The sequence below is a fragment of the Cyprinodon tularosa genome, unplaced genomic scaffold (assembly GCF_016077235.1).
Source record: "Cyprinodon tularosa strain WSP-4 unplaced genomic scaffold, ASM1607723v1 ctg166, whole genome shotgun sequence".
Classification (NCBI taxonomy): Eukaryota; Metazoa; Chordata; class Actinopteri; order Cyprinodontiformes; family Cyprinodontidae; genus Cyprinodon; species Cyprinodon tularosa.
Genome location: NW_024038493.1, coordinates 366,012 through 438,100, shown reverse-complemented (window position 1 = coordinate 438,100; position 72,089 = coordinate 366,012). Strand labels below are relative to the sequence as shown.

General features: G+C 39.4%; 1 protein-coding gene and 1 pseudogene across 1 annotated transcript; one reads left to right on the top strand and one right to left on the bottom strand.

Moving 5' to 3' along the window:
* Positions 1–34,635: 34,635 nt before the first annotated feature.
* On the top strand, positions 34,636–63,771 carry LOC119780773 (collagen alpha-1(VIII) chain-like). The gene is made up of 3 exons (XM_038280917.1): positions 34,636–34,809; positions 60,616–60,904; positions 60,987–63,771. Exons 2-3 carry the CDS (start codon positions 60,622–60,624, stop codon positions 62,933–62,935), a joined length of 2,232 nt encoding a protein of 743 aa, XP_038136845.1. The 5' UTR covers positions 34,636–34,809; positions 60,616–60,621; the 3' UTR covers positions 62,936–63,771.
* Positions 63,772–67,548: 3,777 nt separating this feature from the next.
* LOC119780770 overlaps positions 67,549–72,089 on the bottom strand; it is a 21,047-nt pseudogene continuing 16,506 nt past the window's right edge.

Genomic DNA, 72,089 nt, shown 5'->3' with positions numbered 1-72,089 from the left:
AGATAATATTTTTCCAGATCAAACTTCTCTTGCCAAATCTAGTCAGCTATGGTCATTAAGGTTCAATACCCTCAAGTCTAAAACAAACCAAACCAATCACAGCACAGGAGGTGACAATGTCATTCTGTAACGATAACAGTCCAAATTGTGGCTGCAGTGGAGCAATGTTTGAATGATTCTATTGATTATGTCACAAAAGATGTGCTTACTGTAAGTTGTTACAATTTCAACAACTGGATGATATAAGAGCTTTTATTGAAATAAAACAGTTATTTGATTGGTTCTATATATTTTTTTCTGTGGACTTTGTTAGTACTGCCTTTAAAATCAGGCTCCATCCACTGATTTTCTGATTTAAATGATGTTTAAGACAATCTCTCGTCTATATTTTTGCTTCCATTAGGTATAATTTTCAGACAGCTTGGCAATAAAAAAAATGAACTCTGGAGCTGATGATACACAATTTGTCCATTCATCCTGATGAATTTAATCAAATAGATGGATAGCTGGAATGGAACACAGTGCCAGAAACCATCAGGGACTCTTTGTCATTCTCTTCATTCAAAAAGAATGCAAAAAAATGGCTTTTAGAGAGCCAAATTTGTGGGCACTAAGGTTTTCTGTGTGTATTAGAAAAATTTTACAATAAATTTTTTATTATTTTACATGAATTGTATTTCTTAACCATAATGTTTTTTATGTAATTGATATTGTAATTTTATCTTGTGATTTTATACTTGTTTATTTTTAAGGTTGCCTTTTTTATACCTGGCTGGGGGACTACCGATGAAAATTAGCACTCCTTAGCTAACTCGGGTATATTTACATTGTTTTAATGTTGATTAATGTACACTGTCCCCTTTCAAATAAACAATAAATTAAAATAAATGAAATAACACCTGTATTACATTTTTTCTTCTTTAAATTAGTACAAGACAGAAGTTTTGTACTTCAAACTACAGTCTTTAAAAAATAAACTTTTTACCAATTTACCAGCTGGTTGGACTCTTGAAATAGGTAAAATAGTTTAAGTTGAAAAAACCAAGTTCCTATGATTCTCTTTTTTCACCTATGGATTACATCCACCATTAAACATGTCCTGTCGTGGAATTATGTTAAAAATCTGGTCTATACTTTTGTTCATGCAGTTTTGTATTTAAACAGTAAAAATAAGTAGTTAAAAAAAAGTTAAAAAAAACATCCAATCAGCCCACTGGTTTCTTCTCTAAGCTCAGGGGCACTAGTGAAAACTGTTTCTGATAAAGTACCTGCTGGTGGGCTGCCAATAAGATGCGGCGGGTGCCGCACAGAGTGTCCCACATGCTGCAGCCCCGGAGAATGGAGAACAAAAAGGAGTCCGAAGACAGATCAGGCAAACAGATCAGGCAGGCTCAGAGGTCCAGGAGTCTGAAGCATAAATGAGGCAACTCCTTCCAGTTATTTAAATTTTCACATACCCAGAAGTTCTAGGCAAGGAGGAGGATAGGAAACAATCTTTCAGTCTGACTTACTGATCACTCCAAAGGCAGTTCATAATTACAAATCTTTAGAACATTTACCCTTAGTTTCCCTCATTCAAATTGCAAAGCCAGAAAATCTCTTCTTTTTGTAACTTTGTAATATCCACCAGTTCCTTACTCTGAATTTTTAGATTAGTTTTAAGAGTTCTTCTCTGATTTGGTATGAAATACTGACAGGGTCATCATAGTGGGAGATTTTAACATCCATGCTGACATTGAAGCTGATAGCTTAAGAGCAGCTTTTAATGCTATCTTAGATGCTATTGGCTTTTTTCAAAATGTGAATTGTCCCACACATTCTGCTGACATATGGCATACAATGTGAAGAAATAGCACTATTTCCTCATGAACCTATTCTTTTTGACCACTTTTTAATAACCTTCAGGATTACTTTAACAGAGTTCTCCTCCCCCAAAAGAAGGTTTAACTTTCTTTCAGTTATACATTTTAAGGAATCTGTTTATCTTTTTCTCTCCTAAATTTTTCTGAGCAGTGCTGCAGAGTGCAAAAGCTTATTTTATTCCACAGGTTGATGATTTTGTTGATGGGGTTGTTCGTTTTCTGTGTACTGCCTTAAGGCCAATTTATGCTTCTGATGCAGAGCCTCTGCAACCGTCAAATCTGTCTGTTTGCGTAACCATGCCCCCCATGGAGAGGTTCTTCAACCGCTGTCGCGTACCTCAAATAAATCCTGCCTATGCGCCGGAAGGTCACAAACCCGCGCTGACAAAAAGCAGCTGTGATTGGTGTGGTTGCCCTCCTCGATTTGGTGCCGGGTCAACTACGATGAAAGGTTAATCAGTCTTTTTGCCAACTCCATTATAGAACCTGCTCCTCTTCGATGTCTAGCAACTCTAGATCAATCTCTTTGACATCTTGTAGACACACCAAAAACTCCCGCCAGCGAGAGTTCTCGAATAGGCTCCCCCTTGCGCTTTGGCGGGAAACTGCTGTGCATCCCTAGAAATTCCAGACCAATGGTGCAGAAGCATACCAGAAAAACTAGTTCGCGACCAGACCCAAGCAACATTTGATGTGTGCGGTTGCAGAAGTATAATCAGCCCTTTAGACAATGTAGCCCCTTTGAAAAAGAAAAACGTTTGAATAGAAAGCTGGGCATGCAGCTGGCGTAGAGGTTAGCGCGCACGACCCATATACCAAGGCCTTAGTCCTTGACGCAGCCGACCGAGTTTGACACGGGTTTCAAACCGACCTGGGGTCCTTTGCCGCCTGTCTTTCCCCCTCTCTCATACACTCTTTCCGGTCAGCCTACAAGCCACTAGTGCCGTAAAATCTCAAAAAAACAAAAAGAAAAAATTGAAATCTGGCTCGTTGGTGTAATGCAGAGCTGCGCACAAAATGCTAGGAAACTGGAGAGAAAATAGCACTCCACAGGCCTATGGGCGTCAAACCAACGCGGGATGCCTCCCAACTCAAAACGAGAGCCTTCTCCCGGGAAAAAGCCAGCCAACCCAGCTGTGAACCTGGAAAACGCAAGTGAAACACATCCAGAAAAAACTTAGGGGCTTAAGGTGCGACGACAACACCTTGTAACTTTCAGGTGCCATCAGTGTTGGGAAAGTTCTCTTTCTACGTGAACTAGTTCAAAGTTCAGTTCACACATTTTAAAATGAACTAGTTCAGTTCATAGTTCATAATTCAAAATTTTGAACTAAGTTCACAGTTCCAAAAAATGAACTAGTTCATAGTTCTTTTTTTTTCATATATTGCTCAATTACACATAGCCTACTGTAGAACCACAGACAGCAATTATTTTATCAGTTGTAACACTGAAACTGTGCGTCAGATTTCATCTTCATTTCCAGTTTTGAATCGTTATCCAACCAGGGTTTACATTAGCTTTGAGGGGACAGCATTTCCCCATTGTTACTTTAACGCTTTGTTGCTGTCCATTCACTTCACACTAGTAGCAGCTGCAGCTTTCACCCCTACAGTATATTCTCAAAAACATCAGGAAAAATGTGCTGCTTGAATGGTGTTTTTTATGAGGAATTATTAAAAGAAAAGCAGGAAAGTAGTCTTTAAGGTGCAAATGTTTTTTTAATTTTAATATTTTTTTCAATTTGAGATTCCATTTCAGTACATACTAAAAAGGGATACTGGAATCCTGGAAAATTATAACAGGCAGGTTTACATGAATAGTAAAACCCTCAAGAACATTTTACTAACAGAAACTGAGGGACCAGGCTGAGGTAGGCTTTTAAGGTTACTGAAGTGCGGATTTTTTTTACTGAAAGCCGGCGGGCAAAGTTTGCAGAGAAATGTAAGATTGTTGCCATCATTCTCACCGACCACCTGGTCATAAAACTGTTTTAAGTGATCATACTGCTGCTTTGTCGCATCCACGGTCGCCTCCATGCTGCTGTGGCTTCCACGCTGCATTTTGTTTTGATGACGCACGCGGCTGTAGGCTACGACACTGGTAGCTGGTGTTGCCAGATTGGGTGTTTTTCCCGCTATTAAGGCCTGTTTACGGTGTGATTTAGCCGGGGTTTCGCCTGGAGGGCTCTATAGAAATTTGGCAACCTATTGAACGGAGTTGAACTGAGAGAGCGTGCCGTTCACAGACACCAGAATGAACGAGTTCACAATAACGTTCATCAGGCAGTAATACAGTACGTTCAGTTCACGTTCGCCCAAAATATGAACGAGTTCATGAACTTTCGTTCATTGAACGCGTTCAGGCACAACACTGACTGCCATGATGGACGAGAGATGAGGGGCAGCACCACGAGGAGCCCCCTAGGATTCTAGGGACTCTCCTCAGTGCTCTGAAGTAGGGCTGCCATTCAAAAGTTATCTGAATGGCAGCCCACTTCCCTACGACTCCCAGCAAAATCCCCTCTGAGTCTGACTCCACCCTTTCATTGAATTACAGGGTCTGACCAGGAGATGATGCTTCTCTTTAGATCTTCATGTCCACAAATCAGAAAGAATATTTTGTACAAAGATTGATGTTTAAAAAGGAATTGTAGGGGACCAGCTAAGGGCTTAACAAGGAAAGTGGAGACATTTTAAATGGTTACTTCTGTGCTTCACTTTTTGAAGTCATGTATGTTGTGTTATGTGTTGTTTTGTTGTCTTGCAGACCCCTCCTTGTTCAGCAGATAATCTGGAACACAATAAGTATTCCTTGTTTGTATATTCATAACAGAAATGTCTTAATATTAAATCCTTAAATAAGCCAATTAAAAGAGGCAAAGCTCTTGCAAAGATGAAACAAGAAAAGCCTGGTATAATTCTTTGGCAAGAAACACATCTTTCTATTGCTGAATATATAAAATTGTGGAAAATGGGGTTTAAAAATGTGTAATTGTCTTCATATACAAAATAAGCTCAAGGGGAACAGTGATTTTAATGTCTAATCGGCTGAATTTTCAGTTCTCTTCACAAAAAGACAAAGTTGGACATTATATACTTGTTAATGGATACATAGATCATGAAGAAGTCACCTTACTGCATGCGTATAGACCACCCAGAAATAATAAACAGCTTATTAGGAAAATGTTTGATATGATTGCAATAGAAGTATCTGGGATATTGATATGCGGGGGAGATTGGAACATTCACTTAAACCCTTTTCTGGACTCATACAGCAAAACTACAAAGGCTCAAGCATGAGCAACATACATAAAACAATTCTTAAAGAATTAGGGTTGGTGGATGTATGGAGGAACTTACACCTGCAAGATAAAAGATACCCCTTTTTTATTCTCATCAGATGTTTTAAAGATTTGACGTTCTTTATACAAAATGTCGCTAAACATAGAATAAACCATGACATATAAGGATGAGAGATGTATCTGATCATGCATATGATCAGTGTATATGACACTCCATCTGCATAATCAACGTAAAGTAACCCTGTGTAGGGTAATGATAGTTTATTAAATGATAGTAAATTTGAAAGCTTGGTAGAAAAATAATTTAAAGACTATATGGACAACAATAAAACAGAGGATATTTCTACCTGCATTTTATGGGACACAGCAAAAACTGTTCTGAGAGGGAAGTTAATTATGTGGGTCTCCCATCAGAAAAAAGAAAAAGAGAAATGTCTAAAAGATATTACTATCAAATTAAAATCTTTAGAAATACAGCACATGAAGCACATCCTACTTCAGATAGGAGAGACACAACAAGCTCTAAAGTGTTTATATGAAGATCAAATTGAGAAAAAAGCTAAATTTATTAAACAGAATTATTATGGAAATGCACTCAAATCAAAGAAATTTCTTGCCTTGAGAATAAGCAGACAACAAACTGATAGATTTATACAGAAAAGGGGACCCGTCCTCTCCAGCTGGGACTTACTTCGTGGGATACAGCATGGACTCCTGGAAAGCGTGGAGGATGGTGTGTTGCAACGCTTTCATTGGAGGATATTGGAGATGTTTGGAATTTGGGATTTATGTTTGGATTTGGGGGATACCAGATGTATCTTCAATTACAGAGGATTTTGGCAGCAATTTGAGCATTGATCAAGCTGCCGGCACCGGTTGACGCCCTCACAAAGGCTGTGTAGAGCAAGATCGGGGGCTGAGCCGTATGCTGGGTGCGATTGAACACAGTCTGGCGGCAGTGGTTGAACTCAAAGTTGAGATGGGATAACTTCTTGGATGTGCACACTCGCTCCAAGGCGGAAAAGCCCAACACATTTGGAATATTGGATTTCGCTATGAAAGAGCCAGCAAGACAAAACTCAAGGCTGAAGGAAATTCTTTTGCAGCATGCTTCCAAAACAATAAGTGTTATTCTGGATTCGACCTACCCCCTTCATCTAATCTCCCCTGGATGTTATGGCGAAAGGGCATAGAGGACTGCTCGCCCCTTTCCCTTCCTGCGAAACATCTGTGGATGCACTCAGTGACTGTTGATAAACTTCCATCTTATCAAGGACATTGCCTTTGGTCAGCGTTCATGGACAAATTGAATGCACGCATCATACACACACAACTAATCAATATGTCAGATTGACTCCATGTGACTAAACCTCCGATGTGACCCTCTGCTTAAATGTAATTTCCCTCTGGGATTATTAAAGTATGTCTGATTCTGATTCTGAGAAAATAAAAAATCCAATAGATAAAAAAAACATACCATTCTCTTAAAAAATCTTTTGAAGTATACTACATTCAATTACACACACAGCTTTTTCGCAGTGGACCCGTTCTCAGTGAGAACATTTCTTGCCTCCTTGGATTTGCCATTGATAGGAACAGATCAAAATAATACACTAACCCAACAAATAACTGAAGAAGAGATTAACAAAGTAATTTCAAAAAAGAAAGGGAATAAGATGGCGGGTGAGGAAGGCTACCTATTGGAGGTGGTATAGACATTTCTGAAAATTACTCATTCCACTGCTTAAGGATTGCTTTAATCATGTACTCTCTGGAGGGTACAGATGCAGAAAAGGCGTTTGTGTGTTGGAACCTCTTTATTTGGCTTTAGAAGGATTTGGCTTTAATAATCAAATTATAGGTTGTTTTCTGTATACATAACCCTCAGCCAGGATTAAAATTTATAGGGATCGGACAAGATAGAACTGGGAAGAGGCTGTCGGCACGGCTGCCCCCTCAGCCCCACATTGTTTGCACCTTTTATTGAACCTCTAGCACAGGCCATCAAAGAAGACAAGAACATTATGGGTTTAATTAAAACCACAATGCACAAGATATGACTCTACACTGATGATGTTCTCTTAAAGCTACAGTGTGTAATAATTACAGGGATATACAGTCAGAAATGTAATATATCATACATAACTATGTTATTTATCATCATCTACGAGCTCAGCCTCTTAACCTTAATATTTGCGTTGCCTTAGAATTCGTTATTTATAATTACATAGGAGGGGGTCTCGCAGCCATGGAGGCAGACATCTTTGCGCTACGGCAGCGCAGAGCCAACAAACTAGTGATTGCGAGATCGCCAAAATGTCACAACGATGTAGAAAAAAATAACGGGTATATTTATTATCTTAAGTCTACATGAAATCTATACCCTACACAAACTAATGAAATACTATCTGTAAAATTATCTATGTAAACAAACCTCATCACTTGAGAAGGTAGGTGATGCGGACGTCGTGGAAGACATTTTGTCCCGTAACGCTCGCCGTACTGTTGGGGGGGGAGAAGCGGTGGGGGGGAGATGTTCATGTTGCTGCGGTCTGCAGTCTGACCGCTACAGTAGATGTCGCTAAAAGTTACACACTGTAGCTTTAACACTAACCAACCCAGAATGCAGCCTACCTAATCTTCTTTCTTTACTGAAGACATTCGGTACTTAGTCAGGGTACAAATTAAATGTACAGAAAACACAAGTTATCTCATTTAACTATCAGCTGTCACAAAGAATTAAGGAAATTTCCAGGTTCAACTGGGAGAATAAATTTATAGAATAGGCCTATATGGGAGTTATATTTCCTGTAGTGTAATCAAATCTTTTTGATTGCAGTTACATTCCACTGACTATAGAGATTAAGATGGATCTACAGCATTGGTCTTTTTTACCCATGAACCTACATAATCAAATGGACCTGTTCACTTCCTGTTTGGATTAACTGAGTGTGCAGCTGTTCAGAGGATCTCCATCTGAAGTTAAGGTATTTTCTCTGTGATATCTCTGTATCTAAGTAACTCTAACTGACTACTTTAAAACATAGCACCTTCTGCTGCACTTTTCTACTGAGCACTTGTCAGTTTCACAGGGTTTTATTTCTGATAGCAAGAAGTAGCTAGCCTAGGCTAGCGCTAGCTTAGCATTGCTATGGCTTCTCTCTCTCCCTCCCTTGACTCTTTTCCAACTCTTCCTTCTTCCTCTCCTCTCTCCTGCTCTCTGTGTCAGATGTTCAGTTATTCCTCTGCCTCCTTTAGTGATAATGGGATGTGTAATAAGTGTAGTATTTTTGTAGCTTTGGAGGCGAGGGTGTCAGAGTTAGAATCCAGGCTTCAGGCTGTTGAACATCCAGGAGTTAAAGTAGGCCCCCCACGTAGCTGTCCTCCAAAAGTGCCTGAGCAGCCAGGCGATTGGGTAACTGTACGCAGAAAGCGTAGTCGTGGATCTCTGCCCACTGGTCACCACCAACCCGTTCACGTTTCTAACCGGTTTTCCCCACTCAGTGACACACCCACTGAGAAGCCCACTTTGGTTATTGGCAGCTCCATAGTCAGAAACGTGGCATTAGAGACACCAGGGACCATAGTCAAATGTTTGCCGGGGGCCAGAACGGGCGACATCAAATCCTACCTGAAACTACTGGCTAAGGATAAGGTTAAATACAGTAAGATTGTTATTCACGCTGGTGGTAATGACACCCGGTTACGCCGATCGGAGGTCACTAAAATTAGTGTTGCTTCGGTGTGTAAGTTTGCCAAAAAAATGTCGGACTACGTAATTTTCTCTGGTCCCCTCCCTGATCTGACCAGTGATGACATGTTTAGCCGCATGTCGTCATTCAACCGCTGGTTGTCTAGGTGGTGCCCTGAAAACAACGTGGGCTACATTAATAATTGGCAATCCTTTTGGGGAAAGCCTGGTCTGATTCGGAGAGACGGCATCCATCCCACTTTGGATGGTGCAGCTCTTCTTTCTAGGAATCTGGCCACATTTATTAGTCCTCCAAAACCCTGACCACCCAGGGTGCAGACCAGGAAGCAGAGTTGTAGTTTAACACACATCTCTGCAGCTTCTCTACTGTTACCCACTCTTTACTCCATCCAGACAGTGTCTTGCCCACGACCAAAATCTAATAAATTAGCAAAGATTCCCAAAGGAGTAAATCATGATAATCTGATTAAAATCAAAATAACTCCAATTGGGGAAAAAGTTAAAACAATTAAATGCGGTCTGTTTAACATAAGATCGCTTTCCTCTAAAAGTCTACTAGTTAATGACTTGATTTGTGATAATCACATTGACTTGTTTTGCCTTACAGAAACCTGGCTGCAGCAAGAGGATTATGTGAGCATAAATGAGGCAACTCCTTCAAGCTATTTAAATTTTCACATCCCCAGAAGTTCTGGGCGAGGAGGAGGAGTAGCAACAATCTTCCAGTCTGACTTACTGATTACTCCCAAAACAATTAATACCTACAACTCTTTTGAACATTTAACCCTTAATTTCCCTGATCCAAATTTCAAGGCAAGAAAACCTCTTCTTTTTGTAACTTTGTATCGTCCACCAGGTCCTTACTCTGAATTTTTAGATGAGTTTTCAGAGTTCCTTTCTGATTTGGTATTAAATACTGACAGGGTCATCATAGTGGGAGATTTTAACATCCATGCTGACATTGAAGGCGATAGCTTAAGAGCAGCCTTTAATGCTATCTTAGACGCTATTGGCTTTGTTCAAAATGTGAATAGTCCCACGCATTCTCATCTTCATACTTTGGATCTTGTGCTGACATACGGCATAGAATGTGAAGAAATAACAGTATTTCCTCACAACCCTGTCCTCTCTGACCACTTTCTAATAACCTTCAGGATTACTTTAACAGAGTTCTCCTCCCCCAAAAGAAGGTTCAATTTTAGTAGATCTTTATCAGATAGTGCAGTTATAAATTTTAAAGAATCTGCTTCACTTTCTCTCTCCTCTGTGTCACTGAGCAGTGCTGCAGAGTGCAAAAGCTTAGCTTATTCCCCTTCACAGGTTGATGATTTTGTTGATGGGGTTGCTAGTTCTCTGCGTATTGCCTTAGACAACGCAGCTCCTTTGAAAATGAAAACCGTTAAAAATAGAAAGCTTGCTCCTTGGTTTAATGCAGAGCTGCGTACTTTGAAGCAAAATGCTAGGAAACTGGAGAGAAAATATCGCTCCACAGGCCTGCGAGAGTCCTTCCTAGTCTGGAAAAATGGTTTACTGCTGTATAAGAGGACCCTTTGTAAAGCAAGAGCAGCATACTTCTCCTCATTAATAGAGGAGAATAAGAATAATCCTAGATTTCTTTTTAATACAGTTGCCAAACTCACCCAGAGCCATAGCTCTGTTGAACCGTCCATTCCACCTGCTCTTAGCAGCAATGATTTTATGGGATTCTTTATTTAAAAAAAGTTGATCTTATTAAAAAAAAAGATCCCAAAAACAAATCCTCTATCCGCGATTGACCTGAGTTTGTCATTGGGAAACTGGGAACCCGGGTTTAAAAACTGCTTTGATCCCGTTGAACTCTCTGAATTAGCAAAATTAAATTTTCTTCATCTAAGCCCTTTAACTTTTATGTTAATCCCGTTCCAACCAGGTTATTTAAGGGGGATTCCCTTTGTCTCCCCTCCATTTTTTGATGGATTAAACTTAAACTCTGTTACAAGGGATAGGTACCCGGGGTTTTAAGGTTGCTGTAATTTTAAAAACCTCTTCTTAAGAAACCCTCTCTTGACCCAGATGAATTGGGCAAAATTAAGGGGCCAAACCCAAACTTTTCCCTTTTTTAATCCCCAAAATTTTTGAGAAAGGTTTGTTGCCAAAACAAGTTTGCGATCCTTCCACCATAATGGAAAATTTTTTAAGAGTTTCAGTTTTGGCTTTAGAGCCATCATAGGGGGGACGGGGGGAAAAACTCTGGTGAAAGTCACTAATGATATTCTCATGGGGCCCCCCAAAAAAATGGACTTGATCTGTGCTCTCCTGTTTGGATCTTAGTGGCAATTTTAAAACCCTTTTACCATAAATTCTTTTAGAAAGACTTGAATAAATTTTTGGAATTTAAAAGGGAAAAGCAACTAACTTGGGTTTTAAAACTTATCAACTATCGAATTCAGTTTTTTCATGTTTTTAAAGATGATCTTCAACAAAAGGGTCAAAGGTTACCTGTGGTAAACCCCAGGGGCAGTGCAAGGGACCAATTTTCTTTACTTTAAAAACATGCTCCCAATTGGTGGAATTATTAGGGCAGCATGGGGTTTAATTTTTCCCCTGTTATCTGATGAACCCACTATATCTGGGCTATAAACCCCCGATGAAAACTAACCCATTACATAGAAAACAGGGAAGTCTTGAAGAAAAATAAAAAACCCGGATGACTCCCTTTAAATTTCTGCTTCTGAAAGCAGACAAAAAAAAAGTTATAGTCTTTTTACCAGAGTCCCCTGAAAAAGAAACTGATTACCATTTACTTTTATTTTGGGTGGGTTAAAATGATTTTTAGATAAAAAAGTAAAAAAATCTTGGTGTTTTTTTTTGATTTAGGACCTGTCATTTAAATCCCCTATCAGAGAGGTTTTTTAAATTTTTTCCTTTTTTCATCTGAGGAAAATTCAAAAATTAGAAATAAACCTGTCCAGGGGGGATGTTTAAACTATCCCCCTGCATTTTGGGTTTTTTCAAGGCTGGACTATTTTAATTCTTTTTTATCAGGAAGGCCACAAACTGTAATTAAAAGCCTTCAGCTGATCCAAAATGCGCACCAAGTTCTAATGAAAATTAAAAAAAAGAGATCATATCTCGCCTATCCTGGCTTTTTCTTTTATTGGGTTCCTGCTAAAACAAGAATAGAATTTAAAATCCCCTTCTCACATATAAAAACCTTAAAAAAAGGCCCCAAACCCTCTTATATCAGAGATCTGAAATTTTCCTTATTTTCCTAACAACACTTTGGGTCTTTAATCTCCCGGTTTACTATGGGTTTTTTAAATTTCTAAAAGTAGAATGGGGGGGCAGATCTTTTTTGTTTTTTCAGGGCCCCCCCTGTTGGGAAAAACTACCAGTTTTTTTGTCCGTGAGGCAGACACCCAGTTCCCACTTTTTAAAGGGTAAAGGGTTTAAAAATTTTTCCTTTTTTTATAAAGCTTTTTAAATTAGGGTGGCTCAGTTTTCCTGACTAACTCATAGTTTTTGCTGCTATAGGCCCCTTTGACTTTTGGAAAGGGCATAGGGGCCCCCATTTCACAAATTTTGCTTCATTCTCTCTCTGTTCTCCTAATTTTTTTCAGAATCTGTTAGTTCAATCTCTAACCCCTTCCCGCTTTTCTCTGCTTTTTCCCCAATTTTCTTTTCCTCGCTGTTTCCGGGTTTTGGGTGTGAAAGTCCCCCTGGGGGAAAAAACTCAGCTGTGCGCTTTTATCAACACCCTTGTTTATAGATGTTGGAGGGTCGGCCCCGTTTTCCCCGGGGTGTCCCGTTTCTCTGACCGTGACTGAGTGGATGTGGGCCCCCCTTCGTCCTCGGCATGGGAGCTGCCTTGGGGCTCGTCTGCCTGCTGGTTTTTTCCTGGACAGCTGCCCTTTTTTTATTTTTCTGCTTCTGTCCTTTCCTTGGGGAACCCCCCGTCAGCCTCGGGAGATGGCCGGGCCCCACGAGCCCGGTTCTGCTGGAGGTTTTTTTTTCTTCCTTTAAAAGGGAGTTTTTTTTCCCCTCCACTGTCGGGTACAAAAAATGCTTAAGGGGGGGGATTGGGAATTTTAGGGCAATGAGTCAAAGCAATTTAAAATGGGTTTTTTCCCTTTGATAGAAAACTTTTTTAAAATTTGACTGGGATACTGGTTGAACTGTAAAAAGTTTCCTTGAGATGACATGTGTTGTTTAATTTTTGGGGCCCAAAGGAAAAAAAACTGAATTGAATTGAATTGAATAATAAAGATGAACCTTTTACCAATGCTTCTTTATCTGTTTCAGGCTCTACCTATGAAGATACCTGAAAAACAATTCCACGATTGGGATATAATAATCTCAAATTTTATTTGGGCTAAAATTACAGACACTAAAACTGTTAAAAGAAAGGGGTGGATGGGCTTTACCACACCTGAAGGGCAATTACAGAGAGGCCCCAGATGAAAAGTGTTAGTTTGGGTTGTAGTTTAATTTTTTAGACCAGTCCCCTTTTAGGACTCGGGCAACAACATCTCTTTTTAAACCGGTTTGGCAAACCAAAATTTAATGAAGGTCCCCTTTTCCCGGAAAAAAGTATATGTACATAACCCTGCCCCCTGGGGGAAAGAAAATGCCCCCCGTAAAACAACAAAATCCCCCTTTTTCCCCGGAAAAAATATTTTAAAAAAATCTTTACAAAACCCAAAAACAAACCCAACTAAAAACATATAGTCTGGTTTTGACAAATGAAAAAATCTCCCGAAAAAAACTGAATACCAAAAAAAACATTTAAACCCGCCGCAATTGGTTTTTTCCCTTCCCGTACATAACCTTTTAGAAAAGCCCCACTGCATGAAAAGTGGGATTTTCGTCAAAATTCGCACTGTATATTTTCGTGGGAAATTCAGGGGTTTCCCGGGATTTTTTTGGGAATTTTTCAAAGGGTTCGCCGAAAACTTCCCCTTTAAAAAATTTTTTTTCCCCCGAAATTGATGTGGGAAAATTTTTTTTAAACCGTGTTCCCCATAAAATCCATAATAAAAAGGTAGATGTCTTTACGGCGGGGTCCTCAAACGTCATCACACCCCCCGTGCCCGGGCCCTCTTACCAAAAGGCAGGCTTTCTGTTTTGCTCCCGTGGGGACTTAAAAGTAAGGGGAGTGATCAGCACGAAACACAAATACTCTTTTCTCATTGAAATTTTTTTGAAAAGGATTTTCAAACAGTTTTTGGGTTTCTTTTCAAAAGTTATGAACGTGGGTATTTAAAACCCTTTATGCTTGAACATTTTCGAAAAATTTCAGATTTTTCTTGTCGAAAAATGAATTGATCGTTTCAGCATAAATTGTGCATCACGGTTACTTGCCAAGTTTTTTCAATAACGATTGTTTTGCAATTAATTTTTTGGTGTAAATTAAAAATTTGTGGAGGGGGGGTTTGTAGTTATTAGTCGGCTAATAAAAATAATCTGAGGTTTTTGTTTTTTTCGTTATTAGCCTAACGTTACTGGCTAAAAACAAGAAGCTCCCAAAGTGGACCAAAAGTTAGAAATTTAGCACCCAAAACGTTACAGTTTGGGCTGCTGCTAACGTTAACCAGCAACTTTACATCAGGGGAAAAGAGGAGAATTTTTTAATGATTAATGCAGGATTTCCAACCCGATTTGGTTTAAAAAAAAGATTTACTTTAAATTTTACAGGAATTTGCGGGGTCTTTTAAATTTGGGAAGATGCCAGACTTTTATGCAGCCTAGGTTTGCCCCAAATCGCCGTTTTTGTCAAAACGAGGGGCCAGGGGGATCCCCTTTTCACATGTAAGATATGAAATTTATGTTTGGGTTTTTTTGGGGATAATCGTTAGTTAATTGTGGATGTATGTCCCAATACAGGCTCGGGTACACAGGAAAAAGCTTTGGCAAATGACTTATTAGAAAATTACAAGATTGCTGTTAAATTTCAAAGCTTTTATAAGTTTGAAATTTGGCCTTTCTTTTGGGGAAACTTTTTAAAAGTATTTTTAGTTTGGTTTTTGTTATTCTAAGTGCATACATAATCCCAATTTTCCCCCAAAAAATTATTTCATTTGGGGTTTTAATTTTTTGCTAACCCTTAAGGGTTGCCCAGAAGGGAAAAAAGTTTTGGGAAAATTTGCTGAAAATAATTTTACTTTTTGGGAAAACCATTTCTCACTTTTTAAAGGGTTTTTCCCAAAAAAAAGGGGAAAAAATGAGGAGGTGGGGGGAACTTCCCCTAAAAGGGACATTTTTTTGCAAATGACAGGACTCTCCCCTTTCGGGTGAGCACTTCAGGAGTGGGGGATTTTGACCGAAAGGGCGACGTCCGAATTAAAGATGGTGTGTCCCCAAAATTTCAATTTTCCAGTCATTTTAAAAAGGGTATGTTACCATTGCAATTTAATCACTTTTTGGGTTTTAAAAAACCCCTTATAAAACCGTGAATTGTTGCTGGCCCACTTTTTTTTCTGAAGATATATAATGTGTTGTTTAATTTAGCCCTTTTAGACACTAAAAACCTTTTTTATTTAATTTTAGCTAGTAGCCACAAAAAAAAAACCCACCTCTAAGAAGGGAAGCCCAACCTGCCAAGGGGAGGGTTGTCCCGGGATGAAACCTAAACCCTGATGCTGTGGGGGTTTTTTTCATGTGGTTTGGGTTAAAACAAGTTTTTTTTATATTAAATCCTTTATCTTTTTAAAAAGTTTGACTTGTCGCTCATAAACTTCAATTTATAAACATTTTGTAAAACTTTGGAAACTAAACTAAAGGGGTAGGAAACCTTTTACAATAAAAAGAGAAATTTTTTTTTCAGACCACAAAACAAAATTTTTCCCTTTATAAGTGGACAAGCCTTTACAATTATTAATGTATGCGTTGTTTTTTCTGTGGGGTAATTGGAGTACCTTGTTTTTTGGGCTACGGAATTGAAAAGTTAACATTTAATTTTCAAAAAAAAAAAGAAAATTTTTTATCCCAAACCTATTATTTATATATTTTTTTTTATATTTCTCCCAAAAAAAAGGGAGCCATTTGGAGAGGGGGGGTTTTGAGCGCAAGCGGCAGGCCACGGGACCACTTGTATGAAATTGCCTGCTTGCCCTAAGGCAAATAAAAGCCAAACTTGAAAAGGCCTAAGAAAATGTGGGGAAACTGCAGGGGGGAAAAGGGGAAAATCCCTTTTTGAGGAGAGAAAAGGGGGGCCAAGAAAACAGCGGCTCTTCTGGGGGAAATTTTGAAGGGAAAAATCTAATAAAAGAAAGCAAAAGGGGAAAAACCTTAATGCTATTAGGGGGAAAAAAAAAAAATTACATTAAAATATTTTGTGTTTTTTATGTTCTTTGTTGAGTCCCTAGTTACTATTAAAAAAAATACTTACTGAATCACTTTCCCAAATTTCCCAATTACGGGATCTTCCATTTCTTTTCTTGTTGGGCTGGGCGAAAGATTTAAAACCAAAGGGACCGAAAGATTTTCCCCCTCAGGGCTCCATCTGATGGCCCAAAAAGGCATATCACACCTGAAGATCCCCCTTGGGAAATATTCCCCCTTGCCACCCCCCCCAGTTCATTGAAAAAGGTATTTTTTCAGGGGATTTCTAATTTTATATTAAATTACTTTAAAACACTACAGACAGTAAAAACCTGAAGGTTAAACTTACGATCAAACAGTTTCATGTCTCACAAAAGATATTAACCCAATTTTTTTTCTCTATCTAGTGTCTCCCATTTGGGATGTTTGTTTTTGAGGGTTTAAAAGTCTATTTTTTAAATTTTTTACAAAGGTGGCTGAGTTCTCTTGATCCCAAAACCCTGGTCTAAATAAAATGTTTGTTGGACATGCGGGAAAAGGGGAAACGACGTCAGGAAAGATAAAAGGTAAAGGTAGGATGTGTCACTCGATGCGGGATGCCAGGGTCCATAAAAAAATCAGGGTCCGATGACCCTCAGACACAAGCATTGTTCGGATATGTGGACATGGGGGATCGATTGAATGAGATGACATGGCTTCCAAATTTCTTGTGTTCAGGTGGTTGGGTTTCAAAGGTTTTTGGGAAAGCTTTGATTGCATATTACCAAACCCAAAGTCCCTCCACACCACAATCACAGAAAAGTCTTAGTAGGCTGAAATTGGAGGGGGTTGCATCGTCGTCAGATAAAGAGTGGGTGCAGGGGACAAGGGAATGGACTCATCCAATGCCCAGTATGTCACTCAATTTGGGGGTGCGATCAAAAAAGCAGACCCCTGTGAGCCCTTGAAGCCCCATTTTCCACACCCATTTAACCAAGGAAAATGTTTTTTTTTTATGATGGACGCTTCCCCACATGCTAAACTAAACATTGCAATATTTTGCGGGGTACATGCTCATTGTTTCAAATATTGTTTCCTGATTGAGTCTCCCCCCGTTTTTTAAATAAAATTTTGATTGTATTTACATATTGTTTGGCCAAATATAGTGTTTTACAAAAAAAAATCTGTTTTCTGCACGCTTTCAGCCCCTTTGGGAAGCAAAAAAGGGGCGGGGTATCAATTGGAAGTACTTAGTCCATCTGAAAAAAATTTTCCAAAAGAAAAGGGGACAACATGCTGCCAATAGGCCCACAGTAAGCTGTGAACTTTTTTTAATCAAAAGAAAAAAGGTATTTTTGGTATGATGTTTAAAAAAGTATAGAGGGCCGCGTAGTAAGGGAGGCTCTGGGGCTAAATCGGGTATATTTTTATTTTTTTTTTAAAATAAACTTTTAGTTGTTTTTTAGCGTTTAAAAGGGCATTTAAATTTCCCCTTTTTTAAACTGTATAAAGGGTCTCCCTGGCTGCTCAGACTTTGAAAAGCTTTTTGGGGCAGTGGCGCCCCTGCCTTTGGGCAGGAGTTGGGCTATGAAGATTTTTCAAAATTGTGAGGCTACTGCAAAATTCCCAAAAAAAGGTAAGGGCACAAGGGATTTGCATTTTTTGCCCAAAAATCATTTTCCCAACTTTTAAAGTAAATTTATTGTTTTAAACACATTTCACCCTTTTTAAAAGCTCACCTTCCATTTGGGGTTTGGTTTTGTGGCGATTTTTAAAATGTGAATTTTCACCAAATTAATTCCCTTATTCTTTTTTTTTTTTTATTTTTTTAAATTTTTGGGCATCAAGAACAATTAAAAATTACTGAACATCCTAAAAATAAAACAATATGCTAGAATTTGGGAAATAAAACTCTTTTTTCCCACCTCTTACTACATCAAAAAGCCCCCTTTTTTGGGCCACATCCCCAGATTTATAGCTTTAAAGCAGGGGCAGTAATTTAATAAAAAAAATTCCCATGGGGCCAAAAGGGGAAATTGAGACAAACCCTTAACTATCCCTTTTTCCCTTTGGTTTTTTACTATCTGATTCTTTTTGCACCATTTTACAGTGATTTTTTTTTTGTGCTTTAGTAAATTTAGATTTTTGTTTATAAAAACAGTCAGGCTGTTTGACATCTTAAACAGTCGAAATCCCAGAGGGCAAAGGCTTAAAAGCCCCCCTTGGTTCTAGGAATTGGACAAGCCCAGGGATTTCCCTTGTAAAAAGGGGGGGATCCCTTGCTCACTTTGAAGAGGGAAGATGGCAAACCCCTTTACCAAAACAAAGAGGTCTTTTAAAATATTAAATGTTGTTTGGTTTGCACTGACCCCCAATTTGTATTTGGGCCAATCCCCCAAATACAAACCCTTTTTATTATAATTAATGATCAAAAGGACTGCTTTTTAGAAAATATGGGTTTTTTTTTTTCTGTTAGATTTATCCCAATTTGTAAATTTTTCCCAAGTAAAAAATTTTACCCCAAGGGAAATTTAAAATACCCCATTTTCAGTGCATCCCTCAAGTCCATGTTTTAAAGTTCATGAAATGCTTTGTTTCTTAAATTTTATCTACCCTTCTGCACCCGATTTTCCAAATGCTCTGTTTTTTCCTGTTGAATCGATTCAAAAAGATGCTCGGGTTCTCTTTTTTAAATTACCCTTCTGCATCGAGTTCAGATCTCTGTCCTCCGTTTGCATGGTGTTCATGAGATGCTCTTTTTGGTCTTTGGGCAAGTTCATAAAGCGGTGTATTATTAATATATTTTTCTTGCTCCCCCCGTGATTTCAGTTTGCAAATTTGTTTCGTTTTGAATACTCTTGTATTCAAATTTTTTTTCTCCCCCCCCTGCCGGGGTCAAAGAGGGGGTGTATAGGATGGTCTTTTTTTTATGCTGTGAATTGATTCAAAGGGAAAGGTTTTTTGGGGCCCCCAAAATAAATTTTAAGGGATCACTTTTACTGTTAGTTTCATTTTTTGTTTTTCCTGTTTTTTGGGAGGATTTTTCTAGTAAAACAGTAAATTTTCTTTTTAAGGGTTTCCCCTCTGTCCCTTGGATTCATCGTTTAAAAAATTTACACTTTTATGTCGATTTTTTTCCTGTTGGGTGCTTGAAGGACAGCGATTTTGTCCCGACTTAAGGTTTTAGGGCCCGGAAACCCCTTTGGGGGCTTCTCCCTTTAACTCCATCAAGCATCCCTTTGGGGTTTATTTAGATTTTACCAGCCGGGAACATGGTCACACAAAGTTTCGGAAAAGTTGTAAAGCTGTTTTGTTTTTTCTTTTTTTAAAACATGTTTGGATATCTTTTTTACTAAAACCATACACCCTTTTGTTTTTCTTAAGGGGGCTTTTAATTTAAAAATCCTAATGCCCCCAGTTCAAGTTAATTTTTAGAGCTGATGGCCCGGGGGGTGGGGTTGTCAAATCCTGCAGAGGGAATGTGGGTGCACGGAAAGAAAACAGGGGTCCCCCCCCAAACTGTTTAAATTTTATACCCGACCTTGCCTGTCACTGTAGGGTTTTTACTGCAGAAAAAAGGGGAAGAAGATTTCCCCCTCCCCCTTTGCTTTAAATTTCCCGCGCGGTACAGACCCACCCGCTACCTTCCGTCCCCCTTTGTGGTCTTTTTGGACAACGCCCTTTGTGTAAAATTTCAGGTAAAGGTGACTAAAAGTTATTTTGCCTAAAACCAAAAGGTGCCCAAAAGTCAAAAACCTTAAAGGGGAAAACAAAAAATCCCAATGGCCCAAAAAAATAAATGTTCCCTTTAAATTTTCCCCCTTTGGGTTTTTATAAATTTTTTTTTAAAATCCAAATTTATTTCAGGTTTTTTTGTGCACGGGCCTTTTGAAAAAACTGTCCCGTGATTTCCCGCCGGGGCCAGGGTTAGGTAACAGATTTTGCATTCTGCCCCCCAAGGACCAGAGCTACCACCCCGCTGAAGTTTAAAAAAAAGGAAAGGGTTTGGGGATTCCCTCCCAAAAGGGACAGTGAAAGGTAAATCAGGGGAGCAGAGTGGGTTTTTTCGTCAGACCTCATGTACCAAACGATCACGCCCATCAAAGTGCTAGAGTCGTTTTTAAAATTGTTTCGGAAAAGGATAGGGTCAGAGGATGTGTTTGTGCTTTTGGGGAGCACACGGAGGAAAAAGCAGATTGGAAAAGGGCAGCCACCACCATTTAAGCTGTTAACCTTTGGTTTTTGTCCGGTTTTTTTAAATTTTAAAGGCCCGCACTACTTGCCAAAAAAAACCAACCAAGGCTTACGGCAACAACATGCGACAGAAACACAATTTAAAAACCCTCCTTTTCAAAAAGGGGATTAACCCGCCATGTTTTTTTTTGGTTTTTTTTTAAATCCCCTGTCTTCCATGGGTAAACCATCACCCGTTTGTGTAGGTGGGGTTTTCCCAAAATTTCTAATCTATATATACTTGTGAAGGGGGGCTATTGTACCAATTTTTAAAAGCAAATAAATTTTTTCCCTTTTTTTTTGGTTTAAAAAAAGGAACTTTTTTGTAATTACCCCCGATTTTTTAAACCGAATAGTCCCACATGAAACTTCACAGTGTAACCTTTAATTTGAAAACCCGGGGTTTTGTTTTTACACCCAAAAGGTTTCCCACAATAAGCCTTTTTTTGTCGGGGGTTTCAAATTTATTAAAACAGTAATATTTTTAATTTTTAAAAGTATTTATGTAAATATAAATTAAAATTTGGATGTGAAAAAAATTAATACACTCCAAAAATAAATGTTTTAAAATTATATATATATGTTTTATAATATATTTAAATATAATATTTTAAAAAACAATATATATAAAATTAAATTTTTATTATATATATAAATATATATATTTTATATATATTCTATATAAAAATTTTATTTATATATATACAATATTTTAAACATTATATATAAAATAAAATTTTATATATATATATATATAAATTTTATATATATTGTATATTTTACATTATAAAAAAATATATATCTTTAAAATTTTATTATAAAATATTTATATATTATATATTCCCCAAATTTTTATTTAATATATATATATTATATATAAAATATATAAATTAAAAAATATAAAAAATATAAATATATATTATATAAAATTTTATTTTATAAATTTTTTGGGGGCCCTTTTAAAAATATGGTTTTCCCCTTTTGTACAAATGAGTTTTTTTTAGGGATATTAAATTTATTTAACATAAATACCTTGTGCATGTTTTATATTTATTTCACCGGTTTTGTTCTATTCAGTGTTCTTTTTTTTATGGGAAAATTCCCCTGGGTTTTAATTATTCCAAAATGCGCATTAAACACAACTACATGGGCTGATTTTTTTTTAAAAACCCAAACCCGTTTTTGGGAAAATTTTGACAAATTTAGGAAAATTATGGTTATTTCAGTACTTTCGGGCCCTTGAAACACAATTTCCCAAAAAGGGGCCCCCAGCTGCCCCTTTTGGTTTAAAAAATGGCCGCCCACGTTTCGGACGTTTGACCCCCCATTGGCCAAACAGGCGGCCCGGGGCGAGGGGCTCAAACCTTTTTTTTTATGGTATCTTTTGGTTTCCCCCCAAAGCCTCCCCCCCTAAAAACCATTTTTTTTAAATGATTTGATCCAAACTATTGGGGATTTTAAACCAAAGAGGAAAAAGATTTCTCATCTCCCCTCAAAATAAAAATTTTATACAGGGGAAATTAAACTTTAAAAATCAATTCAAAAGAAACTTTTTTATTAAAAGGAATGAAAGAGATGCTGGGGTTTTGGGGGGTAAAATGAAGAAGTTCATTCAAAAAAAAACAGTTTTGAATTATCCCATCCCCCGTTACAAAAAATCTACAAAAAAATATATATATATTTGGGGAAAACTGAACATATGCGGGATGGTGGGATTTTTTTTAAAATGTCATTTAAATTAAGGGGCCCCACCAGGGTTCATACAGGAATGAGTGACTCAAATTTAATGCTATTTTAATCTATTTTAAATGATTTTAATGGCCCTCCAAAAAAGAAAACCCTGGAAAACAAGTTTTTTAGTGTACATGAAAAAATGAAAAAGCTTAAGCACAGTTCCGACTCCTGTATGTATTAAACACACCCCCACACACACTCTTTATAGTAAATTTTTATAACCCCTAGGGTTTTTCTCCGCCTGGAGGGGGATATTAAAAAATCTGACGGGAAAATTTTTTTTTATAAGCATTTTTTATTAAAGAAAAAAAATTAAATACTTCGATAAACATATTTAAAAAAATTTTAGTGCCCAAATTTAAAGGGTTGATTTTAAAAAAAAAAGAATGGGTTTTTTTTTATTTGTATTGGGTCCCCGGAAAACCCTGGTTCATTTTCGCGCATGGGTTGTTCGATCTCCAAGAAACTCAGAGCGGCGCGGTGTGCAGCCACAGTGGAGGATGGATGCTTTGCTTTGTGCAGGCGGTCTGGAGCGGAGTATGTGGGATTTCGGGGTAAAACTCCTCTTGGACGCGATGGCGACTCTGCATCGAACAAGACGAACTCAAAGAAGAGAAGCTAGCGGTAAATATATGTTCGATTACTGCCTGCTAAGCTAAAAGCAGCCTAGCCTAAGCTACGGCTAATAGCAGCCTAGCCTAAAGCTACGGCTAATAGCAGCCTAGCCTAAAGCTACGGCTAATAGCAGCCTAGCCTAAAGCTACGGCTAATAACAGCCTAGCCTAAAGCTACGGCTAATAGTAGCCTTGCAAGAACAAGCTTTATTAAAGTGTATTTTTTGTGATTCACAGGAAGCAGTACGCCGTCTTCACAACTCGGAGACTAATTGCAGGCGCTATGAACCGGAGCAAGGGTAAGATTTAAAGAATATGCTTTCATTCTGCGGTAAAAGGCAATGATTACGGATAGATACCGATCATAGCTGTACATTTTGTTTTCACAGACCTCCTATTTGCTCGGAGCCATATCAGCAAGTCCAGATTTGCACGATGTTGATAAAGACGACATTGTGTGTAAGTGACTTTTTTTAATGTTTTCTCCTTCCTTGTTACTGTGACTTGCGTTTGATTTTTTATTCATACCACTCTCATTTAATTGTTTTCCAGCTGCCTGTAAGACGTATTTTCAGACGGTACGCAGGAGCTTCAGATATACGCAGCCAACACGCTGCGTGCGGAGGCTGCCACGCAATCTGCTCGGAGTCGGGCCAGAAGAAAGAGGGCAAGACTTTATTTGGTGACTATTTTTCAGGTGCATTGATAGATGTGTTGTGTCCATACGCAGTGCGCTGATTCATTGTTTTTTTTCAGCTACTGAAAGCGAGGCAGAGTGTGCTAGCAGATGAGGAAGTGGAACTCTGGAAGTCCGCCACCGTCGACCTCATGTCCGACGAAGAAGATGGCGTCGTTGGCGGTGTCTCTGGATGGATTGTACGGTCGCCGCCATATCGTAGGCAGGATCTCACTGAACTCTGTGTTAAGCTGCAGTCCCGGTTAGAAGCGATGCCACGCACAGTAGGGCCACGCACAGTAGGCGTCTGCACATCGGACCTGCCTCGGAGGGAATGCTGCCAGTTACCTCTAACCCCGAGGAAGATAAACGGACCGTTCACGGAGTTGTAATTTTTAGATATGCATGTGTTTGGATACGCGTTGTATATAGTTGTGTGTGTTTTAATAAAGCTTTCTTTGCATAAACAGCTTCCTGGCAAATGTTCATTTCCTGTATAAATTCATTCATGTCCTTGATGGTAGCCTAATAATTGTGTAGTAGTGAAGGATAACATAAATACACAGCATATGAATGAATAAATATATGAATGAATAAATAAATATATGAATGAATAAATATATATTCATAAATATATATATGTAAGATTATATGTAAATATATATATATGCCAACCAATCACGAGCGACTTTACTTGTTTAAAAAGAAGTGGTTCCGTCCAATACTCAGTAAGGAAATTAAAGCCTGGCGTGGCCACGTGTGGTTTTGCTGCCAATCACGAGCGATTTCACTTGTTTGAGAATAGTGGTTTCAGCCAATACTGAGTAGGATATTCAAGCCCGACCTGGCCAGCCGCGCAGGTTTGCTGCATTCATATGCTAATTAGGGCCATTAGTACAGCTGATCGCTCATACCACGCAGCAACTCCTGTTGTTGTTTCACAGTTTCACTCTGTCTGACCTAGGTTATCTAAAACCCGGAGAGTGTGGCATCTCTTATGCCGACAGCAATCGGTCACGGGTCAGCTCTTCTCTGAGATCCCTGAATGTGCCATAATGTGCCTGTTTGTGAACTGTTCTTGTTAAACTTCGCCCATTCAAAAATTATATTTTGTTCTTCAATAAAATGTTCACTCTAACTTTTTTGTAGTTCAACTTTTACGCCCCCATTAGCTCTGACGCATTAAGGATATCCTCGGATTCATCTCCCATTGAATATATCAACGTATCCACTTGAAACGCCTCTTCCTTTTTGTCCAACCCCAATAAGACCTTGTACCTCTCGAATTGTTAGATCCATTTGGGCCAGATTTGGATATCTCTGGAGTCAAACTTTTCTGGAGGTCTTAAGCGAAACGTCTCTCCACCATTGCTAACTGCAGCAGGGTTGCTTGCTCCAGTGGAGCTGGCATGTTCCCTCTCAGTGGTGGGCATTGTGAATATGACTCAATGATAATCTCCTCTCTGCAGTTATCTTAATGTTATTTGCGAGTTGCCACTTCTGACACCATGTAGTAATTTGTAGACCAGTCATTGAGGACTCGGACAACAACATCTCTTTAGCCGGTTTGGCAGGCATATTTAATGAAGTGTCTTTTTACCCGGAAAACGTATATGTACATAACCTGCCTCTGCTACGGAACGCCCAGAGGACCATAACAGGAAAAATGTGACTTTCTTAGATACCTCCAGCTAAAACACCATTACAATAAGAGTATAACATTTTTGAAGGAGGACAAAACAGGTATATATTAAAAATCCTGTTAGATTCAAGCAACAGAAGCCCTTCCAAAAAACAATATCTAAATTATACTCATGTCTACAAGCGGGATGAAAATGTAATAGAATATAAGGTTAAAAAAAAAAGCCAAAATGACAATAATTGATGATGTTTGGTAAAATATATGCAATTTTGTGATTCCTACGTCACTTCTGGCCTGTAGAAGGAGTTTTCCTTGAAATGCATTCATTTGGTGAATTTTTTATTACACCTAACATTGAAAGTAAACATTGTAATGACACTGAAATGGCAAAATGCTGGAGCAATTAGGGGAATGTGTCTGCAGGACATTTTCATATTTTCTGGGAATGTATTAAGATCGCACCTTCTTTGTCAGAAGTGATTAAAAAAATACTAAAATAGACTTAAATTTACCCTGTGATTTTACTGTGGTTTTCCTTTGATAATTTATGTCAGGAAGTGAAGAAGGCTGACAGGTAGTCCTGTTATTATTATTATAAGCAGATGCAAAGATAGTCATGACCTGCAGGTGGCTTGAGGTGGAACCACCATCATGTTTGGACTGGTATGACATAATTGAATAACTTCACGCAATGGAGAGACTGGCTTTTTTATTAAGACTTGCCACTCGAAAATACAATAAATAATAGAAGAAATGAAACATTCACCAGAGCATGACACCAACTGTATGATAAATGTAATTGCCTTTTTCTTGTTGTTGAATATTACTCAACTGCTCTTGTCAAACTAGTTGCTCTGTATTTTTAGTTCCAGGTATTCAAAGTATGTATGTGTGTTTATAAAATTATTAAAATTACAAAAATAAAGTATTGAAAAACACAAAATTGATTCATGTAAATTAAGGTTGTTCCAACCTTAACAGAAATGTGGACTATAATGACGTCAGCAGTGGTTCTCCAAAATCCCAAGACATAGAGAGAAGAAACATTGCTTGATAAAAAAAATAAATAAATAAACTGTAATGATCTTGGTTCTGTTGTTTTTCTTTAAGTTTTCTGTTTCAAGTTTAGCCAGGTTTTTCATTGATTTCTAGCTTTTTTGGTGTGTCTGGATTCATTTAAGTTGCTTAGGTTTTTCTGTCTGTCCCCTGCTGCCTCCTTGTGTTCTTTTCCCTTGGCTTCCTCGTCAGCTCTAATCACACCTGTTCCCTATCAGCTCATTACCTCTACCTTTGTTCAGTCAGCCATAAATACACTCCCTCTGCAGTCCCTCTTTGCTGGTTCCTCGTCTTTACCTTTCCTCACCCTGGCTCCTTGTTGGTTTTTCCCTGATGTCTCCATGGTTCTGGTTAGTGTTTGATTTTTATGTTGGATTTTTGGATTCCTGTTTTTGTTAAACATTTTTTAAGTTGGATTTTTGGATTCCTGTTTTTGTTTACCATTTTTTAAGTTGGATTTTTGGATACCTGTTTTTGTTGCCTTATCTTGCAATAAACCCTCCAAGAATTCACCTCTGCCTCCCAGCTTCTGCGTTTGGGTCCAATCTAAACCTTTTAACCAAATCGTGACAGAAGGAACCAGCCAACAATGGACCCAGCAGAACACGGCCCGGACGCCCCCAGGAGAATTTCCATTATTCTCAGGAATGCTCTGGACTCCATTGCCGCTCTCAGTCCGCCTTGGAAGAGGGTGAGTGCGGCTGACCAGTTGAAGCCAGTATTCCTCTCTAACTCCTCACTTCTATCACCCCCAGTTTTATCTGAGCTATTCGAGGAGTTGGAGTGGAACCGCCAAGCCGCCTTCGCCCAACTCTGCAATAGACCTCCACCACCCAAACCATCACTCCATCACCTTCCCACTCTGCTGTCTCTCACCTCCGATCCTGTTCCCCCACCATTACCAGCTGTGGGTCCTCCCCTGCCATCTGCTTCCTCCAGGCGCAAGCAACGCCACCGGGGGAGGAAGACAACCACCTCTCCGGAGCGTCAGCCTGACTCCTCCTCTCCCTCTCCGGAGGGTCAGCCTGACTCCTTTTTCAGTCCCTCTCTTAACCTGGTTAGTTTCCCCTATGGCTTTAGTCGTCACCTCCATGACAAACAGCTAGCTTCTCGGGTTGGTAGGTTTAGACCTGCTTTCATAACTTCACCCCCCACAGTCAGAGCTCCCCATATACCAGAGTCAGATCTCTGGGGTTTCTTTTATGGGGAGAGGGAAGATCTTTTCCCTTTTCTGCCATCTCCATCAGCTCCTAGCAGTCCAGTTTCCCTAGCACCAGAGGCCGTTAGCAGGCTAGTTAGCCCAGCACCAGAGGCCGTTAGCAGGCTAGTTAGCCCAGCACCAGAGGCCGTTAGCAGGCTAGTTAGCCCAGCACCAGAGGCCGTTAGCAGGCTAGTTAGCCCAGCACCAGAGGCCGTTAGCAGGCTAGTTAGCCCAGCACCAGAGGCCGTTAGCAGGCTAGTTAGCCTAGCTCCAGAGACCCCTGAGCCCGCTCTGTGCCCTCTGGAGACCCCTGAGCCCGCTCTGTACCCTCTGGAGACCCCTGAGCCCGCTCTGTGCCCTCTGGAGACCCCTGAGCCCGCTCTGTGCCCTCTGGAGACCCCTGAGCCCGCTCTGTGCCCTCTGGAGACCCCTGAGCCCGCTCTGTGCCCTCTGGAGACCCCTGAGCACACTTTCAAAGAGGCTTCAGACTTTGGGGTTTGTGGGAGTACGCCTCCAAGAGCCCCTCAGCGGGAGCTCCAAGCCTCCAAGAGCCCTCTGCGGGCGCTCCAAGCCCTCTCTGAGGCTGTTCCTGAACCACAGTCGGCGGCCCCCTCAGAACCTGATCCGGAACTGCGGTCGGCGGTCACCTCTGGGTCTGCTCCTTTGCCGCAGTGGGCGGCCCCTTCGGAGGCTGTACCTGGGCTGCACTGGGCGGCCCCGCCTGAGTCTGTTCCTGATGCGGGGCCACAGTCGGCGGTCTCCTCTGGGTCTGCTCCTGAGCCGCAGTGGGCGGCCTCGTCTGATCCTGTTCCTGAGCCGCAGTGGGCGGCCTCGTCTGATCCTGTTCCTGAGCCGCAGTGGGCGGCCTCGTCTGATCCTGTTCCTGAGCCGCAGTGGGCGGCCCCGTCTGATCCTGTTCCTGAGCCGCAGTGGGCGGCCTCGTCTGATCCTGTTCCTGAGCCGCAGTGGGCGGCCTCGTCTGATCCTGTTCCTGAGCCGCAGTGGGCGGCCTCGTCTGAACCTGTTCCTGAGCCGCAGTGGGCGGCCCCGTCTGAACCTGTTCCTGAGCCGCAGTGGGCGGCCCAGTCTGATCCTGTTCCTGAGCCGCAGTGGGCGGCCCAGTCTGATCCTGTTCCTGAGCCGCAGTGGGCGGCCCAGTCTGATCCTGTTCCTGAGCCGCAGTGGGCGGCCCAGTCTGATCCTGTTCCTGAGCCGCAGTGGGCGGCCCAGTCTGATCCTGTTCCTGAGCCGCAGTGGGCGGCCCAGTCTGATCCTGTTCCTGAGCCGCAGTGGGCGGCCCAGTCTGATCCTGTTCCTGAGCCGCAGTGGGCGGCCCCTTCCGAGGCTGTTCCAGAGCCGCAGTGGGCGGCCCCTTCCGAGGCTGTTCCAGAGCCGCAGTCGACGGCCCCTTCCGAGGCTGTTCCAGAGCCGCAGTGGGCGGCCCCTTCCGAGGCTGTTCCAGAGCCGCAGTGGGCGGCCCCTTCCGAGGCTGTTCCAGAGCCGCAGTCGACGGCCCCTTCCGAGGCTGTTCCAGAGCCGCAGTGGGCGGCCCCTTCCGAGGCTGTTCCAGAGCCGCAGTGGGCGGCCCCTTCCGAGGCTGTTCCAGAGCCGCAGTGGGCGGCCCCTTCCGAGGCTGTTCCAGAGCCGCAGTGGGCGGCCCCTTCCGAGGCTGTTCCAGAGCCGCAGTCGACGGCCCCTTCCGAGGCTGTTCCAGAGCCGCAGTCGACGGCCCCTTCCGAGGCTGTTCCAGAGCCGCAGTCGACGGCTCCCTCTGAGCCTGTTGCAGAGCAACAGAAGCGGAGGCGGCGTCCTCCTCGGCGCATCCTGCGGAGGCGGCGTCCTCCTCCTAGGTTTCTGCTGCATTGGAGACGCCGGCCTCCAGAGCGTCTCTCTCAGCCCCGGCCCCGCGGCCGGCCTCCAGGGCGTCTCTCTCAGCCCCGGCCCCGCGGCCGGCCTCCAGGGCGTCTCTCTCAGCCCCGGCCCCGCGGCCGGCCTCCAGAGACTCTGCCTCGCCTCCGGCCCCGCGGCCGGCCTTTCAGAGACTTTCGATTGTCCTCGCCCACTCTGGATGGGTTGCGTTTTGTTTCTTGGACTGTTTTTGGCTTCTTGCCCCCCTTCCTGGTTCCCCCTCCGCCCACCCTGGGTTGTTTTTTTTTTTTTTTTGCTTTTTGGACATTAAAGGGGCGTCTGGAATCCGCCCTTGAGTGGGGGGCTCTGTAATGATCTTGGTTCTGTTGTTTTTCTTTAAGTTTTCTGTTTCAAGTTTAGCCAGGTTTTTCATTGATTTCTAGCTTTTTTGGTGTGTCTGGATTCATTTAAGTTGCTTAGGTTTTTCTGTCTGTCCCCTGCTGCCTCCTTGTGTTCTTTTCCCTTGGCTTCCTCGTCAGCTCTAATCACACCTGTTCCCTATCAGCTCATTACCTCTACCTTTGTTCAGTCAGCCATAAATACACTCCCTCTGCAGTCCCTCTTTGCTGGTTCCTCGTCTTTACCTTTCCTCACCCTGGCTCCTTGTTGGTTTTTCCCTGATGTCTCCATGGTTCTGGTTAGTGTTTGATTTTTATGTTGGATTTTTGGATTCCTGTTTTTGTTAAACATTTTTTAAGTTGGATTTTTGGATTCCTGTTTTTGTTTACCATTTTTTAAGTTGGATTTTTGGATACCTGTTTTTGTTGCCTTATCTTGCAATAAACCCTCCAAGAATTCACCTCTGCCTCCCAGCTTCTGTGTTTGGGTCCAATCTAAACCTTTTAACCAAATCGTGACATAAACTGCAGGGAAACAGGATACCAAGTCGGGTATTAAATTGATGAAAAAGTGGCAGTGAAGTTAGCATTTTATCAAACTTAGAAGTGAAGTCTTTTCCTGTCCCGTTGGTTCTTGAGAAGACCGCTGGCTAATGAGTTTGTTATAAATCAAATTAAATGCTGTAAACTTAGCTAGATTGTTTTCTTGTTGAGTGGATGAATTTAAGATTGCCTTGTAGGACTTAATTTCTGTTTTGAAAAAGTGACAATATCTTGTATGTGGAAGAAATATTTTTGACTTCAGTACTTGATATGTTTCTGTAAAGATACCTTATATAACTTAATTCTTTAGAAATAATTTCTCAGATTCAGTCACAGTAAATTCACTTCAGCTCGGATACATTTTTCTCATTACAGACACCTTTATTGAAAAAATAATGCAACGTTTTTGGCATTTACCTCATATTTAGTTACTTTAATACATTTTTAGGAGACATTAAACAATATGTGGAACATAAAACAATTGTGTTAAGGTAACTAAATATGATTAAGTAGATGCAAAAAAAGTTGCATTTTTTTTGTGGCAATCTAGTTGGTAAGCTGTAAATGGAGAGAACAGCTAAAAGGTAAGTGATTTGCAAAGCTTTAAATACTCGATGTTGAGGAGTAACTGTTCCCCTCATTGCTATTTCCATTATAGTACCTTGTCCTTTCAAGGCTTGGTACGATCCCTGAATATAAAGAGTGTCCTGAAAAATGCAGCCTATACATTACTTTTTTTTTTATATAATACATTTCTATCTTTTTCTGGTTGTTTTAAGGTGTTCTGCTAATAGTGAAAGTTCACAGCCTGGGAAATCCTAGAGCAATTTGTTTTTTGGTTTTGATTTTCTATTTTTTTATTGTCTATATACCAGTAACATATCTCTTATGTGATCTCAGTGATTAATTCACCTTCAGAACATTTTCAGATCACAAAAAACAGATCTTAATCAAAATCCTACTCACAATCGAAAAAAGCATATTGTAGACCAGGAAACATGTAAGTAGAAGAGTAACTGAGCTTTTCATGCTGCTCACCCAAAAATATAAATGGAAAGCTGTATGTTAACTTTTCTGAACAGGGATTCAGTATGTGGACAAGTATGAGGTCAGCATTTCCAAGCTGCTAACTGTTTGCTCTATGTTGGAAAAACAGATTTGTGCTCACAGGATCTAAAGTCAAAGTAAGAGCAACAAACATGACTAGTAACATATTTTGAGGCTTTAAAATCTGAGGTCTAAATGTCTCTTTCTGTCTCTTCCACCTAATATTGGCTAAAACGTAGGATTATTTGCTTTAGAAATTGCTTTAGCAAGTGCTGGTTTACATTGTGCAACTAACTGATTGCAATCCCTGAAATCAGCCAAGAGAGAAAAAAAACAAACTGTTTTCTCTAAAAGCAATTCGTGCATTAGAAGGCCTGCTTGAATCAAAAATAGCAGCCTAATCAAACGAAAAGGGATTTTTTTTTTTTTTCCTTTAATGGGAACCAGCTGTTTGTAGTATAGATGTTCTGTTTAACGCGTCTGGCTGTTATTTCAATGCAGAAAAGAAGTGAAAAATTGTAGAGAATGTTTTTCTAAAGATACAAATGTTTAGCTCTTCCTAACTTTCTTTCCTCCAAAGAAGGGTTATCTAAAGTCTGAAGAGCAGTAAAAACAATCATTTTTGCCTGCAAAGTCCTTCCAAGCACTATTAATAATATTTTTTCCTTCTGTCCTTATATATTAAAATCAAGAAGAAAAAACTAAATAAATCATATAATTACTTTCTGCATAGAAAGTTGAATTGGACAGACCGGACAGGGATACAGGACAGACACAACATCTGCTTCCTGAGCCACCATTGTTAGAGGGAAACATATTTTGTAATATGAGGGCAATGAGTTTTAAACAGAATTTTTTTTATCTTTTCTGTATTCTGCAGGAAAAGAGGTTAAAACACTGGTTTTAGATGATAAATAAGTTAAACTCTACCTCCTTATAGCTGCTTTTATGTTTGCTTTGCATGCAATAAAAGTCATTAAAACCACGTAAAACACTTTTAAAAATGATGGAAACTACAATGAGCTGTGAAAGTCTAATATTCCTCAGTGTTTTCCACTTTAACTCAGTTTATTCTATATAGCATGATTTCACAACACATGTCTTCTTATGGGTCTTTACAGGGACAATATATGTAGTCAGTCTCATTTTGTTATTGACTTTGCAGGATTCACTTGTTTCTTTGACTATGTAGCAATCCCTCATACAAAGCATGCATGCAGTGTGGCTAAGTGTGAGTCTCATCTGCCAAGGGTTGCTAAGGTTCAAAAAGATAAAAGCAAATATCCAAAAGGAACATAAAGCACTGATTTATAAATACTCTGTTAGTATAGATAAAGTAAAAATGCTCCATTAATGGCTCTGCCTAGGAAAGAAACATTTAAGCAGATGAGCACTGAGCCAGTTTTCATGACAAAAAGAACGTACCTTAGCACATAGATAGTTGACAGTAGAATCTAGGAGAGAAACACGACTAAAAAACACCCATCTTGTTGACGGTAGCAGCCCAGTTTCTGGGTTTCTACAAAGTGATGAAAAGGGTTCCCTATGTCCTCCAGCAGTGTAAGTCTATAGCTGAGACGTCGGTAATGTAGAGTGGGATCCACCCCAGTTATCCAGGTTGGCACCATAGGATTGGTGTGTATCGGGCAGAGTTACATTTCATATCGGGCAGAGTTAAATTACCTGTAGATAATGGGAAAGGTTTTGCAGTTCTATGGTAGTAGAACAAAAGGCAAGGTTCTGGGGAATTGTCAACTGCCCAAGGAGAAATTTTTGATCAAATGCTAACCCAACTGTTTTCAATATTCTTTTTTGTTTCTGCATTTTTTTTTCCTACTTGCTTTGATTCTGTTTTATCTTCCTGTATTTTAATCATGTAAAGCACTTTGCATTGTCATTGTACTAAATTGTGCTATACAAATAAATTTGCCTTGCCTTGCCTATAGCAGCATAACTATAGAGATAGCTTAGCAAAACCTGAGCATTATTTCGCCCCCCTCAGGGATGGGCCCCTTTGAGGTTTGGCCACTCAGGGGTTGTGCTCTGGGGCTTCTTGTCCTTTTCTGATGTCTGCTTTCCTTCTCTACCTAAATATTTTTTAATGAAGGTTCATATACAGTGCAAATATCAAACAGACCTTTATGGCAACAATCATGCTTGAGAAAGCAAAGCTGATTGGCTATCAGCTAGCTCTGGGCCACCTATTCCCAGAGCTATATTGGCAAAAAAGGACACAAAAAAGAAAGAAATAATAATCCAGATTAGCCTGACCAAGCTGAAAGGTTTGTTCAAGCCATTTTCACCTTGTGTAAAAGTAGGTCAATCATGCTCATATTTTTTTTCTCCTAAATCCTTTGAGGGAGGAGGCTTTAATTAAAAAAAAAAAAAAAAAAAACTTGCTGAAATAAGTTTTTTTCTCAAATGCTTTTGGTTTTACAGAGCTTTGTTTCTATCAAACATGGCAACATCTGGTGGAAAAATGCTTCAGGAAACATATAAGTTCTTCCTCCGCCCCTAATATCCTTGGAAAACAAAAAAGTCCTTTTCCAGCACCCTTTTGCATGTCATCCACAATTACAAAAGTAGTCGTCACCTCCATAACCTCTGTACCTTATGCATAGTTTGCTTTACTCATTGTTGATTATACTCAGTGTTGATGTTAATGATCCAAAACTCTTTAAAGGCTGACGGAAAACTATAGTAGTTATCAGCGCTTTTCTTTACCAAATTTTCTTTTATGAGGTGATAAATCTAGTTTTGCTGAATTTTGGCACATGACGTAAGACAGCCCCACCTGGCACAATGGTTCACTAGAACAACTGCAGATTGGTTATGCCTCATGCCCCTGTCACACCTTCACTATTTAGACCAGGCTATGTCTGACATATGGAAAATCTGGCAAAAACGCTTGCATGTATAAGCCCAAAACTGAAAAATACAGAAAAGCATATACCAGCGTTATAAGAGATTCTGGGACGTCAGGCATACAATCGACAAGGTATGACAGGGCCCTCAGCTGATTTTTGTCCTAATTAGCTGCGGTTTTAATAAAAACATTGAGAAATACAATCAAAGTCGTCCCCTAGTTGTTAAAAAAAGATTTTCACAATTCAAGGAGGAATTTTAACCACACTTGGTTTTTTCTTTGTATTGAGAAAAGTGGTCATTTGACCTATGTAACAGTTTGGTATAGGGCCCTCTGGTGAGATAATTTTATGAACTCTTGCGAATGTACTGTAACAACCACAAAACCCCCCTTCTCAGCTTGAATATGACCTTAGCAAATGCTGGCTAACCAAAGTCAGACCCTGCCTTTAAATCTTTCTGCATGTGAAGAATGCACACAGAGGTCCAAGTTAAACGAGTATCTTCCTCTTCATCGAGATATATAGTTGATGCAGCTGGTTGGGTTTCCTTTTTTTCCCCCCACTTTCCTTTTGCTCAGCCCCTAATGCTGCAAACACAACGTTCCACTGGTGGTTTTCTCTTGTTTTCCCCTTCTTCTGCTCTCACATGTATAGAGCCGGGGCTTCTCGTCTGGCTGCCTGTTGTGCTCCACCCACCTTGTGATAAAAGCCGAAAACTTTCACTGGAGCTGCTGGAAAAGCATACTCTTTCGAACTCTGTGATTCTCATAATCAGCAACCACTGCCACTTTTAAAGGTAGGTTATGTCATGACTTTTATAGATGAATTACTTTTGCTTGTGGAGAGTTTTTCAGGATGCATTAAGGGAGGGCATTCTTTGTTAGATGTATGATTTCAAGAAACAAAGTCCTTTTATAGATTATACGTAACTAGAAAGCAGCAGGTAAACCGAAGTGCATCTTATATCAGCAGCACTGACATCAGCCAGAATGAGAAGGATTCTCTTTGCTGATGTAAAGCCTTGCCTATCAAACCTGACCTATTGTCTCATGGAAAAAGAAAGTCCAGGAGACCCACCTGGCGAGAACAGCTCTGTGCTTGTTAAAATAAATGTACTGTGAGGCATCCTGACAGGACTTGGCTGTCGGCAGCACTGCTTGAAAAATATTGGCTGCTTTCTGAGTTTGAAGTAGAATAGGTATAACTTTCCAAGCAGACATAAGGTGACATATTAGAATAGTTTAGCCATCAATGTTCTATGAAGATATCCCGAAGCAGCTAGACTTTGACTCCTTTGCTCCTGTTTTTAATGTCTACAGAGTTTTGCAGACTTTCATATATTAGCAGTTTCTTGACAGTTTTGTAGTGAAACCTTAGATGAAACTGAAATGAAGAATTTTCAGAAATTGCTGTAACATGTAAGAAAATCAGCTTCAGGCTTCCTTGCTGAAGATGAAAATCTAAATCATCATAAGAGAAAAAACCTTTGATCTTTTTAAATGTATCTATCATTGTTGTCAATAGCTGCTAAAAAAACTATACCTGGGATATACATTAAAAAAATTATTAGAAGAAGTTGTTCTTTCATTATTGTTTTGTTTTATTTTATCTGAGGCTAAAAGGAATATATTAGTTTCATAACTCTGAGGCTAAAGAAAGAATCTAAATCCCTCTTAATCTTCAGAGAAAGTTTTAGATCTGGTCATTCATCCTGACATGAACCCACATTCTCTCTCAAGCAAAATAACCCCACAGCATGCTTCATTACCATATTTTTATGAGGTTGTTTTGTTGGGGTTGGTTTTAGATGTTTATTGTTGCTAACATTGGACGTGACCAAAATCCTTTCCCGTGATTAATCAAAAATTTTCTTTTTTTGAAAATAAAAGCAAAACCTGGTAAATTTCTTGGAAAATGTTTCAGTTTTCATATATAGTGAGTCCTTCAAATTCTATCTAAGTTTGTGTAAGTTTTGTAATGAATCCATATTTTATCCAGATAATAGCTGCATTTCCATTATAAATTCAGTTTCAATTCAATTCAATTCAGTTTATTTATATAGCGCCAAATTCACAACACATGTCATCTCAAGGCACTTTACAGTTCAACCAGATCATACAGTCAAATTGATACAAAGTTTTCTATCTAAGGAAAACCAGTTGATTGCATTGACTCATTGACTCAAATACAATCTCCCACACTAAGCATGCTTGTAGCGACAGTGGAGAGGAAAAACTCCCTTTTAACAGGAAGAAACCTCCAGCAGAACCAGGCTCAGTGTGAGCGGCCATCTGCCGAGGCCGACTGGGGTTCAAGGAGACAGAAGCAGAGATACAAAAAGCAGCTGTAAAAGGCGGCCCCGTCCAGGAAACACACAGCCAGGCAGACGAGCTCCAAGGCAGCTCCCATGCCAGAGGACGAAGAGAGCACATCCACTCAGTCACGGTCAGAGAAACAGGACCACACTGGAAAACAGGCCGATCTCCAACATCTATTAACAAGGGTGTTGATAGAAGCAGCACAGCTGATGTTTTTTTCCAGGATGACGTCACAGCCAAACAGGAACAGACGAGGCAAAGCTACTCTGAGGAAAAGCAGAGAGAGCAGAAGGTTAGAGATTGAACTAACAGATTCTGCAGAATAGGAGAACAGAGAGAGAATGAAGCAGAATGATGAAATGGGGGTCCCTATGTCCTCCAAAAGTCTAAGCCTATAGCAGCATAACTATAGAGATAGCTCAGGATAACCTGAGCCACCCTAACTATAAGCTTTATCAAAAATGAAAGTTTTAAGCCTAGCCTTAAAAGTAGACAGGGTGTCTGCCTCACGGACTAAAACTGGTAGTTGGTTCCACAGGAGAGGAGCCTGATAACTAAAAGATCTGCCTCCCATTCTACTTTTAGAAATTCTAGGAACCACTAGTAAACCTGCAGATTGAGAGCGAAGTGCTCTGTTAGGAACATAAGGAACAATCAGATCTCTGATATAAGATGGAGCTTGGCCATTTAAGGCTTTATATGTGAGAAGGAGGATTTTAAATTCTATTCTTGATTTAACAGGAAGCCAATGAAGAGAAGCCAGGATAGGCGAGATATGATCTCTCTTTTTAATTTTCATTAGAACTCTGGCTGTAGCATTTTGGATCAGCTGAAGGCTTTTAACTACAGTTTGTGGACTTCCTGATAGTAAAGAATTACAATAGTCCAGCCTTGAAGTAACAAATGCATGGACTAGTTTCTCAGCATCACCCCTGGACAGGATATTTCTAATTTTTGCAATGTTCCTCAGATGAAAGAAGGATATTCTAGAAACCTCTTTGATATGGGATTTAAATGACAGGTCCTGATCAAAAATAACACCAAGATTTTTTACTTTATTATCTGAAATCAGTTTAATCCCATCCAAATGAAGTGACTGGCTAATCAGTTTCTTTTTCAGAGACTCTGGTCCAAAGACTATAACTTCTGTTTTGTCTGCATTCAGAAGCAGAAAATTAAGAGTCATCCAGGTTTTTATGTCTTCAAGACATGCCTGTAATCTATGTAATGGGTTAGCTTCATCTGGATTTATAGACAGATATAGCTGGGTATCATCAGCATAACAGTGGAAATTAATCCCATGCTGTCTAATAATTCTACCAATTGGGAGCATGTATAAAGTAAAGAGAATTGGTCCTAGCACTGATCCCTGTGGTACTCCACAGGTAACCTTTGAGCGTGTTGAAGATCTATCATTAACATGAACAAACTGAATTCGATCAGATAGATAAGATTTAAACCAGTCTAGTGCTGTCCCTTTAATTCCAACAAAATATTCAAGTCTTTCTAAAAGAATATTATGGTCAACTGTATCAAATGCAGCACTAAGATCCAACAGGACGAGCACAGATACAAGTCCATTATCTGAGGCCATGAGAATATCATTAGTGACTTTCACCAGAGCTGTTTCAGTGCTATGATGAGCTCTAAAGCCAGACTGAAACTCTAAATAAGAACAGAACTTGGGTAAAGTTCTGCTAATGTTGAAGAAACACAATCATGCAGTTTATGTGTTTTTATTACATATTAAATACCTTAAAACAACAGGTAAATACATTTGTTCATGAGATAATTATGAAAAACATACTGCCCCATTATCCCCCTACAACCTCACGTCGTTCTCTTTGTCTTTTTACTAATAGTTATGTATGGTTATTGATCAAAAAAAGGTTTTTCATTCCAGTTTTATAAAATACAGCCAAAAAATCTTATCATTCTAGTTAATTGAAGAGAGAAAGCAAAACAACAAATAGAAAACAAAAAAAGCTAGATATCAGTGGGTGCACACAGCGACACAGACCTTAATTATTGTAGGCATGTCCGTTTAAGAGAGAAAGACTTAAGTATTGAACTTATGGTGAAAGGGACAGATGTAATCCTTAAAACTATGCTTTAACTGCACATTATATGGGCTGCAACATATGGTTGTGGGGGCTTATCACTGCAGAAAGAAGATATGCACCTCAGAAAGTAGGTGGGAATCCAAAAGGGACACCTACTGCACCAATTGGACATTTATGTACTCTTTGTTTGATTCATACCATTGAGGCCTTTAAAAAGATCCTTTCATCCCTTTTTTTGGATTAACCATATCTCACAATAAAAGATTGACCTTTAGCTTTTCATATATGTGATATAAGGAGCATATTCAGAAAGAAACAGTTTGTTTTGACACATGTCAACAAGTAACTGCCAAAAAGTGGGGGGAAAGCTGCCCACTCTCATGCAGAGGAAACAGTTTTCAGCACTCAAAAAAGGACGTTTGTTCTGCTGCTCTAAACTCAGTACTTACATCCGCCTGCAGAGTCATGTGGATCAGGGAAAGAATCAGTCCAAACATTGTGACTGGTTCAGTGCATGTCTGAAGGTGCATCAAATTTGGTCTGTTTCAGATTCAAATAAGACTTTTGCTTTTTCTTTTCCTACGTTGCTGCGGTGAAGAAGATAATATTGTAGATTTCCTTCTAAATAATCATCACAATACCAATCGGGTACATTTTTCAACTATTTTAAAGAGATCATGACAAATAATAGGTTTTGTAAGACCTATTAGTGGTATTAAGAAAACATATCTATTTTAGTATTTGAGGTACAAATTTTGTGATTTCTTTTTTTGCAGTTGTGGTATCAACATTAACATATTTAACTCCTGTTAAAAGGCCAGGTTTAATTTATTTTAAGAATATGCTACCTATATCCCCTTTGGAATGGATATCGTTTGGCTTCTTTTGTTAGCCTGCAATGCCCCATACCTGTCTAAGTCTATGAAAGAGTTAAAGGGATTTGTTGGCCTGGCTGAATAGGCGAGGTTTTCTGCTCTCCTGTACAGGGGTTGGGGTTGCGATGTGCAAAATGTGAACAGTCTGGTCCTCAAAAGAATGTCCTTTGTCCATAAGGTGTAGATGTACCGCAGAGCCTTGTCCCGAGGAGGTTGCTTTATGTCTTCCCTTCAGTTTGAAATCTCCCTAACATTAAGTGCATAATCTGCAGCTTCAGCCACTGTGATTCAAAGCAGTGTATTGCTAACATGCAGACCACTTTATCCTGTATAGATCTCCCAATACATAAACAATAACTGCAGATTTTTGGTAACCAAAAGCCAAGCTACCCTTTCTTTGTGGTTCACTTATTAATGTCTGACTAGTTACTCAAATAATTTCTGAGTTATGATGAAGTATACTTTTTTCCATAACCCTAAGTAGACACACATAAATCTTATGATTACCTTTCAGCATTCAACTCCAAAGCAATGTTGAAAGCAGGAAAAGGAGAATAAGTTTTTGGCTGTTTGTGACAGCTTTATGGTTGTCCAAGAAAGCTGTTGTAACCCTTACTGTCAGATGGTTTTTCAATTATTCATATTCACAGTTTTATGATCTCTATAACTAACCCAAAATCATGTTACTTTTTACTGAACTGTTCATTTAAATAAATGCAAGTAACTGAGTTGTAGCATCAAATCATCCTATCTGAAATATGTTACTGTCAAACAGCTGTAAGTTTCCTTACCCTTATATTCACATAACTTCATTTTTCTCTTTCTCTCTTACAATTCATTTTGGTTTTTATATGTTTTTAAAAAAAATGTTACCTCAATTCAAAATTTTGGAGACCTGCCATACATTCAGAGCAGAGCTACATATCCAGTCTCAAAAAAGGAGATTAGTAACTGCTGCACCATCATTTTGACTGAATGTTGGCGTCACTCAGCAATACCGCTGAGTGAAGCTATGAGCCTGGAGGGGCTAACGTTGCAGCGGTAAGACTCGTGGTGGCAGGCTTTGCATGTACATCAACAACAGCTAGGGTAAAAATGCTAGATCTGTCTCCAGCTTCAAGCTTCACACCTCCAGATTTTCTAACTGTTAACTGCAGACCATTCTATCTGCCCAGAGGCTTAAGTGTCGTTAGCATTACTGCTGTTTATGTGCCCCCCAGCGCTAATACAAAAGAGTCCATGAAGATTCTAAATCAGGCTATCTCTGAGTTTCATTCTGCATACACAGAGGGTCTTTTCATCACGGCTGGGGATTTTAACCAGGCTAACTAGAAGACTGTGCTCCCTCATTTCTACTGTACCAACATCTGGACTTTGCAACTCGGGACGATAACACTTTAGACCTGGTTTACTCTACCATCAAAGATGCATTCAGAGTAGCTCACTGCCCCGACTTTGAGTCATCAGATCACCTTTCCGTCATACTAAGTCCTGCATACAAGTCCAAGCTAATCATGGCTAAACCGACAGTTAAAGAGGTCAGAGGGTGTTCTGAGGGTGCCATGGAGAAACTCCATGACTGTTTTGAATGCTCTGACTGGAATATCTTCAATGCTGCAGCAACCTATGACAAGAAAATAAATATAGGTGAGTATGCCATGACTGTGTCATTCTACATCAACAAATGCACTGAGAATGTCAGCATCACAAAGAACATCACCATCCGAGCCAACCAACGACCCTGGATGAATGGGGATGTTTGGAGATCGCTAAAAGCATGGAACTCAGCTTTCAAGTCTGGTGATAAAGAGGCAGTGAGGACAGCGCGTGCCAAACTAACCCTGCCATCAGATCAGCGAAGCAAAACCACTGACAGAAAATCCACAATCTTTGCCACATTGCCAGCAACACCACGAGGATATAACAAGGCATATGGGCTAACACAGACTACAACACACCCTCCCCTCTGGTACATGCACCTAATGCTGACTTCCTAAATGAACTAAACAACTTCTTTGGAAGGTTTGAGGCACTAAACAGCACTCCAGCAGTGAAAGCCGTTACACACCCGGGGGAGGAGGCACTCAACCATGACATTGCTGAAGTGAGGAAAACTCTGAGGAAAGTCAACCCAAGAAAGGCCCAAGGCCCCGATAACATATCTGGGCAGCTATTCAAGGAGTGTGCAGATCAGCTGGCCGGTGTCCTTACAACCAATCCATAGTGCCAGCATGCTTCAAGTCTGATCCCATGACTTTTAATGATTTTAATAGCCCACGGAAACCCTGTGACATAGGAAAACATGAGACCTTTTGTTGATTTGATGAAATATAGTTGCTTACTAGCCTAGTAAACTAGCCCCATCTACCAGTGGTCTAGCCTCAATCAATGCCCCAGGCCCTAGAACTGCCGGGCCAGTCACTACGCAGAGATGTGTTTCAAATTTTTAGATGCAAAGTGGGCGGGGTTTTGAGGGCGTGACGACAAAGCTGCACAATGCTGGAGAAAGCACAGCAGTAGCATGCACTGCGGCAGTAGCAGCTTTCAATGGAGCGCTCCATTGAAAGTTAAAAGTTCACTCTTCTGTTGCTGTTGTTCAATAAAAGTATGTTTTAAGATAATTTGACGTGAGAATATTATACTTAAAGCGCTGCTATATTGTCCAGTTACTGATTTAATAGGTAATTAAAAAAACATTTTCCAAAGTTGAGAGGACTGTAGCAACCAGCGGACCCCCAAGCTAATGGCAGCCAGGGCTAATTGCAGCCAGTGTGCAGTAGAGACTGACACGGGAGTGGATTTTCACTCCTGTCCTGTCCCACTCCCACAGAAAAAAATGGTGTCCCGATCCCGGGCCAGAGTAGAAATCTAAATCCTGTCCCGTCCCACTCCTGGTGAAATTACTCCCACTCCCATCCCGCTCCCATTCAGAATGACTCCCGCTCCTGCACCACTCCTATTCTTGTTGATTTTGAGCACGGGTGAAAAACTCAGAGCGGAAGTTACTATTTGTTTGCTCCCGCTCCCGTCTGCTCCCGTTAATGTTTAATCCTGTACCGTCCCAATCCCGTGATCGTTACTAATACTGACTCCCATCCCACGGGAATCCCACGGGAATCCCGTGACCCGTGGGATTCCCGAAAAAATGTCAGTCTCTAGTGTGCAGTGGCCCTCTCTCGGCATAGTCGTGTGTGAAGGACCGCTGGCTCTGATGGCGATTTTTGACTCAGCTTTGGAATCAGTTTTGGAAGGATTAGACTTTGGGTTTTTGTTTAAACATGAGCAAGAAGAGGCTCTATGCTCATTAATTTTGAATTAGGACGTATTCACTGTTTTACCTAAAGACTGTTTACAATCCCCCACAAGCAAAAGAAAAATCTTGCGCTTTGTCACAGTCAGTTGCGCTCATTGAGCGTTGGCCAATAGGCACAGACATGGTTTGAAAGACAACGGGTTTTTCTCATCAACAATCTTCTGATGTCTCATTCATTGGGGCCAGACTATATAACATATTTAATCTCACATTTAGTCTGGTTTATCAGGCTAGTTATTTACTTTTAACAAAAAAGAAAAACATTTGCATTTAAAGCAAAGCCTTCTCTTTCTATCAGAGTTCCTTCTATTTCACATCATTGCCCTATCACATAATTTTTGAAGGCTAAACAAAGTCCAAAACCTATCACAGCCAAAAAGCTGATTTTCAAAACTTAGTCATTAACACAAACAGAGACTGTCTTGCATAGATTAGATGCTAAAACAGCCACTTTGTGTTGACTTTCAGCCCAAATTATTTACAGTGCTTCCTGAAAGGGTAATTCTTATGTAGATATTTTTCAGTGTGTCATACAGAGGTCAGGGAGGGACGTCTGCTCAGACAGAACTTAAAGGAATTACTTCAAGAAGCCTGAATCAAGTAGTAATATATTTGCCTTATTCTGATAAAGGAATAGCAATACAACATATGTTTAACAAAGTTGGGCTCTTCAAATTAACAGCCCAACCCCCTTCTCTTAAGTTTATAATGTAATACTGAACTTGTTGATTTGAAATTATTGCCTGACTTGATATTTTAAAAGAACCTCGTCTTCAGCTTAAGGATTATGTTTATTCAGTGTTGTTGTTTTTTTTTTCTTTTTTTCATACCAACCTTTTGGATTTGTGGTTAAAACGTTCCTGTTAGGTTTCATCAGACCCTAACACATTCTCCCACAAGGCAACTAGTGCTCATTGGAATTTCCTGCCATGGAGAAGCTGCACACGCAACCCAAGCTGTGCCAAAAACCACCAATCCACACAAGGAAATCAAACTTACACAGGCGTCACCATCAGAGAGACACCCCTTTCTGTTCGTCTGGAGAGCTTTATGCATCCTTTTGTGTTTGAGTTTGTTTTAAACACTGGGAGCTTTGCACTAATAGTGTTTTTGTTCAAATAAGATTGAAAAAGGTTGACTTTGTGCAACATTTCATATGAAAAGTCAAACTTTTTTTTTTTCAAGCTGCCTAGTTTCAACAGCCCAAATTAAATGTTCGATTTAAAAAAGATGATGGAGGATGATGATTGATCCTCTGATTTTTACCATAGAAAGTGTTGGAGCAAGAAACCCTTAACGACTAAAACCAAATTAACAGCAGATCATAGAAGTTGTCAAAGGCCTAGTAGAGTTTCTGACCACATACATAAAAGTTTGTTGAAAGTAAATTTTTGTCATTTCAAAGTTTGAGGTTATCACAGCGATTTTCCTTGGACCATCATAGTATTTCTGTATTTACACAGAATATTTTAAACAACAATGTAGAACATGATCTAATTGTTCTTTAAAACTCTTGTTTACAAAAAGGAAACTATAATTTCCATCACTGCTAAAATTATAAATACAGTTACAATGATGATGCCCGAGGATGTCGGGTAATGACAGAACCAAACAGAGCTCAGCAAGAGAGAATAGTTTGATTTTATTGGTTATCATGATTGGAGTACTTCATTTTCTGCAAAGCAAGTACACTCCGCCAATCCAAACCAGTGCCACCCAACAGAGAATTATCTGCCTCCTTGTTTGAATTTATTAAATAAAAGTAGCTTAAAATAAAAAAAAAACAGTATTAAAAAATATAATTCACTAAATATGTAAAACAGTTTTACAAAATAAAAGTTTCACAAAATAACACTGTATTTTAAAATAAGTAAGTAAGTAATAAATTAAATCAAGGAATTGATAAATCTTTTGATAAATAAAAAATATTGGAAATGAATAAAATAGGATAAGATAAAGATATTTAACTTTTTTTTTTTTTTCATGGGTATATTTATTTATTTAATGGAATATTTCCTGCAATCTATGAACAGCAGTATTTATTTACGGTATTTAATTTTAAATGAAACAGATCTCACATTTGATCTTCTTGTTCATCCAAAAAGTATAACAGATAGAAAAAAACTGATGTAATTTGTATGAGCCCTGTATAAATGAGAGCCCTATATCTGAGTCATGTTCTATAGGCATGATACAATATGATCCCAAATAGGTTAAACCATTTTTTTTTTTTTTTTTTTTTTTTTTTTTTTTTTTGCGAACAAACCAAACTGAGCCATATAACTCTTCAAATTCTTATGGAGAATAAAATGTTCACACTGATTGCAAAAACTGATTTTTTTTTTTTTAAACATTAGATAAATTGACATATGGAAATTATTTCCAAGGGGCAAAAACTCAACATTTTTTTTCTTTTTTTGAAAACAGTGAAATTTTTCTCTCAAAAATTGTGTTCTTCTTCTCTCTCTCAAATCTTAGTCTTTGCTCTCTATTCGGGATTTTTCTCTCAATGTGTCGTGTATATGCAACAAGTCGTCAGTTCAGTAGGCTCGCTCTTAGCACTCTGCAGTTTGAGCGCTGATGCTTTTAAACCCCCTGGAGGCCTGTCCTCCAGGGGGCACATCCGATGTCAGATGCAAATCAAAGAACCACAATTTCCTTGGTTGTTGGACATCACCTAAAAAAGAAAACATAAAAAATCATTTAGAATGATAAAGTGAGTGTGAATGCAGAGGTAAATTATTCTTATGTTTTTCAAAGAGCATTAGGTCGAGGTTATTACAGACTACAGGTTATAAAGGTGGATGAATTTAGGTACCTTGTAAAGTGGAATGAAATACTCTGCTGTCAGGGTTCTGATTTAGTACTTTCCACCCACCTGTATTTTAGTTTTTTTCCATCAATTTGAAAAGTTCAATTCAAAATGTTCCAATTTTTCTAATAGTCAAGCTGAAATTTGATAAAGGAATTATCAAGGAATCATCAATACAGAACCATTCGACAACATTGAGAAGTTACAAAATATATCAAAAGGGAAACATCATGAAAAGATCTAAAAGAAAATTAAGAGGATTGACCCTGGAAAACACAACTGAGCAATTTCTAAGGCTTTGTGAAATATGACAAGCATCACTTGTCATATTTAATACATATGTAAAACATATTTAACACATATGTTTAACCTTCTCTAGAACAACCAGGCTAACTACAAAAAAGATAAAAAGGAGAAATTGATTTAAAGTTTTCTAATTGCCCAGTCAAAGTCACGACTCAAATTGTTTTTCATTTGTTGTGGTATCCGCAAATACAGGCCATTAAAATAAAACAGCTTATCGAAATAAAAAGAGGAATGAGCAAAACTTTTTCAACAGCAACAAGATTCATTGTAGATTACTGTAAAAATAATTGAAAGATGCCGTAGCTTTGTCTGATAATAAAAACTGTTTATTTGCTGACAATAAAATAAAAAAAAAACAACTTGTAAGAAACGGTAACAAACAAAATAGAGTAAAAAAACAGAAAGCAAAATTAGTCTACTTGTGTGTACAAAAGCTTAACAGGGATAATAGAATTATATAGATATTTTAAGCATTGTGTTTTTTTCATTATTAAACCTTTATCAAACATGTCATCATTGAGATAAAAATTTGCTTTTTCAAAGGAAACCAGTCAAATAAATATTTTTTTAAGTAAAAATAAAGCAAAGAAGTAAAGATAAATTTCTAATATTTATGAATATTAGGCAGATAAATGATAAGAAAACATCAGGAGGTATGACTGCTTGAGCAACATAATTACTTTGTCTTTTATTCACATAGCTAAGAGAGTTTAAAAGTGCCTTATGAAAAGTTGAAATAAAAAACAAGAGAAAACAAAAATAAAAAGTAGTTTGAAATCTGGTGGTTAAACTAAAAACTTTGGGAATACAGTGAAATTGTATCTTCTGGTTGTGTAAAAAAAAAAAAAAAACGAGCACATCTTACAAAATAAAGTCTGAAGTTCAAAACGGACTGTCCAAGAATCAAAGCTACTATTAAATGTTATTCATGGATATTAGATCCTCTGTTTTGACAGAACTCAAGAGTGAACAGGAAAATCATTTTCCAAACAATTAAGGTTTAGGGTTTTTCTTCTCCGCCTGAAATGAAAATTGTAGCCAGACATTTGGTGTCTTGTGGTTTCTAGAGTATGACTCTTAAAGCAGAAGAGAAATTGCCATAAAGTTAGACCAAGAGGCAGAAAAGCTGTGACTCTATGTATCTGGATTCTTTTTTCCTCTCTAATCTCTTTTTTTATATTCACCAATGGTTTAAATGGGTTACATTCTTAAAATGAATCTTATGTCCAAGAGTCTCAGCTCTCCGGATCCACAGAAACTGAAAACAGCCATGAAAAAAGAGAACACGGAACGTAATTGAACTGGGAAAAGTCCAAATGCAGAGAGTGAGAAGGGATAAAAGAAAAGCCCATGATGAATACAGCAGATAAACAACTTAGAAAGCTGGCTTCAGTTTGTTGGAATAATCAGAGTTTTATATTATTACTATTTCTCCTGTGACCAAATAAGGTGAACAAAGCAGAAGCTGTAGTCAATAGAAAGTAAGTAAAATTCTAAAATGGGCTTTAGTGCCCTCTACTGGGCAATCTGTGTTGTTTACCTTATCAGCTTTTATGTGCATAATCAGAGGAAAGTACGGTATATCTCTTTTACATTTCAATTCAGTTCCAAATAGTTTCTTTATATGGTGCCAATTCACAACACGTTACCTCAAAGCATTTTACAGAGATTATTCAACCAGACCATACAGTCATACTTGAACATTATTAATATTCTATAAATTTTTCCATTTTAAAATCCAAAGTGTTTTTTGAATTTCAGAACAATAATTTCCTGATATGCATATTTTATTAAACACTTTAACTGACCGTTGAAAATGTGCAGGGTTATCTTTGAGCACACCGTTTTACTTTTTTTCACCAGTTCACCGCGGTTCTTTCAGCAGTTCACCCTTTGCTTTCTTTTTCTCATCATCTTCTCTTTCTTTCCCACCACCCGGCTTGCCAAAGGTTTGCCTGCTGTGTCTAAAAGTGACTTGCAGCAGCGACCCTGACTGACACAGCTCATTGGCGAATTTGTATCACATGCAGCCTGCTGCCGTATGCTCCGGCGAGCGGTGCTAGTGAAGATAGATACTGTCGTTGGACAACATTAATTTATAAATGTTTTAAATCAGGTTGGGTCCTGATTAGCCAGCATGTGAGTCCGGATCTGGACCACGGTCTGCTAATCCGTGACCTCTGCTCTATACCTTTAAAAAGCCTGGTCATTAAAACTGCAGTAACTGAAAACCACCACAAGGGTAACTAATACAAACTGAGAGGAGTCAGAACAATTAATTAAAGCTAATTACAAACATTATCTCTCCCCTATGTGCAGTCAATCTTCACCAGAGCCTTTTTGAACTGCAGGCCATCGGCACCCGACACTGAGATTCATATCTTTTTTTATGGAATTAGTCAAGAAGAGAACAAAAAGGGGGAATGGAAGACTCATTATTCCCAAGACTGTGTGGCAGAAACAGCTTTGCCAGATAGAGACAAGGTTTTCCAGCCCAAACATCTGTTAAGAACCGCCACGTCATACAAAAACCTGCCCAATTAATATACGTATTGTAATATTTACTGTGTGAACATGAACACATTTCGGTACAACTTAATTCAACACTACAACTTTATAAAACAAAGGACTATCACCTCCAACGTTTCAGGAGTGATTTGTCATTACAAAACATGTTTGTAAGCCAAAAATGAAAAAGCTGGGACTCTTGGTGTCCAATTTAGACATGGGGGACAAATTACAGCAGGGACAGACAGCCTGATAAAATCTACAGCAAAAACTATGGTTGATGAACCTATTGTTTAATCATAATCTTAATAATGTGTATATTGCTATGCTGGATGTGTAGAGGTAATGGGGATACCAATTCTGGCAATATGGGATGAAATAAAATGCCTGATGTTAGAACAAAGACTGTTTATTAAGGATAGTACAACATAGAGAAATTGTAATTTAATATAAAACACAAATATAGATTTAAGTACTAAATTTCGCTTAGGAAAAAGTTATTTTCCTACTGGATATACCCTTTAATGATTACACATACATTCCATTTCCTATTTTATTTTTATTACAAGTACATGGTGGACAACAGTTTTCAATGGGATGAGAACATTTAGACACCGTGAAAGAACGAGAGATTTTTTTTTAAGGAACGTGTTGAAATGAACAAGAAGCTGTTGGCTTTCAGAGAAAGTAGTAGACACTGCTGTCAGGGACCTGTTTTGAAGCAAACACTCAAGTTTTTTTTTTTATCAGTATCACTGGCGATATAAATTTTTCATAAAAATCATAACACCTTTCAAATTTCACGTTCAGTATGTTGGAATTGAGGCGGAGTAAACTTGGTCAGCTCTTCTAATACTCGCGCGCTCACGACAAGGGGATGCAGATTTTTGCAGGGATTACTACTTTGACACGTACAGAGTATTAGGGCCAGACTAGAGATTTTTCTTTTCTTCTATTTTGAGAATAAAGACGTAACACTAAGAGAATAAATTTGCAAAATTTCGACTTTATTCTTGTTACGAAAATTACAAGAATGAAGTCACAATTTCAATTCAATTCAGTTTATTTATATAGCGCCAAATTCACAACACATGTCATCTCAAGGCACTTTACAGTTCAACCAGATCATACAGTCAAATTGATACAAAGTTTTCTATCTAAGGAAAACCAGTTGATTGCATTGACTCATTGACTCAAATACAATCCCCCACACTAAGCATGCTTGTAGCGACAGTGGAGAGGAAAAACTCCCTTTTAACAGGAAGAAACCTCCAGCAGAACCAGGCTCAGTGTGAGCAGCCATCTGCCGAGGCCGACTGGGGTTCAAGGAGACAGAAGCAGAGATACAAAAAGCAGCTGTAAAAGGCGGCCCCGTCCAGGAAACACACAGCCAGGCAGACGAGCTCCAAGGCAGCTCCCATGCCAGAGGACGAAGAGAGCACATCCACTCAGTCACGGTCAGAGAAACAGGACCACACTGGAAAACAGGCCGATCTCCAACATCTATTAACAAGGGTGTTGATAGAAGCAGCACAGCTGATGTTTTTTTTCCAGGATGACGTCACAGCCAAATAGGAACAGACGAGGCAAAGCTACTCTGAGGAAAAGCAGAGAGAGCAGAAGGTTAGAGATTGAACTAACAGATTCTGCAGAATAGGAGAACAGAGAGAGAATGAAGCAGAATGATGAAATGGGGGTCCCTATGTCCTCCAGCAGTCTAAGCCTATAGCAGCATAACTATAGAGATAGCTCAGGATAACCTGAGCCACTCTAACTATAAGCTTTATCAAAAAGGAAAGTTTTAAGCCTAGCCTTAAAAGTAGACAGGGTGTCTGCCTCACGGACTAAAACTGGTAGTTGGTTCCACAGGAGAGGAGCCTGATAACTAAAAGATCTGCCTCCCATTCTACTTTTAGAAATTCTAGGAACCACTAGTAAACCTGCAGATTGAGAGCGAAGTGCTCTGTTAGGAACATAAGGAACAATCAGATCTCTGATATAAGATGGAGCTTGGCCATTTAAGGCTTTATATGTGAGAAGGAGGATTTTAAATTCTATTCTTGATTTAACAGGAAGCCAATGAAGAGAAGCCAGGATAGGAGAGATATGATCTCTCTTTTTCATTTTCATTAGAACTCTGGCTGCAGCATTTTGGATCAGCTGAAGGCTTTTAACTACAGTTTGTGGACTTCCTGATAGTAAAGAATTACAATAGTCCAGCCTTGAAGTAACAAATGCATGGACTAGTTTCTCAGCATCACCCCTGGACAGGATATTTCTAATTTTTGCAATGTTCCTCAGATGAAAGAAGGAAATTCTAGAAACCTCTTTGATATGGGATTTAAATGACAGGTCCTGATCAAAAATAACACCAAGATTTTTTACTTTATTATCTGAAATCAGTTTAATCCCATCCAAATGAAGTGACTGACTAATCAGTTTCTTTTTCAGAGACTCTGGTCCAAAGACTATTACTTCTGTTTTGTCTGCATTCAGAAGCAGAAAATTAAGAGTCATCCAGGTTTTTATGTCTTCAAGACATGCCTGTAATCTATGTAATGGGTTAGCTTCATCTGGATTTATAGACAGATATAGCTGGGTATCATCAGCATAACAGTGGAAATTAATCCCATGCTGTCTAATAATTCTACCAATTGGGAGCATGTATAAAGTAAAGAGAATTGGTCCTAGCACTGATCCCTGTGGTACTCCACAGGTAACCTTTGAGCGTGTTGAAGATCTATCATTAACATGAACAAACTGAATTCGATCAGATAGATAAGATTTAAACCAGTCTAGTGCTGTTCCTTTAATTCCAACAAAATATTCAAGTCTTTCTAAAAGAATATTATGGTCAACTGTATCAAATGCAGCACTAAGATCCAACAGGACGAGCACAGATACAAGTCCATTATCTGAGGCCATGAGAATATCATTAGTGACTTTCACCAGAGCTGTTTCAGTGCTATGATGAGCTCTAAAGCCAGACTGAAACTCTTCAAAAAGTTCATTATGGTGGAAGTGATCGCAAACTTGTTTGGCAACTACTTTCTCAAGAATTTTGGATAAGAAAGGAAGATTGGATATAGGTCTATAATTGACCAAGTCATCTGGGTCAAGAGACGGTTTCTTAAGCAGAGGTTTAATTACAGCAATCTTAAAAGCTTTAGGTACATATCCCTGTAACAGAGATAGATTAATCACATCTAAAATGGAGGAGGAGATCAAAGGGAATACCTCCTTAAATAACCTGGTTGGAACTGGATCTAACATACAAGTTGAAGGCTTAGATGAAGACAATAATTTTGCTAATTCAGAGAGTTCAACTGGATCAAAGCAGTCTAAACCCGGTTCAGATTCCATGACTACCTCAGGTACAATCGCGGATAGAGGAGTGCTTATGATCTTATTTTTAATATGATCAATCTTATTTATAAAGAATCCCATAAAATCATTGCTGCTAAGAGCAGGTGGAATGGACGGTTCAACAGAGCTATGGCTCTGGGTGAGTTTGGCAACTGTATTAAAAAGAAATCTAGGATTATTCTTATTCTCCTCTATTAATGAGGAGAAGTATGCTGCTCTTGCTTTACAAAGGGTCCTCTTATACAGCAGTAAACCATTTTTCCAGACTAGGAAGGACTCTCGCAGGCCTGTGGAGCGATATTTTCTCTCCAGTTTCCTAGCATTTTGCTTCAAAGTACGCAGCTCTGCATTAAACCAAGGAGCAAGCTTTCTATTTTTAACGGTTTTCATTTTCAAAGGAGCTGCGTTGTCTAAGGCAATACGCAGAGAACTAGCAACCCCCTCAACAAAATCATCAACCTGTGAAGGGGAATAAGCTAAGCTTTTGCACTCTGCAGCACTGCTCAGTGACACAGAGCAGAGAGAAAGTGAAGCAGATTCTTTAAAATTTATAACTGCACTATCTGATAAAGATCTACTAAAATTGAACCTTCTTTTGGGGGAGGAGAACTCTGTTAAAGTAATCCTGAAGGTTATTAGAAAGTGGTCAGAGAGGACAGGGTTGTGAGGAAATACTGTTATTTCTTCACATTCTATGCCGTATGTCAGCACAAGATCCAAAGTATGAAGATGAGAATGCGTGGGACTATTCACATTTTGAACAAAGCCAATAGTGTCTAAGATAGCATTAAAGGCTGCTCTTAAGCTATCGCCTTCAATGTCAGCATGGATGTTAAAATCTCCCACTATGATGACCCTGTCAGTATTTAATACCAAATCAGAAAGGAACTCTGAAAACTCATCTAAAAATTCAGAGTAAGGACCTGGTGGACGATACAAAGTTACAAAAAGAAGAGGTTTTCTTGCCTTGAAATTTGGATCAGGGAAATTAAGGGTTAAATGTTCAAAAGAGTTGTAGGAATTAATTGTTTTGGGAGTAATCAGTAAGTCAGACTCGAAGATTGTTGCTACTCCTCCTCCTCGCCCAGAACTTCTGGGGATGTGAAAATTTAAATAGCTTGAAGGAGTTGCCTCATTTATGCTCACATAATCCTCTTGCTGCAGCCAGGTTTCTGTAAGGCAAAACAAGTCAATGTGATTATCACAAATCAAGTCATTAACTAGTAGACTTTTAGAGGAAAGCGATCTTATGTTAAACAGACCGCATTTAATTGTTTTAACTTTTTCCCCAATTGGAGTTATTTTGATTTTAATTAGATTATCATGATTTACTCCTTTGGGAATCTTTGCTAATTTATTAGATTTTGGTCGTGGGCAAGACACTGTCTGGATGGAGTAAAGAGTGGGTAACAGTAGAGAAGCTGCAGAGATGTGTGTTAAACTACAACTCTGCTTCCTGGTCTGCACCCTGGGTGGTCAGGGTTTTGGAGGACTAATAAATGTGGCCAGATTCCTAGAAAGAAGAGCTGCACCATCCAAAGTGGGATGGATGCCGTCTCTCCGAATCAGACCAGGCTTTCCCCAAAAGGATTGCCAATTATTAATGTAGCCCACGTTGTTTTCAGGGCACCACCTAGACAACCAGCGATTGAATGACGACATGCGGCTAAACATGTCATCACTGGTCAGATCAGGGAGGGGACCAGAGAAAATTACGGAGTCCGACATTTTTTTGGCAAACTTACACACCGAAGCAACACTAATTTTAGTGACCTCCGATCGGCGTAACCGGGTGTCATTACCACCAGCGTGAAGAGATAGTCATAAAATTACGAGGATAAAGTCGTAACATTACGAGGATAAAGTTGTAGAATTACGAGAATAAAGTCATAACATTACAAGAATAAAGTCGTAACATTACGAGAATAAAGTCCTAAAATTACAAGAATAAAGCGATCAAATTACGAGGAAAAAGTCACAAGAATAGTCATAAAATTACGAGAATAAAGTTGTAAAATTACAAGAAGTTTTATTTTATCACAACTCCTAAAAGAAGCACTTTCCTCACTTAAATGATGAATGTTGAGAATCATGTTAAGTTATAATTTGGCATGAAAGCTGTTTTACTATAGCATCGGTGTGACCAATAAGGAAATCTTTTAGCGCACCAGCATCAAATTGGGCAGTTTGTCAAAGTGGACTCAGGTTGCTGTTTGGTGGAGCTGGTGTACCGTCACCTGCTGGTCAGAGCTCAAAGCTTTCTTTATTACAACTTTATTCTCGTAATGTTACTACTTGATTCTCGTAATGTTACGATTTTATTCTCGTAATGTTACTACTTTATTCTCGTAATGTTACGACTTTATTCTCGTAATGTTATGACTTTATTCTCGTAATGTTACGGTTTTATTCTCGTAATGTTACGACTTTATTCTCGTAATGTTACGACTTGATTCTCATAATGTTACGACTTTATTCTCGTAATGTCACTACTTTATTCTCGTAATGTTACGGCTTTATTCTCGTAATGTTACGACTTTATTCTCGTAATGTCACTACTTTATTCTCGTAAAAACTTTATCCTCGTAATGTTATGACTTTATTCTCGTAATGTTACGACTTTATTCTCTTAATGTTATGACTTTATTCTCGCAATGTTACGCCTTTATTCTCGTAATTTTACTACATTATTCTCGAAATAGAAGAAAACAAATATCTAGCCTGGCCCTAATATTCCATCAAAGGCACAACACCTCTACTAACATGTTTGCAGATGGATTTATTAACAAAGTAGACTACTCCTCTTTTTACATTTAGATGACAAACTATGATCAGTACGCACACACAGATATGCTAAGCTAATATTTACATAACTGAAATAATTACATGTATTATGGTTGATTTTGAATTCTTACCTTTAATGCTTACAAGATTGTTGGCTGGAACTTTGAATATCTGAATGCTGAACTTTTATTGCGATAAACCATAATATAATTTAATGTGATTTGTGATCAATACATGGTTGAATGAAATCTCCCCAATAACTGACAAAACTTGAAACTTGTGAAAAAGCTCTTTCAACTGGTGCAGCTGATATAGGGAGGGTGAGGAGTTTAATTGCACCAAGTGCTAAATCCAGATAGCAGAGTTACATCATCTAATTTTGACCTCCTTCCCACACTTTCCATATTCATGCTCTCCAGCACACTTTCCACATCAGTGTTTTTTACTCTACATACTGCTGCTGTATGACCAAACTTTTGGCATTTAAAACATCTCAAAGGCGGAGGGTTGTACATTTTTACATTGTAGCTCATATATCCAAGGAAAACTTTTCTCAGTAACTGCTCTTCTTCAAATTTGATCACTAATGATAAGCTGTCACACCTTTCTCTTTTTGTTGTTTCACTTCTTTAACTTTTGCACCACTTATATTTTCAAGAATTTCTTTGTTAGTTACTTTTAAAGGAACTCACCCAATGACATCCCTGCTAATCCTTTTGTTCTCCACCAAACTGCTATGAACTCTTTCCTCCTCGGTCTTGTTAATCCTTATGGCTTTGCCTTATTGAGCGCTGTCTCTGCATTTGATTAACAGGTCTCCACTACACAGTGTTGATTGACTTGATTGCTCTAATCTATGTTTTTTCCACTTTGTTTTTTATTTTTTTACTCTACTTTCTTTCATTCTTCTTTATTTTCATTATTTCCTTCTTCCATCCCAAAAGAATAGCTTCCTGTTTCCTCACTACTCTTGACCCAAGACATTTCTCCTCAAGCGATTTAGAAACACACGCCATGCTAAATCAAAATGAAAATTTTGATTTGGCGGTTTACTGCCAAATCAAAATGAAAATTTTGATTTGGCAGTAAACCGCCCAAACTGGCAACACTGGGCAGAAAACCCACTTTCTTCCAATCTTCTTTATTTTCACTATTTCCTTCTTCCATTCCACAAGAATAGCTTCCTGTTTCCACAATACGCTTGGCCACCTGAAGGACTGAAGGGAGAAAGTCAGTGTCTTACCGTAAAAATTCAAAAAATATCCACTGGACTTGGTTTTCAAGATTTGAAGACGTTTCGCCACCTCTCCAGGAGGCTTTCTCAATTCAAATGTCTGGATCCGCAGTGAGTTTGAGTCTTATATAGACAACGCCTTGTATCGCTTGGAAACATGCAATGGTAACCGATGAATGGGTCGTTAGTTCCATCGTTAGCCTGTAATATCTGAACCTGTCTATGATTCTAGGGGTCGGTCGTTAAAGAGGGGATTGCCATTAAGGGGGGGATTGTCTCCTGTAATACCTGAAACCTGTCTATGATTGTTAAGGGTTGGTCGCTAAGGAGGTATTGTTCACCGGCTGGGGCGGGTAGGTCCCTCGTTCCTCTGTGATGGGCTGGGGGGGTTTGGTGATATCTGGAAGGGATCATGTCTATGATTGAATTGTATGTTTTTGGAAGCTGGAATCTGAGTCCACCACCTCTGTTTAAAGTTGTTTTTTCTCTCTTAACATAGATGGCTTCCTTCACGCCCCTCTCAAACCACCTATTTTCTTTATCCAGAATATGGACATTCTGGTCCTCAAAAGAATGTCCTTTGTCCACAAGGTGTAGGTGTACTGCGGAGTCTTGTCCAGAGGCGGCCGCTCTTCTGTGTTGGGCCATGCGTCTGTGGAGAGGTTGTTTTGTTTCGCCAATATAAAGATCAGAGCATTCCTCGCTGCACTGAACAGCATATACCACTCTGCTCATATTCGGTCTGGGGGTTTTATCTTTAGGATGCACTAGCCTCTGTTTAAGGGTTTGGTTTGGCTTGAAATGTACTGGGATCTTGTGTTTGGAGAAAATCCTCTTGAGCTTTTCAGACACTCCAGCAACATAAGGGATTGTGATATTTTTGCGTTTAATTTTCCCATCGCTGTCTTCTGTTGCGTGTCTTTTGGATTTCCTTGCTGATTTGATAAAAGCCCAGTTTGGATATCCACAGTTTCGGAGAGCATCTTTGATGTGTTTCTGTTCTTTTTGCTTCCCATCTGTTTTAGTAGGGACATGTTCTGCCCGGTGTTGTAAGGTTCTGATGACTGAGAGTTTGTGTTCCAGTGGGTGGTGTGAGTCAAAAAGAAGATACTGGTCTGTGTGAGTAGGTTTCCTATACACTTCAATGTTTAGGCCTTCATCTCCTTCCATGCTCACCAGACAGTCCAGAAAGGGTAGTTTGTTGTCCTTGGCATCCTCTCTGGTGAATTTGATGGTCAACAGAGTTGACGTGTTTGGTGAAAGCTTCCACTTCCTCTAGTTGGATTTTGACGAAAGTGTCAGTGTCTTACTCTTGTTAGATATAATATGACTGGAGTTAAGAACCTCTGAGATTAGAAAATTGTATTTTTCTAAACTGTGATTATATTTCAAATACAAATAATTGTCCAGCCCTACTCTGCATACAGAGGTGTTGTGGAGAATGTGATCAGTGAAAACTTCCTTGGCATTTACCTTATCTTCTGACATTCCCTGCTCTTAGGCAGCTGGCAGCTAGTGAAGAAGACCCAGCAACACTTTTCCTCTTTCTCAAGAAACTGAAACAGACTTTATTCTTGTCTGCTCACAAAGTTTTATTAGGCGTACAACTGAAAAATATTTGATAATAAATTTAATAGATTATTTTTGGTATAGACATGTTGCAATCATTTCAAAGGAGAGATTTATTTCTCATCTGATTTTTTTGGCCTTTTCTGAAGGTGTAGAAGGCTCTAAGGGTTCACCTCTGGTTTTAAGAGTCCAACATTTTATAATAGAATGATTAATGTTTACTGGATTTTGTTTAAGTCAAGCAAAAGGTCTCAGTGTGAAGTTATTTATGTTGACTGATCCTAAGGCCAGCAGGACCAATGTTTAAACAGATATAAGACCTGTAAAGCAGGTGAACATAACACCTTTGATACTGCTGCTCAGGTGAAGCAAAATCCAAAACAAAGATGGCTGCGCCTGAAGGCAGCAGCTTGCTACAGCTCCAGACAAATACACAATATAATGGAAATAAAAATGTTAATTTAATGTCTCAAAAGCTTTACTAAACAAAATTTTGTTTTGTATGCACTCTTTGTTTACAAAATAACAATCAAAGTTCTCTAAGTCTTAATCTAAAAAAATAACTTGATTTGTTGACAAGAAAAGAGTACACTGATGAGTCACAGTGAATCTGAGGGATTGGCAGTGTTAACCATCATACGACCTGTTATTTAACTAGAAAGAATATATATGCATGTTATTCTTTTTGCATATATCAAGCTAGTTGTATTCTTCCTTAAAGGTATAGTGGAGAATGTTCTTTTTCCGGAATGGATCATCAAAATAAGCGGTCCTCCTAATTGTCAATCATTCTAGTGAAAAGTTTACATAAGGCCTTCCTACGTGTTCATCCCCATTTTCACTTACCGGATGTGAATCTGATATAGTGAAAAAATTGCAAATCTTCTTTTGTAAAGTAAGCTTGTATGAGCGCTACAATCAGCAAGTTCTAAACAAAATATGCATGCTATAATAGGCAAAATACCCTTGCTAGAAACTAATAATCATGGTTCCAAATTCCTACTTTTCAACTTTCTTCAAAAATAATTAGTTTTCTTCAATATTTTTCATTATTTTTTTAAATCCAGGGAGGGAGATAGGAGTTTGTAGCATTTCCAAAACATATCCAGAGGTATTTTTCTAAGTTACTGACATAGTGGGAATAAACCTAAAAGAAGCTCACAATGCCATGATTTATTTTTCATTGACGTCCCTTCTCCTTTTCAGTTTATTCTGATGACAAAAATCAATCTTAAAAAAAACAAAATCAAGATAGTAATAGTTTAATCTGGAATGTGCTCACATATAAACACATCAATAATCAAATACAGTAGAGGAACCGTCAGATTTAAAATAGGTCAAAAGATGTAGGAGTCAGCAAGCAAAACATAAAATAACTTCAAAATTTTGACTGTGTGATTCAGTTTTTAGAGATGTTGGTTCTGATTTCATGAGATGGGTACAAGTGAGACAGAATTAGGCTGAAGGAAGGTTGTTTAGTAAAGACCCAACTGAAACAATGTTGCAGTCTAGTCTTGCAACATCAAGACTAGAAAATATTGTCCAGATTGGGTGGCGAATCAAGCAAGGAGAGATCAGAACCACAGTTGTAAATGATGAAATCATACATGTTTGTGTCATAAATAAGGAAGCTGACTTTGTATACTGTGATGACAAAGTCTAATTAAAAAGGAATATAGCATAATCTTTTTATACATTATATTAAAGTTCATTCACATATTAACTTATCAATTAAATTTTTCACTAAAAAGAAGTTTTAAGAAAAAAAGTTTTTCTATAAAAAGTGGTTTATAGCACAAGCCTAAAAAAGTCTTAAACAGTTTGTAATCAGAATGTGTGAAATCACAAACAAAAAACATTACTGAGACAATTCTCACAAATCATACAGACACACATGAAGGCAAAAAAATAAAATATCCAAGCAAACCCATTTAAGCGCATTGAGTTATTGACAGTACAGAAGTCATTGCATCTTGTTGTTGGCTTTGAAGCAATCCCCCATACAATTCATGCATTGTATACATTGTAGTGATATTGGAGAGGAAAAGTCCCTTTAAAAACAAGAAATTTCCATCAGAACCAGTCTCAGTGTGAGTGACCCTCTGGTAAGGCCAACTTGGGGTTTGACAATACAAAGATGGACTTTGACAAAGAGAACACTGAAACACTGATGCAGGAATATTTTCTGTGTAGAGGTTACTATTAGACGTATAGATTTGGTCTGGGCGATGAAAGAGAAGACAGTTATTTAGATGCAGTAGAAGTCGATTCAACAGCTATGTCTATGAGAGAAACAATACTAAGGTCTTAAAAACCTGACCAAATGGATAAAGTTTCATAAAATCTCCAATCTATGCAGTCAAAACAGGTCAGTAACATGGAAACATCTGCCCTCAGGGCTTTCTAGTTTAGCTCTACATGGAGTATTGTGTGCTATTCATCAGTTAAACAAGTCACTGGTGTGAAAACATCTGTAGTGTATAGTCCCGGATAAGATAATGAGCAGTAGCTCTACAGATGTCCCAGTTTTTAGAGATGTTGAAAAGCATAACATCTACTAATTATTAACCAGAAGGCAGCGCTGTCCCGTCTCCGCGGTAGAAACTTCTAGAAATTTGCCTTGTGTTTTACCTCGTATTTATATTCAATATATCCTTTAGAGAGCTTCTTCCTCTTCAGCCATCATCTCAGTTAAAGATCATAAAATATTGACAACATGCCCAGACAGGAATGTATGTTAAGGTATTCCTTCTCTAATAAAAGTCCCAAGGCTGCCATCTGCATTGCCATATTCAAAACCAGCTACATCTATAACATAACAAACACTCAAAAGTTATTAGATCAAAGTAGTTTTTTTTAGTGTTGAAATATAAAATACTCTTCGGTGAGATTCTTTTATTACAGAGTTGAATTTTATTTGTAAATAATTTTATTCTAAACTAAATTGAAGAGTAAAAATAAGTAGATTAAAAAAATATATGTTTCCTTTAATTGACTTCTCTAACTTAAAATTATGTTCCGGTATCCGTAAAAAACTTCTCCCTGGATCACCATGTCCTCAGTCATTTTCCTCTATCACATTTCCTAAACCATATTGCACCAATATGTTGCACAGAAATGTAAGCAAGCCTCACTAAAGTTATTCCAAATATTCAAATGCTTTCACATCCGTAACCCAGCTTTATTATAAATAAACACAAGAGGTTAAAAAAAACCTACCTTCATCTATTCATGTTTATTTCACTTAGCACTCCTGGCACCACTTAGCAGATTCCTCAAACGGAAACATGTTCAAGTGATTTAGGAACGTAATTTTACAGCGGGTCACTTGATTAGATGATTTCATGTGTGTATACAATATCTAAATTGCTTTGAAGTACAGAATAGACAAATAGAGTACAGAAGAGAAAAATAAATAAAGCAACCAAAAATGTTTTTTTCTCTTTCTCCACAGAAAAGGATGGCTATTCCTCTCCTCTTAAGCCATGTCATTGTTCTATTCCAGCCATATCTAATTAACATGGCTAATGGTGGAGTATATTATGGACCAAAGCAGCCACCTCAGACCCAGCCCATCCCACAGTACAGTGATGACTTTCCTCAGCAGCAGTTTCTGGGAAATGAGATGCCACATTCACCTTTCAGGGAAGAAATCCCATTACTGCCACAATATGGGAAAGAGGTTCCCCAGCTTCCATTGCCATTGGAAATTGCAAAAGTGAGACAACTGACAAAAGGAAAAGGTGATGTTTTACATGTAGGCAACCAAAACATCATAATGAACCTATTAAAAATTAAACATCATACATTTGTCTGTTTTCACAGGACAAACCTTTCCAAGGGGTTCAAAAGGTCCTATTCCTGTTCCTGAGGGAAAAGGTTTCAGAGAAGGACCACATGGCATTGAAGGCCCCCCAGGACCAATGGGCCCACCGGGTCCTCAAGGCCCCCCAGGGCTTCCAGGACAGGGAATGCCTGGGTCACCCGGAAAGCCAGGGCCTCCAGGTCCCCAGGGATACAGGGGAAATGGAAAACCTGGAATGCCAGGATTACCTGGAAAACCTGGAGGCCCTGGATTACCAGGTGCAAAAGGGGATCTTGGGCCGATCGGTGGTCAAGGGCCAACAGGTCTTCCTGGGCCTCCAGGACTTCCAGGTCCAACAGGACTCCCTGGGATTTCAAAACCAGGAGGCCAGGGGTTACCGGGACTGCCTGGGCAACCAGGAGAACCTGGCCAAAATGGTCTACCTGGCTTTCCTGGCCCTCAAGGTCCAAAAGGAGAAAAGGGGCTTGGTCTGCCTGGTTTTCCAGGTCAGAATGGACCTGGTGGACCACCTGGTCCACCTGGACAAGTTGGCTTCCCTGGCAATGGCAAACCTGGTCTGAATGGTGTGCCAGGACAGCCAGGATTTCCTGGAAAACCAGGTCCTCCGGGAGAAACAGGGCTTGTGGGAGTTCCGGGTGAAAGAGGGCAACCAGGACCTCCGGGAATGCCAGGAATAGGAAAACCAGGAAAAGATGGTTTTAATGGGCAACCAGGACTCTCTGGAGGAAAGGGTGAACCAGGGCCTCCTGGTTTAATTGGACCCCCTGGCTTGCCAGGTTATGGTAAAGCGGGATATCCAGGGCCTAAGGGTCACAAGGGACATGCCGGTCTTCCAGGACAACCAGGCTTAAAAGGTGATAAAGGTCATGTAGGTCTTCCTGGAGTTATTGGACAAACTGGTTTGAGTGGATTACCTGGTGCACCAGGCCCAACAGGGCCTCCTGGTAGTATTGGCTTCCCAGGACAAAAAGGAGAAGATGGTACATTTGGCCCTAGAGGAAATCCTGGAATGAAGGGTGAGATTGGGCCTCCAGGTCTTTCAGGAGAGCCTGGCAGGCAAGGAGAAGATGGGGAACCTGGAACAAGAGGATTTCAAGGGCCAACAGGACCAAAAGGAGAAGTTGGGATGAGAGGTTTACCTGGTGCACCTGGTGTGGCAGGATTACCAGGACAAAAAGGAGAGGGTGGAGAGCCTGGAAACAAAGGTCAACCTGGTTCACAAGGTATCCCTGGACTTACAGGACCAGGGGGTCCAATTGGCCCCCCTGGTCTTCCAGGACAGAAAGGTGAAACTGGACCAGCAGGTAGCCCTGGTTTTCATGGTAATGGAAACCCTGGACCCCCTGGTCAAATTGGGCCTCAGGGAAACCCTGGTGCCAGTGGCCCTCCTGGACTTCCTGGTCAACCAGGATCTCAAGGTCCCCCTGGTCCTCCAGGACCGGATGCTATATCTCCGGACATTGTTCAAATCCTTCCTCACACGGGCACATACAAAGGACAAGGTTACATAAAGGCAGCCAATGGGGCAGAGATTAGTGGAAGCAGTCTGGAGATTCCTGCATTCACCGCAAAGCTTACAAATCCTTTTCCTCTTGTAGGTTCACCTATCCTATTCGACAAACTTCTGCACAATGGAAATCAGGTTTACAACCCTCAAAATGGTATTTTCACATGTAATTTACCAGGAGTTTATTATTTTGCTTACCATGTCCACTGCAAGGGAAGCAACATTTGGGTGGCACTGATGAAAAACAACGAGCCAATAATGTACACTTATGATGAGTATAAAAAGGGCTCACTTGATCAAGCTTCAGGAAGTGCTGTACTCCCTTTGCGAAAAGGAGACACTGTTCATGTAGAGTTACCGTCAGACCAGGCAGCAGGACTTTATGCTAGCCAGTATATCCATTCCACATTTTCTGGATATTTACTGTACCTGATGCAATAAATGGAGATAATTTTAAAATCTTAAACAATAGAAATACTCCAGGCCCAAAGTGTTTATAGGAAAAGTTAAGGGAACAAATGATGGCAAATAACTCTTTGCGTTTGCTGATGTCTAGATTGAAATTTCAACCGTTTTGCTTATTGTTGAACTTTATTTCAAAATGATCTGGTGCAGTTTAAACAGCACTGTGTTAGTCATGTTTTAGCTTGATTTCAGATTCTTTTCAGGTCAATATAGAGCACTCTGCACATATTAATGCTCTGTGGGAGCTGCCCTTCTCAAATTCCTGCCTATGTAACTTCAGTTGGTCAGTTACGGCAATATGTGTTCCCCTTAAATATGAGAGCCTACTAAGCTAAAACTTGCTTAGAGGCAATGAAACAGATATAACACTTACCTGATCAGAAACAGTTTAAGTTCTCTGCTGTGGGATTTAATACAGTGGGGTGAATGATTTCTTCTTTTCACAAACAAACCTAGAATGTACAGGTTGTAGCATCCATAAAAGCAACACAGTGTTGCTCTAAATGTTTTCACTTTTAAATGTTTAAACTGTTTACATAAAGTGGTTAAAGTAACATGCTTTCCATAATGACTAGTTTGCCACAACTTGATGTAAATGTGTTCACCTTCATTCTTTTAACTGTATCCTTTTTACATTAAGAACACTACGGATTCATTAATCCATTCATTTATTCACAGTTACTCTTTCAGCATATGTATTTTCGGTTGTTTTTTCTGTTCTTTGTATTACTGTGTTTTGTTTGTTTGTTTGTTTTTTTACTCTGAACATACAGTTAATGAAATATTAGTTTGGTTCAGTACTAGATAATGATGTCAAAGGCTACGTTCACACTGCAGGCCTTAATGCTCAATTCCGATTTTTTTGTGAAATCGGATTTTTTTGCGTGTCCGTTCACACTTCCAAGTATATGCGACTTGTATGTGATCTACTGTGTGAACTGAATGCGTCCAACCGAAGTGTCCCGCATGCGCACTCGAGGACGCGATGACGTCACACGTAGCAAGCGTCCTCAGTGTTTGCGGAAGTAAACATGACTCGTAATACCGCAGCGTATATTGCGTTCTTTAAGTTCTTCTCCAACAGGAGCAGGCACATTACGAACGAAATCTTTTTAAGAAGATCAAAAAGAAAGACCCTCCCCCGGTTCCGGTAAGACCCTTCGAGTTTGGTCTGAATCGAGCTTTCTAAATATGAATTAAGTCAGCAACCTCACTTTCTCTCCATTGACTGCTCTCTGTGTTATCTTCCGCCATGGTTGTTAGTTTTTCCCGCCTCCGCTTTGTAGGACGCAGATTAGTAACGTTTAGTAATATTTGTCAAGTATCAATGACGTGTAGGTCGGATGAATGCGACCTGGCCGTACAGACACAGGTCGCATTTGAAAAGATCAGATACGTATCGGATTCAGGACCACATATCCAAGTGGCCTGGGTCGCATTTGAAAAAATCCGATCTGTGTCGTTCAGACTGTCATAAAAAGATCAGATACAGGTCACATATGGGCAAAAAAATCGGAATTGGGTCACTTCAGGCTGCGGTGTGAACGTAGCCAAACAGACCCTCCCTACACATTTTGTAAAACTTTTCTATATGTTAATCATTGACTTATTTTTCATTAAATTAAAGAAAATTAATTTTCTTTAATTTATTTTTAAACTACTGATTACTTGAATCTGTTTTACTTGTTGAGTGATACATTAATAATTTACTTTCAAATGATCACAAAAAGTAATAAAGGGAATTCCATCCATTCAAACAAGATGACACATTTACAAGCAGAATCTGCCCATTTTTTTTATTTTGTGTCTTTTTAAGGTAAAAGTCTTTGTTAATTTTTGTACACCAAAAGTGTGTTCAAAATGTGTGAGTTTTTATGTCAATTGTCAATAGAAAAATAAAAATTGTTTGTTTTAACTTATTTTCAATCTTCTTCATGTTAATGTACTTTGGGGGTTATTTAAATTAAAAGTTTTGACCAGTGGCACTGGTTGCTTAATTTAAGTAAGTAAGTAAATTTTTCGTTATTGTAGCATCTTGCACAGACGGGAGGATCACAACTGCCACAATTCTTTTGCGGTGCAAAAGAACTACGTAGGACAATGTTGCGGGGAAAAAAATATTAAACTATTAACTCCAGTTAAATAAATGGAGATTGATGGATTTCACTCAGTCGGCATTTTATTACATCTTTGCAAAGAAGCCCTTATTGCATAGTAATCAACCCTGTTCTGATGTGGACAGAGTTTGCGTCACTAACTTAAAGTAGTCAGAGTCAAAACAAATTACAGACACTTTGGTTTAACAGTAACATGTAATGAATAAACCTTGAGATAGAATCTGGCGTGTAATGGGAATAAGTAGTCCTTGCTTGCAAAACACTGCCCACTCATTGTGTGGCCTTGCAGGTAAAACAGACAAAAACAGACAAACATTTTTTTGAGTGAATAAATACCATTCTCAATATATGAAATAAGAGAAATATACATTTTACAACCACAGACACTTATAAATGTGTATCAGAGTGATTACCATAAATCCTCTAATATAGGACGGGGCCTTTATTTTACTCAGGTGCATTTTGGTTCACGCCATTATTGGAAGGAGGCCAGAATTGGAGGCATGCCTCTATTTCTAATTGATCAAAACAGACTACCAGTGGAATGAATAAAAACAAGATTTTGTGTCTATTTGAACCTATAAAATACTAGGTTCATTTATTGAAAAAGTACAGTTACCATGCCGATATACAGAACATTATCAACAAATACTGGTAATTCAGACATCTTACAGCAGCTTCCAGGCAATTTGTCTGCACGGCAATACGAAAAAAAAAAAAAAAAAGCATACACAGAATGGAATCTTTGCCAAACCAACTTTCGAAACAAGGTTTTAAAAGAAAAATGGGGGAAAAAAATGTTCTGCCATCAGAGCAACATTTTATTTGTTTTAGGCTAAGTGGAAGTAGGCTACAGGTATCATATATGTCAAGGGTAATTCAGAACAATGAAGGCCAACTAAATTCTGTCATTTTAACGCTGTTCACCACAAAGCAAACGTAGTGCATTCTAAACATTTTCCATGGTGATAATTATTCATGACAAAAGGCAATTTACAGGTTTAATCACCTTGCTGCTCACTCAAATTGTCTTGTTTAGTTTGTCTTGTTTAATCCTTCACAGTTTCCTCCTCCTCTTCATCTCTCCCCATAATCTCCTCATCACTTGCGGATCAGGACGATCGGGGCGACTACGATCTCTGTCTAAACATGGGACTTCCCATGCTAATGGCTTGGATTTGTTAGCAAACATTTCCCCCCTGTGGTACTTTTATGCTACTATCACAAGTTTTTGAGGACTGCCCAGGAACATTGTTGGTTCTAATTATATCCCCGGCCTGTATAAGAGTCCGGCCAGTATTTACCTCCACCGCAGCGACACAGGCCATTATTAGAGACCCGGCCGCTAATGGAATACAGGCCAATATTAGAGGATTTACGGTATGTTAAATGTCAAGCAAACTAATATTAACTTATTCTGGACTTAATCTGAAGTTATGGATATGACAATGTGTCTAATAAGTTCCAAGATTTCTTTAACTGATGTTGGCTTACCTGACCAGTTTTCTTCCTTCTAAAGCAACACACTGTCTCAATTAACTAAAGAGACATTATAAACCGTGGTGGTCTGAGTAGCCCAAAAAGTTTCTCAAATAAAAGTGTCACACTACTTTGACATATTTGGGTAAAATTTAAATGTGGGCCATCAAAAATATTTCCCAAGAAACAGTAAAAGGAATTTAAAAACAACACTACTTAAGTATGAAAGAAATAATTATAGCCTTTAATTTGAATGATAAAAAATGTATTATGAAAGACAAAATATGTTTGCATGTGAAATCTGGCATTTTATCTTCATCACATGGACTGAATCCCTATGGACAAGGGGAGTGGACTACAAATGTAAATGAGCTTCCTGAGGTAAAAGTATGACACGTGTTTGAAGTCACTGCATTTGATCCGTAGATCTAACAAAACAATCCAGTGCTTAGCTGGAAAACATAATTTTAAGCATCTTGTTTCATCATTTTAGAGAAGGGGTTGTAGCCAAAATAGTGCTCTGGTCCGAACCAAAGGTCCATGGTACAGACCAGTAGTCCAGGCAACAGTGTAAATTTGTGGTCAGGACCACTAGGGGGGGTTGGGCTCAATGGTCCTCCACTGGTCCAGAGTAAGTATCATGGTGTAATTACCGGTCCTTTCCCCTAGAGGGCATCTAGCTCAATGGTCAATGTGGTCACCTTAAGGCTGATTTATACTTCGAAACTAGGTCTTCTGCGTAGGTGTCGCAGTGAATGCAGAAACGTCCCCATCCCCTCCGCAGACACTCTGCTGCACCGCTCCCTAATTGTAGGTGACCGCAGACACTGCTGCAGACAGAAGGCCTCTGATTGATCAAATTAATATTTCCTGTTAAGTACCTTACCAGCTTGTTTTGTTTGCATGACCACCATTGTGGAAAACGACTCGTGAAGATTGACCAGCTAGAAGAACGAGGAGTGCGAGAACCCTGGGACCCTTTTTCCACCTGGATCCCCGCTCTTTTTTGCCCTCATGTCCCTCCGTTGTCGAATAAACTTGCCCCCATTTCCTCACCGCGTCAGCCGTATCTAGACCCACGGTTAGTTCGTGATTGTCCCTCTTGCGTTATGGCTTGGAATAAGATAGCCATGCTTTGAGTATATATAATTGAGTATAAATAAAAAATGTCTGCATTATACCTGCGACAGGCTGACTGGTGCGGGAGTATTACCAGCGTTTTACTAATGAAAAGAGAGTGGAAAACCAATTTCCAAACCAATTTGTTAAACTAAGTTTAATATTTCTGATACCCCCTTTTTTTGCTCTGTTTATTCATCCTGATTGTATTTTCTATTTTGGTTTATCCATCTGGTTACCTTTTGTTCTTGTAATTAATGAATAAATTGACATAATATGTGTGATAACTGTCCACTATCAGTGGACTTAATCTTATTTGATGTATCTTGTACCATGCTGAATGCTTTGAATGAATTAGTAAATCAAAGACAATTATCAACTTGTCTCTGTTGGTGTTGGTCTCTTCCTCTTTGATAAATGAAAATCTGAAACTAACATCCAGCTTGATGTTTTCTCAGGAAACAGTCAGATTGGCATGTGGATCCTGGAATGAATCCTGAAGCTACAATCTTTTAAGGAATGGAAGATGTTTTCAAGGAGAGTTTAAAATAGAATCGGATCGAATATGTGAGTCTCAGACATGTAGAGACTGAACTGTCCATTTAACAGTAAAAGCGTTTCTGTGACGGACACTCAACATAGAATGACCGAGGATCCATGAGGGATGTGGAATCCAGGATATAGAGGTTCGCTGAACGAGGTTTGGAAGGTGTGGAGTTTGATCAGTGAGTCAGGGGTGACTTCGTAGAAGGACAAAATGCCAGCAGGAAAGTCCACATACACTGCTACTCTGTTAGAGATGGTAGAGGAGGAGGATGTAGGTTTTCCACTATCATTATGCCAGATAAAGTAACCACTATCAGAGCACCTAAGAATCCAGGAATGATCATTTAATCCAAATAAACAATCCTTATGATCTCGCATACTGATTCTTCTGTAACTCACTGATATATCAACTCCTCCTCTCCACTCAACCTCCCAGTAACAGCGACCAGTAACACCAGTTCTACACAACAGCTGAGGATCTTTAAATCTGTCTGGATGATTAGGATATGACTGAAGCTCCTTCACATGTGTCACTTTCCTGTTGTCTTCAGACAGTTTCAGATTTCTGCTCACTGTGTTTGTGTCGATTATGAGCTGACAGGAATCTAATGGAGAGCAGAAACATGAACCAGCTGCAATTGTTTCTCATTTATTGACAATTTGATAATGACTCCTAATTGGGTGAGAAGATGGTTTGAAAATGCTGATGTTATTAAATCAAATAAGAAAATACACTTACACCTCCATGGCCCTGGTGTCAACCATCTAATTGCAGCAGGCTCCACCCTAAATGGAGAAAAGGTTTCAGACCATCACTCCCTGTTAGCATGCAAAATATACTGCCTTACACTTAGAAAGGAGCTGTTCAACATTTAGAAAGATCCTCTTATAAAATATAAAAGAAATTAAGAAGAGTGGACAGCAGACAGACAATTTCACTGTGATAAGTGATAATGGAAGCATTGCAAATGGCAGTGGATGTACTATGAACAGTTGATATTGCTGTTAGTGATGTGTGCATAGATATTAAATTATCCATAACTCCAAAAACAGATTCAGGCTCTAAAGTTGATCCTAATATCAAAGCATTTGATATTAAATTATTTATAGAGGAACTTCGTTTTTTTTACATTGTGCCTTGATTTTACGTATTACATCATGATATATTCACCCATGTAGGTTTTGTGTCATTTGGAGCCGTTCCGCAGATATTCCGTTAGGTTATATCCAAATAACGTCTTCCAATGGGCAAACGACTTGAAGGCACAAACTGAACTGTTCACAATTTATTCTTTATGGTACACCAGCATTCATAATATGTTGTTGAATCACTGTCCCCCAGACATCCGCGGTTATTTTTTTTTATATTTATATGTTTTAAAAGCAGTGGCGCATGTATGACGTCATCCACGCGCGCCAGCTACCATTCCTTCATCCTGTCCGCTGAACTGCTGCTAGTTTTAATCACATGCCTGGAAGATGTCTAGTGCTACTACCACAGATGATCACGCTCTGGAAATGGAATTGAGCGATTCAAATTAGATAGCCGAATGAATAGAAGGGGTAGAGCGTAGCTGCCTGTGGCCCGGGCTTCCTGTTACGACTCCAGTTTGCATGCACGGATAATGTCATACACACGCCACTTTGTTTTTAAAACAAGTGCCACTGAGCATTGGTGTTGTGGGATGCCTCCTTCTCCCATATGTTCCTCCAGTACTGTTCAGTCTCAGCCCTGGGTGGATCTGATCTTGTATTATTACCCTGCCACTGTGAGTACACTTTGGATGGGTTGGTGGAGAACATCTGGTTTATTCTCCTGGCTTCTGCTTCTCCATTGTATCTCTTTAAGCGGGTGGCCAGGGCGGTGAGTCTTTGTTTGGCAGTTTCTAGAGCCTCAGGAATCGACAGCTTGTTGTACTTAGGTAACCTCTTCCCTACACCTTTCTGTAGGTGTGACAGCTGACTGACCTCTCTTCGTGTTGCCTTGATCTTGGCCTCCAGCCTTCTCCTCCATGGGGGGTAATGCTCTTTGTGGCCTGTGGTGTTTATCTTATAGCCAAGCATCTCTAGGATCACTTTAGCTGTGGCGTAGATCAGCTCATTGGTCTCAGTTATACCTTTAGTAGGGATAGTCTGTAGTGCTGCATGTACATCTTATAGAAGACTTTCATAGGGTACTCTGTCACTCAGCCTTGGCAGTCTTGGTCAATGTACTAGGAGTTCCAGCTTGGTTATGATCTGCAGTCGTAGGTCAGCCGCCCTTACGTTTAGTGGGCTTGTTGTTGTTAATGGGGCTTGGGACCCAATATCTGGGTGTTGGGATGATGAAGATGATGAAATCTCCCTGTTGACCTGTTGTCCTGACTCCCCCTTGCTGCAGCAGTTATACCTCATCAATTTCTAGTTGTCATAGGAGCTGCCGTTTGCAGATGTTAGAACATTGAGCTAGGAGTGTATATATATACAGTGGGGCAAAAAAGTATTTAGTCAGCCACCAATAGTGCAAGTTCTCCCACTTAAAAATATGAGAGAGGCCGGTAATTTTCATCATAGATATACCTCAACTATGAGAGACAAAATGAGGGGAAAAAAATCCAGAAAATCACATTGTCTGATTTTTAAAGAATTTATTTGCAAAATATGGTGGAAAATAAGTATTTAGTCAATAACAAAAGTTCATCTCAATACTTTGTTATATACCCTTTGTTGGCAATGACAGAGATCAAACGTTTTCTGTAAGTCTTCACAAAGTTTTCACACACTGTTGCTGGTATTTTGGCCTATTCCTCCATGCAGATCTCCTCTAGAGCAGTGATGTTCTGGGGCTGTCGCTGGGCAACACAGACTTTCAACTCCCTCCAAAGATTTTCTATGGGGTTGAGATCTGGAGACTGGCTAGGCCACTCCAGGACCTTGAAATGCTTCTTACGAAGCCACTCCTTCGTTGTGTTTGGGATCATTGTCATGCTGAAAGACCCAGCCATGTTTCATCTTCAATGCCTTTGCTGATGGAAGGAGGTTTTTCACTCAAAATTTGACGATACATGGCCCCATTCATTCTTTCCTTCACACGGAGTATCGTCCTGGTCCCTTAGCAGATAAACAGCCCCAAAGCATGATGTTTCCACCCCCATGCTTCACTGTAGGTATGGTGTTCTTTGGATGCAACTCAGCATTCTCTCTCCTCCAAACACGACCAGTAGAGTTTTACCAAAAAGTTCTATATTGGTTTCATCTGACCATATGATATTCTCCCAGTCATCGTCTGGATCATCCAAATGCTCTCTAGCAAACTTGAGACGGGCCTTGACATGTACTGGCTTAAGCAGGGGGATACGTCTGGCACTGGAGGATTTGAGTCCCTGGCGGCGTAGTGTGTTACTGATGGTAGCCGTTACTTTGGTCCCAGCTCTCTGCAGGTCATTCACTAGGTCCCCCCGTGTGGTTCTGGGATTTTTACTCACCGTTCTTGTGATCATTTTGACCCCACGGGGTGAGATCTTGCGTGGAGCCCCAGATCAGAGGAAGATCATCAGTGGTCTTGTATGTTTTCCATTTTCTAATAATTGATCCCACAGTTGATTTCTTCACACCAAGCTGTTTACCTATTGCAGATTCAGACTTCCCAGCCTGGTGCAGGTCTATAATTTTGTTTCGGGTGTCCTTTGACAGCTTTCTAGTTTTGGCCATGGTGGAGTTTAGAGTGTGACTGTTTGAGGTTGTGGACAGGTGTCTTTTATACTGATAACGGGTTCAAACAGGTGCCATTAATGAAGGTAACGAGTGGAGGACAGAGGAGCCTCTTACAGAAGAAGTTACAGGTCTGTGAGAGCCAGGAATCTTGCTTGTTTGTAACTGACCAAATACTC

Coding starts and splice junctions, on each gene's coding strand:
- LOC119780773 (XM_038280917.1), top strand. CDS start 60,622: ATGGCTATTCCTCTCCTCTTAAGCCATGTCATTGTTCTATTCCAGCCA. Junction 60,905..60,986: donor ACAACTGACAAAAGGAAAAG/GTGATGTTTTAC, acceptor CTGTTTTCACAG/GACAAACCTTTCCAAGGGGT.